The 72,089-nt window shown below is 38.0% G+C and overlaps 2 protein-coding genes across 2 annotated transcripts; one reads left to right on the forward strand and one right to left on the reverse strand.

The window, feature by feature from the left end:
* Positions 1–20,616: 20,616 nt before the first annotated feature.
* Positions 20,617–29,989, reverse strand: fbxo15 (F-box protein 15). Its single transcript, XM_040127541.1, has 10 exons — positions 29,943–29,989; positions 29,713–29,822; positions 27,202–27,306; positions 25,350–25,589; positions 23,600–23,803; positions 23,329–23,461; positions 23,094–23,176; positions 21,953–22,098; positions 21,125–21,249; positions 20,617–20,832 (listed from the first exon to the last, which is right to left on the reverse strand). Exons 2-10 carry the CDS (start codon positions 29,799–29,801, stop codon positions 20,617–20,619), a joined length of 1,341 nt encoding a protein of 446 aa, XP_039983475.1. The 5' UTR covers positions 29,802–29,822; positions 29,943–29,989.
* A 16,519-nt stretch (positions 29,990–46,508) lies between these two features.
* Positions 46,509–48,263, forward strand: cbln2b (cerebellin 2b precursor). Its single transcript, XM_040127250.1, has 3 exons — positions 46,509–46,796; positions 47,462–47,581; positions 47,696–48,263. The coding sequence occupies exons 1-3, from the start codon at positions 46,509–46,511 to the stop codon at positions 47,891–47,893; spliced, it is 606 nt and encodes a 201-aa protein (XP_039983184.1). The 3' UTR covers positions 47,894–48,263.
* Positions 48,264–72,089: the final 23,826 nt, after the last annotated feature.

Consider the following 72,089-nt stretch of genomic DNA (forward strand, 5'->3'; position numbering starts at 1 on the left):
AGGTTCAACTATAGGACACACACTAAAGCCGGAGATACACTTCAGCAGTTGAAAAATCCTCAACACTGCCAAAAAACACCTGCAAAGAAACCTCACCTTTTATCACGTACAGTTTGTCCAAAGGGATTTTTTCTTGCTTTAGTATAGTCCTGTGTGTGACAGTTACAGGAAACTATCAGGAGGATCCAGAGGATTATTAGGAAACAAAATATTGCTGTTTGTCTAATTCTGCACAGCTGTTTAACATGTGATTTGATGGAGTTGTTCTGTTTCACTCTACTGAAGTTATACATCCATCCATTGTCTTCTGCTACTTATTTAGACTGAAATGTCTCCAGGTTTTTGGTAATAATCATTAAATCTTTTGTCTCTCTGTCGACAAGATTCCTGATTTTTTTGCTCTTTCCAGTCTGAAGAAAGCATTGAATTGCAGTGATCCCATGTGAACATTCAGTACATGCAGTTAGTGGTATTTCACTTATTCTCAAGGTTTTTTTCCTTTGTTTGCTCTTTTCCTTTGTCCCTGTCAGAATTAGAGTTATTATGAAATACATTCATCATTAGAGGCAAAACAAATGCACTTGACTGATGTGACTGAAGGTTAAAGCACTTTATCATCTAATCCTGCTCTGCTGGCCCTCACAGGATGGAGGGAGAGCAATAGCTTCTCTTTCAGCACAGCTCACTCTTAATAGTCCCCAAACAGGAAAAAAAATATGATTTACACTAAATCTTTTTAATAATTTAGCCTGGGGGAAAGCTGAGGCACAATGTGTTCTACATTTCAAAGTGAAATACTTTTATGGTTTCAATTAACAACAGTGGGTTAAAGTAATGTACCTTTGTATTAACAGGAGATAACACAGAGAGCATTTGTGGGGTGTCATGTAAAATGAGAAGTGTGCTTTTGCAGTATCAGAGGCTGTTTCTCAAGTCTGTGTCATCAGTTACCTAATGCATTTGCTGAGAACTGAGAAGCCGATGGACAAGAACAAATGATGAAGCTTCAGCCAGGACAGTGGGATGCCAAGAGATGATTTAAGCCCCAATGTTTATCATTCAAACAAGGTATCAATGTTACAGGCTACATTTTTGGCTATAAATGTAATAATTTGCAAAAACCAAGAGGAGGTAAGAATTATAACCTTAACATCTATCATGTCATAATGGGATAACATTACAAATGCTTGGAACTCTCAGATCTTCAAGACAAATAGTACGACTTTTTATAAAAACAACTAAGACGAATGAAAAATAGATAATATCTCATAATGAAATCAAACATTTGAAAACGATCTCTTAATAGGAATGGGAATGAATTGGAATAAACAGATGAATTGGAATAAACAGATTGTTGCTCAGATGACCAACAATCTGTTTATTTTCTGAGACCAATCTAGTATTTTTTTTCACTGCGTTTCGGTGTTACTCTCCTTCTTTATATTCCTAACCTCATTCCCTTCATTTTTCGGTTTTCTCGGTTCAAGGTCAGTGTATTACACCAAGCCTATCAGCTTCCTAAATTCCAATTATGGTTCTGACCTCTGTTCTAAGCGTGTTATGAGGAGTCCTTGACAGGGCCAACACAATCAACCTGGAAATCTTTATCGTATATCAAAAACATTGCAACATTAGTGAGAGTTTCAGTTTCAGTTTTCAAGGCTTCATTTTATGAATGGTCACACTGAAAATGATCACATTATTGGGATTACAAATTTTGTCATATCTACCAAATGAAAAGGTGTTCGCAAATGGGTTGTAATGGAACAATGGGAATGCAATATAGGAGACATAACCATATTATGTCTTGTTAAAATTAAATTGTGCATGCAAATGACACACACATGCCATAGATGAGTTATCCAATTTCACAGCTACTGTTTGTTTTAACTAAAAACACTGCTATGAATTCCTTCATCTGTCAGTGGGCTATGGCAGCTTCATTTTTATATATTACCATCAGTACCCTTTAGCAAAAGGGTCTTGTAAAGACGCTGGGCTGTGCAGAGGGCTTGGCAAGCTCTGAATGGAAATCCTTGTTGTTTTCCTTCTTACTCACTTCTATTCTCTATGTTTCTATTCATTCATCTCAAAGCAGGCCTCACCTTTGGCTTCCTGCTGTGATCTGAATATTTTGTATTTGCGATTAGTTGTTAATGTTGAAAATTGGCAGTTTCAATCAAGCACTTTGAAGGGTTGTGACTCACAGAAACTAAAAAGCTGCGCAAGTGCAGCAGAAAAGTACTTTTACAGACATGGTTTTGTTCCAGTATATGATGGGTTTGTAGAGTAAAATATTGTTATCACCCATGCAACATGATATGCTTCATGTTGCATGATATGCAGCATGAAGCATATCAGCTTCATGTTTGAAGCTGATATTTTAATCTAAATGACACCATGTCAGAAAGGTTAAGTGTACTGTATACTTATATAGGATGGAGCACATGTTATCATAGGTTTGGATGCTTAGAGTCTCTGGTGGTATGTAATGTATGAGAACCTGGCCTGGCAGGGACAGAGTCTATAGCCAGACTCTGTTAATGCCAAGCCTGGGACACAAGCAGTTCATATCCTTTAAGTAGGGCTACTGATTATACCTGAACATGCAAAGAATTAAATGCGGATGAAAAACTGAAACATCCTGTAAGACCTGCCAAAGAAAATTAAAAAATCTTAATTTTTTTCATATTAGAATGAAAAATATAATTTTGTTATTTAATTCAGCAGATTAGAAAATTAATTAAACACATAAGATGATCACATGTTCACTTCCCTCCAACCTGCCCTCCCTTTTATTCTTATCAAGAGAATATAGGAAATAGTAGGTTAACGTACAGTATATTGTATAGGTTACATCCTTTCTGACAATATTAAATGTCATAAAGGGTTGATGGGTGCTCCATGATCAGAGCTGGGAAAAGATGCACATTAGAACACTTCCCAAATAACTGAGTAGATACAGTATGTGTGCATTTAAATAAGCAAGGAGTTTAAGTTTTTATTTTTTATGGCACAACTTACAATATAATTACAGGACCATTGTGTAGGATTTAGTGGCATCCGGAATTGCAACCAACTGACTACCCCTCCAGTCCTTCCCTTTCCGAGTGTGTAGGAGTACTTACAGTGGCCCTCAGGTAACCTAAAAACGCAAAAGCCCTGTATGGATCCAGTGTTTGGTTTTTCCATTCTGGGCAAATTTAGAAACCTGGTGGTGCAACATGGCAGGCTTCATGGAAGAGGACCTGCTCCCTATGTAGATATGAAGGGCTCAAGCTAACGAAAACACAATGATTCTTAGTTTCAGGTGATTATATGCAGATGAAAACATAATTATGAATATGATAATCCATTTTGCTAATAGATCCCCCTACATCCTACACACTGTGCCCCTTAATATTCATCAGAGTTTGCTATTTGTTGATGCTGAGATAGAAAAAATATCTTATGACCTTTTTGCATGTGAGTACTGTACTTGTGTACAGTAGCTGCAGTTAGATTCGTGGGCATTTTTGGAATTTGTTGCTGAGTTTTTTTTGTTGTTTTTTGTATTAGACATTAATAATGTATACCTAATTTTTTCCAAGGACAGAATAGGTTGACAGAGTAAAAACTGTACTATACCAGCTTACTGACTTTCACACAGTAAACCAGCTTACTGCTGGTATACTGTGTGAAAGTCATTCAGACTCTCACACACAGACACACCCACACCATGACATACAGTACATACACATGTAACACGTAACCTGTGCAAATTATATTATTGTTCTCTTACTTGTTTCTGTTTGTCAAAATGAGAATGAAACTGCTTCTGTTATTGACGCTATTTCTTGAAATCAATGTCTTGCATCAGTAAAGACTCCATTTAAAGTACCACACTTGAACAAATAGAATATCAGTGAATACATGACAAACTATGGAATAAACACATCACTAGCACATTTGCTGAACACTAAGTACATTTTGTGATCAGATAACCCTTCACCTTTCAGCCCTGTTTGGCACATACAAGTCATCAGCACAGGTTTGTAGGTCATTGTCATCTACAATATAGATGCAATGATTTTCACGCATTTGCACCTTCAAACACAGGGCATAGGGCGAACCTATATAGACAGACACATTTTAGCTTTCTCACACACTCACAGCCTACATTGTGCATCTTCTCTCAAAGTCACACTTTGCTCCTGGGTTTACTTGCATTTATAGTTAACAGCATGAAAAATTAAGAAACCATCAGGTATATTGGGTTAGCTGCTGTTAGACGTGCTCCTGAGAAATTACCAGGAAGTAACAGTTTTCAGGATGGATGATTTGGTCAGACTGTCTGCTCTCAGTCATTATCTCCTGTACCTCCTTATTATCTCCTTAATAAAAAATGCTGTTGGTTTCATGGAGGGATGCGTCCTTGTCTTCAGGGCTTCATAAAATGCAGCACACACTCCCAGTCTTCCACTTCCAATAACCATATGAGGCACAAGAAGTCCTTAGGGCAACAGGTTTTTAGGACTACAAATGTGTGTCGAGTCTTTGCAAAATCTTGTCCTAGGAAGCTGGACAGGTATGTTTTCTGTGATTATCGAAGACATTGGGAAAGTGCCCTCGGCAGTAACAGTACTCCACTGATTTCTGTAATCACTTTGAGGTAATTATGCAGAAATACGCTGAATGAGCTCCTCGGGGGATGATGCAGAATGCATTCTGTAGTGCAACTCTGATTGCAGCTCCCCAGTGATGCCCGAGGTGCTCTGCAGCAACCCTCTGACATAGAAACTCAACACATTAAATATGGGCATTGAGGGATGCATCTTTATGCAACAGAGCAGCATCAAATACAGAGGAGCCTGCATACATTACTATACTCTTTAAAGTTTACTTTGTGCTTGTCTCACTAATACTCTTCTTTTATGTCAGGGGAATGACTTCAGCACAGATAGTATGCATTCAGTCTGAGGTTTGTGTGGGTGCTATCAGGCCCCAATTACATTGACAAGTTTCATTTCAATGATCCCAGAACACAGATTTTAAATTAGGAGGGAGAGCAGTATGCAAAATGTTATTAAGCTCTGGTGTAGAAGGTGAAGTTAATGAATACACTTGGCATGCATCTAAGAAAAGGAAAAAATACAACAAGCCAGTTTCTGTAGGCTGATTCACTACTTTATTATAAGGGGTTGTATGACACAGGGCCAGCTCTAGCCATTTTGGTCCCCTAGGCGAAATTAGGATTTGGTGGTACTGGTTTCCTCCCGAAACAGTACACCACCGACCATGTATCACACTTTAATTAAGAAACATGTACACCAAACAAAAAATGGTAAGATGTTTGCATGTTTTATTGATTTCAAAAAAGCTTTTGACTCAATTTTGCAAGAGAGACTCTATTACAGACTTCTACAATGTGGTATAGAGGACAAAATATATGATCTGATTAAATCAGTGTATTTTGAAAATAGGTGTGGTGTTAAAGTTGGAGACAAACAAACTGAATTTTTCACCCAGGGAAGAAGTGTTTGTCAAGATTGCAATTTAAGTTCGACATTATTTAATGTGTATATAAATGAACTTGGTTTTTCCGGCCTCTCCCCCCTAGGCAGAGAGATGAAGTCTCTGTTTCACGCTGATGGCCTTGTTCTACTATCTCCTACTGAACAGGGACTACAGCCAATGCTGGACATAGAAGAAAAATAATGCCAGAACTAGGCCCTGGCAGTAAATATGAAGAACACTAATGTCCTGATTTTTTTTTCCTGACACCCCAGATGTCAGGAAAACAAGTACCAGTTCACGATAAATAATCAAATCATTGAACACAGTATGAGCTATACCTATGACCCACAGTACCCACAGTATGAGCTATAGCTATATTTGTATATATATATATATATACACACACATATATGTATGTCAACCTTGGCGTTATTTTAATTGTTCCTTTTTTTCTGTTGTTGTATACTTGGCAAAATTGTATTTTGATGCTTTGGCAACATTATTTTTGAAACATTCATGTAAATAAAGCATCTTTAATTTGAAATTAGAAACTATGTACATTTACTTAAGTACTGTACTTCAGTCCAAATTTGAGGTACTTGTACTTTACTTGAGTATATCCATTTTATGCTACTTTATACTTCCATTCCACTGCACTTCAGTGGGAAATATTGTACTTTCTACTGCACTTCATTTATTTGACAGCTTTAGTTACTAGTAACTTATTAATATACTTATTAATATAACAAGCTTTTAAAATGCAACACATTTTTAAAGATCAAACCACTGGTGTCCAACCTTTTTGGCGTCTGATATTTTACAAACAGCAGTGTCAGGGTCACATATCAGATGTCTGTGAGTTGTTAACAGCTCCACCAAATTGATGAATGATTTTTTTTACCTCTAAACTTCTCATATGGTTTAATTTCAATAAATGTTCAAATTATCAAATATCTCACCAAAAATCAAAGATTAGTAAAAAAGTACAAAATACACTGAAAACAGGTTAGTGTATCAGAACTTTGTTTTTTCTTCTTTCCCATTAATCATCTCAGGACCACTCAGATTTAATATCTGGTGTCACTGTGTGTGAAACTGTATAAATTAGTTCAAACTAGCTCTACCTTCAACAGCTACAACAGTGACATGCTGCTTACACCCAGTCAGATAATAATATATCAGTCCGAGAGACAAAACCAGTATTTTCACTTTGATACTAATGTACTTTTACTTTTTTATTAGGATTTTTCATGCAGGACTTTTACTTGTAATTGAGTATTTTTACATTGCTGTATTGGTAATTTTACTACTTACTACTTATAGTAGCATCATTATCTAGCATTAGTTTTATTACTACTTAGTTAACTAGCTACTATAAATTAAACATCTACACACAAAATGGCATTTTAATTTTACGTTTGCCGTGTTACGTTTGCCAAACACACTGCTTAGTCATCATCCGAAAAGCAATTTCTTTGATAAGTGAAATCATATACACTAGGACCTACTAGCTGTATCCTGCAATACAAGAACAATGCTGTTTCTCTGTTCTTCTACATGGATCATCAACTTGTGGGGATGCAGAGTTTTTGCTTGGGAAATGCAGCTTCAGCCTAAGTCTTTTAGCATATAATGTACAGCCATAGTTGACATATTTAATATATTTAACACCCCTTTTATTCTCGTTTTAAAAAAACTTCGTAGGAAACTTTGAAATGTCAGTGGAAGATGGCATTTTCAACCATCTTACCTTGCTAATGTTAGGTTAATTAGCTAACAAGCTACTGCTAAAATCTGCCAGCGTCAGTTTTTATTTCTGCTGACAAATTGACAGTTGCTAGCTAGAAATGAGAAACCTGCTTTTGTCTATCCCTCTCCCCCCAAAATTAAGGAGCCATTATTTCTCAGCCCCCATGTTTTCAGGTGGTTTGTTTTAAAATAAACCCCTTGTAAAAGGGGTCTTACATATATACATGAGGGCTACATGATTTTGTGATTTAAAAAAACTAAGACTAAGTCTGCATACATTAGGCTAAAAGTCAGCACCCTCTTGATGATCCATTTAGAAGAAATAAAAATAATATAAATAAAGAAACACCAATGAACAATACAGATATGACATTATAAAATATACTGTACAACAGCAACTAAGGGGGGCCAGGGCTTATGGAACGGTCAATTAAATCACAGAGGAGAATGTGCACGGTTTTGTATAATAATAGTGATAATGAAAATAATAATAATATAAAAAATACAATGGATGTGTGCTGACAGGACTTGACAGAGCATTTCAGGCATATTTGACGAATGGTTTCCGCTTAGTAAGCAGAGGTGATTTCGAGATGAGGATTGTGGCTGTTCCACTCAAGCTGTCACAGGAAGCTGGCAGCATCAGTTCCACTGACACATCTGAAATTGGCTTTGGTCTACTTGTGTGTATACACCAGGACCCAGGTCGACCTTTTGCTGCACTGATCAGCCAGAAGAAACGGGTAAAGTAGTAAAGGACAGAAAGCGTCATTTTATCAAAGTGTAACATTAATATCATTAAGAAGATGAACAGAGGTAAATATACTCCACACATGAAACCTATTTTAATAGCTGCTTCGTTCATTGTTGTGATTCTCAGTATGGATAGATACATCCTTGGTTTTACATAGAAATATGCTACAATTATATTTTATTATCTGTATTTTTCATATGTTTTCAAAAGAATCCCCATGTAACTCATTTATATTGGTTGAGAGGGTTTCTTGAATATCTTGGTCATACTTAAGCTCCCTCTGTTTATCGTGGCCCAAACACTTTCTTTCCCTTTTGTTCAAAACACCTTGATTCAAGATTTACACCTACAGTGTTCAACATGCCAAGGACAAAGCTCACTAGTTCAATTTCAAACAATTAATTAGATGCCGTGATTTGCACATGCATGCCATCCTCCTCGACAGGGCTTACGTGTTTGTGCTTCCTAAATCAAGAGGCTTTCTGGTAGCTAATGTGATTTTCTGTGCATTTGTGTGTTGGCTGTAGCACTTACGTGACTCTCTAAGATAGTGGAATTATTGTAAATTCCCAAGGGTGTTTTTGGATGACTGTTGTTCTCAAGAGGCCCTAAATAACATACAGCCCCCAGAGCTGTCCTTATGCCATTCCTGCCTATGTACTGATATAATAAGTGATGCAATGTTTGCAAACTAAGTGGGCTTTTAAACTAAGTGGACTTGCCACTCAAAGTTATGGTGATGTTGCAGTGCATCTGCTCATGAAAGTTTATTGTGTAACCTGTTTTTTACAGCATTTACATTGAAGGTGTGCTTGACGTAGTTATCCATGTGGAAGGAGGAGATAGTTGCATCCCAGTCTCTTCGTAAGCAAGACCTATGAAAATGAAAACATATTTGGGTGAGATTTGGGGATCAGGGTGTACTTAGGGACTAATTCATTCAATTAATTCATAGATTTAGGGATCTGGAACGAATCAAATGGATTTTTGCATTTTGTATATGGTTTTTAGATCATGTTCATAATTATTTTCCCTTATTTGCATGCTGATGGGAGGGTCTAGCAGCTCCATTGCATTCAGGTGTTTTTTGTCAGAAAACAGGCAACAAATGCTAAACAAATCTCATCTGTCTGCAGCTTAGCAGGTTAGGAAACCACTGGTGTTTTAGTGGAGGTTTGTGTTGTAGCCAACTTAGTGCCCTCCAGTTTCTCATTTCATTGTACTGGCCCATCAGCTCAATAAATGCTGACAACATACTGGTTGAGATGATTTAGTCTTCATTATTTCAGTATTGGATTTTTCTCACTTTGTAATTTAGACTGAAAGTTCAACTGTGAATCTAGGATACATGGTCAAAAGTGTCTTTTAGGACATGTATTGTTCTTTCATCATTACAGGACATTGAATGAATGGAGGAAATTCTTCCTTTAAGTAGAGTTGTTTACACAAACTTGCCTGAGACTAACTTGCACTAAGAAGCAGCACAGGCAAAAACAGCTAGAGAGATATTAACCTAGTAAAATTAATACCAGAACATGGAAGCATCTGAGATATGTTTAGTGTACATCAGCAGAAACTAAATGCTGAAGAACCTCGAAAGAGATACTATGTGTGTACTCCTGAAGTGGCACAGGTTGGACAAGGTACACTGCAGTACTCCTGGAACAACTGAAATGGACTTGGGGCAATCATAGAAACAAATGCAGTGTTGGCAAAACCCCTGTGACGTTGATGAATGTTGTCCTCCGAGTGTTAGGTAATATACTCTGGTGAGGAGTCACGAGAGCATAGATAGAAACAAATTATGCAATCAAACTGGGATATCAGACATGAAAAAACAGTCACCTAAAGTAGTTCTTTTCCATGGTCAGGACAATTTTGGGTGTTTCTCCCCTCCACCTCATGCTCCATCCATTTGAACGTTTTTTTGAATGAGTAGATAAACCAAGAGAAAATACAGTATACAGTATACTCGTACATTCTTATAGTGGCACATCTCTTAAAACTGATGTTATCTCACTATAGACTTGGACAACAAACATTTAGATAAGCTCCTTATGCTCAATAGTCTGGTTGCATTCTCGTATGAATTCTTGCAGCTGTGCCACTGTCATAATTAATTCCTTGTTCTGCCATCTTGGAGTTTGTGCAAACAAAATTTGACAAATCCATTCTATAAAGTGTTATGGACTGATTAAAGCAACCAATGACAATGGATTAACCAGTATTATTCCCCACATCTGTATTTTGACACACACAATGTCAGCACAACAGATTTATTCTTCACTTGATATTTGCTACATTAAATAGAAAGGGACATTTGGTGGTTGCTGAAATGACAACAGATTAAATTTATCTTAATTTGCAAATAAAATCTGAGTAGAATCATTGGGAAACATTACTGTCTTTTTTGCCAGGCCTTAAATTGCCTGGCAAGCAAAGCAATTTTTTCCTGAAGACTGAAGTGCTGTTTCAGCGCTCATCTCAAGCACTGGGTCAATATTATGACCACCAAATCACTCAAAACAGGCTTTGAGGGAAAACAACAAAACCAATAATGAAACAAAATTTGAGAGCAAAAAAATATGAAGAGATATTCTGAATTTATGCCAAAAAAGTTGGTATATGACATGTACAATCCTCAGAAAGTACTTTAATAAAAGTAAGTCCTTCAAATAAAAGTGTGTGGTACTTTATTAAGAAAATATGCAGTGGACACAGACAAGATCTTGTAACTAGAAATGTTTATGTTGTCAGATGACGTAACAAGCATGAAATAGTGACTGAAATGCGGCCCAGTAAGACAACATGTTTACCCGCACTCACTTCCAAGCCATTTCCATGCTGCTGTTCTGCACTGCTAAAATCCTGATTTTATAACCACTACGTCATCTGACAAAATGTCCATACACATAAATTAAAGGCAACAGCTGTGCTGAGATTTCGGCTATACTGTATGTACATGTAAGATGATCATTCAGAGAGAACGTTAGAGGCTCATTCTCATCTATGCAGCTGCTGTGCGGTAAATGGATTGAGATGCATAGAAAGATGTGCCTGCAGAGGGAAAGCCCGACCTTGCGGTCGGGGGGCAATACTGGTGACTATCTTCTACGGAAAGTAGCTAAGGTTTGTCCAAAAAGTTGCTAGATTTGTCATTATGTGCTTCTGTGAAGAAAAAAGAAAATGCTAAATGGGTCTGAACAATCGGTAAATCTAGTGACAAAGGCGCTAAGTTGGCAACACTGCCTATAAACACCCCCTGTTATGATATAATGTTTGCGCCAATTCATTCTGAAAGAGCAACAGCCAATGGGGACACTTCAACACCTGGCTGGCTGACCAATTGTGTATCCACTTCAGCCCAGCCAGAAAAGGTTGAGAGAGTCATGACGTGCTTCAGTGCCATCTTGTGTCAACTCTGTATTTCTTCCTCTTCCTTCACTATGCCGTCTTCAAATTGAACTCATGAACTCGTGGTTATGACATAAAACGTCGTGTACAGGGTATGCTTGGCTTTCAAGTGATTAAGTCGTGAGAACACTGCTGCTAGGAAACAGCAACATGGATGGCAAAAGATTCTTGCTGTTTTACAGTTTGCAGTCATTACTTATAGCTAAAAAATATTAACATTACTGTTGGCATCTAGAAGCCACAAAGGCTAACAATTTAGCCAGCTAGCAGGTGGGTGATGTAATACAGGAAATGTAAAGGCATAATGACAGTGGGAAAAGGTGGAGTAGTTGGGAATATCTACATTTTTCTCAGATGTGCTATAAACTTATGAAGAAAAACTCTCTACAATAAAAATACAATATATTAACTTACCATCTAATGAAAAAAAACTTCCATGGCCTCCACCGTTTCTGAAAACGTCAGCAAAAATGTCACAACTCATGAACTCTGAGCTTTTAGTAAGCTCCAAAATTTGTGAATACCAAAAGAGGAGGGCATTCATATGGACTCTTTCGTGAACACGGTAAACATGACCCCATTTGAAGGCAGCACTAGTGTATCACTGTCAGTAGCCTGAAGACATTCAAAATTAAAGACCCTGAGAAATACTATGTAACAGATAGTTAAAAGTTATTTTTAGGCAAATCCAGTGTTTTGTTTTTTCTGGTAATGCCCATGATTTTCTCTGCAATTACAGATAAAACCTCTTATCTCAATGCAAAGTCTGCACACAGCTTTGTGAGCTATAGGGGATGTTAACAGGATTACAAGTTGTGCAAACATGAAAAATGACCCCTACTATTTCCAGCAATCACTATTAAGCTTTGTTTCCTCTGTGTCATAAGTGCTTTCACATGATCCTAAGAGAAAATTACCTCTCCAGTCCTAGACAAGGGAAGACCATTCATCTTACTAATACCAGAGGTGAATGATCATGAAGTGTGGAGACTCCAGTGAAAAAGTTGGGACTTAATAGTATCAATCATCATCATGCCTGCAACTGGAGAACTCTCATCACACACCACACTAGGTAAGAGAAACAATCGAAAGCTCCCACCTCAGCTGCAACTAGCTGGAGTCATTAGTCAGATATGTTAGTCATTATTTAACACGTTACCTAAGAGTTTGCTGCTGCAGGGAAATAAGATTCATCAATCACATACAGATCTGACACATTCAATCATGGAGTGGATGAGTGTGTAAAGGGAACTGCATTTGATTAAGATGACAGCATAATGAAGTGAGGTGCACCATACTTGACCTTTCACATTCAGTTCACTTTGGTATAGTGTGAATTAGGATTGAATTAATCTGGGCACCATGTCAGATACTATTCAATGCAATACTGCTGACTATGGTCACTCATGTTGCTCTATTGGTTTTATCCTCCTTTTACATAACAAGACTTATAGTCTACAGCAATGCTAGCTGCTCTGTGAGACTGTACTTAAACACAGTGGTGCCATGAGCTCAATGCTAATATCAGCATGCTAACATGCACACAAGGGAGCATATCTATTTTCCCAGGGTCCTAATCCCTACCCCTACACATAACCCTTAACCCTAACCCTAACCCTAACCCTTAACCCAACCCCTGGGGAACATAGGAACCTTTTTCACATACCCATGTGCCATTTACACATACCCATGTGCCATTTAAATCTGGGGAACTCTGGGGACATAGGACCCTGCGAACATAGGTATGACTCCACTCACAAAGAGAATGCTTACAAGCTGATGTTTAGTAGACATAATACTTCACTGTGTTCAACCATCTTAGTCAGCCATCAAAGTTAGGTAATTACTACGGTTTATGCAATTAATTCTGAGAGGGACATGGATTTCCGAACAAAACTTCATAGCAATCTATCTAGTAGTTGTCAAGAAATTTCACCCAAAACCACAAATGTGAGCCTCATACTGGTGCTAGATGAGAAGTCAGGGGATCACAAAAGTCATTTGGCTTTGTCCTCTGGAAACCATGAATGTCTGCAAAATTTTGTGCCTATCTATCCATTAGATCTTGAGATATTTTACATAATAAGGAAAACCTTTGACCATCCACTTGTTGATGCGACATTTCAATCTGGACCAAAGTGGTAGACCAACTGACCATTCCTAGAGACATGGCGCAACCATGGTTAAAAACCAGCTCCCTTTCAACTGGTGAGCATAATGTACACTGACATTTATTTTTAAGAGAATAGCATATGTGCTTCATTTTGTCGTATCCAACAGTCAATATTCTTGTGCAATAGCCAGAGGCCAGTAAGGTCAGGAATACTCAGTCAAAGGTCACCCCCACGTAACAGCAGAGGTGAATCTCATCAGTGTAATATACTCCATAAAACCAGATCCTGGCAGCATCATAAAACATAGAAACATATGCAGAGAGAATCAGTAAAAGCTAATACATAACGTAACAAAAGCAAATAAACAATATTATGGTGCAACAAGAGGAAAACAGAAATTTCATACTGTACATAGACCACAGTAATGAAAGCTTACAGTCTGTTTGGACATTAGTTAAACTGATTCGCAATTTTATGACTCAGCAACATTTGGATGATTTGGCAGGTTTCAGAGGAAAGGCCCAGGTATCACTGTGGTAGACTGCCTGACATATCAGTCTTACTATGCTTTTGTGACAGGTGCAAGTATGTGGAAATGTTATCCCAGCCACACTGACTGCCATCATCTTTAATGGGTGAGACACACAGGTGGCTCCACAACAGAGATGTGATTAAAACATAATCAAAAGTGTTTGTAATTATAGAAGTAGTAACAGCGACTTTATTGTCCCCATGGGGAAATCTGGACTGTGGAATGTGACAAACGAAATGTTAAAACACAAAAGCAGAAAAATAAATAGGCATAAATAAAACAGAATATTAATCGGTGTACATTTTTAATGTAGTTTTATGTGTGTGATGCCTCACTTGACTACCTGATACTGCATTTCTGTTTCCCGGAGCCATACTGCCAGATCTACAGCAGTGACCTTGTATGGCCCCAAACCATCTCTGTTTAATTTTTAATTTCAATCAAAGCTGTAAGCCAGCAATGAAGAACTCAATGTAGCACTTCACAGTAACAAGTCAGACACAAGCGATGAGTAATGGTCCCTTGGGAGTCTCTCCAGTGTCAAAATTCTAAAGAACACACTACTATGACAGAGATACAACTAACCACTGGATTTTCAATAATTCATGGCCTTGTAGAGAGTTTAGTGAGGAAAAAACAGTGACTGGTTGGGTGTAATTGACCAAAAATATTACTGACACTTCAGATAAATACATAGATTCAGCACCACAATGCCAACAATACACGCAACTGCAGGTGTTTCCATCATGAAAACCTTGGTCTGCCAGTTCACACATAATGAGTGAGGCTTTCTTTGTGTGTCTCGAAATTCTGCTTCTGTGTTTCTCTCTCTATTTGGTTTTATCTCTTTCTCTCGCCCTCTCTGTCTTTCCCTCTTAATAGTGGTTCAGATCAATAGAGTTAGCCTCAGGCACAGACCTTTTCACTAAGACCAATTGTTCCAGGAACTCTGTCCTACCAGAGCTCAGTCCGTTTTCTGTGAAGCCTGCCTGACATTTGCATCCCACAAAATGTGCTGCATTTGCTTTAGGTAGGAAGAAAATATGTTTATTTTCCTCAGTGTCACAATCTTATTATCACAACTTTGTAATGTTTACAATATTTTTACAGTAACGGCAAGCTAGTTGTAGTTATAGCTCGTAGATATTTATAAATAGTTTGACTTTGGCGACACACTTAATACTTAGCTTTGCCTCACTTTCTTGCAGAGATTTAGATGAGAAGATCGATAACATTCTCATGAATATACAGTAAATAAGAGGCTACAGCCAGCAATTGGTTAGCTTAGTCCCTGCACCAAGAAGACTCACGCACAGCACTCCCAATAAAATAACTGCTCATCATTTTACACTTTAGTTTTTCATTCAATATTTAGGTTGTTAGCTTAGCTCAGCACAAACTCTGGAAATGGGGAAACAGCTAGCCTGGCTCTGTATGAACTAAGCTAACAAAAATCCACCTATCAGCAACTGTAAAACCAAAACTCTATGAACCTTGGTTTTTGTGCAGATCAAAAAAGTGAGATATAATGTGTTAATTAGTAAGCTCTTGAGTTGCTGGTAGGTGGATTTTTTAAACCTTTGGACAGAGCTAGGCTAGCTGTTTCCCCCTGTTTCCAGACTTTATGCTAGGCTAACTGCCTGCTTGGTCCAGCTTCATATTTACCGGTCAGACATTAGATCATCAGGTATCAGTTTTCTCATTGAACTCTCAGCAAGACAGTGAATAATCATATTTTTGAAAATATCAAAAATTTTCTTTAAAGTTAGGCCCTGAAAATAGAGCTTGGTGCTTAGATATCCAGGCAACCCTTTTTTTAACCCACATTAAGCTGCAGCAGGATCAGAAAGCAGGTGACTGTACCTGCCTACCAAAACATCTGCTCTGAGACTAGACAACCACAGGATATTACTGTGAGGGTAATACAAACTAGTGAACCATGTGAAATTGTGGAAAGTGCTTCTACAGTATACTGGATAATGCGCTGACTCATGCCACCTCTCTCACTCTCTGGCACACACAATGAAGAAGTGAGAGAGAAATAGTGGTGAGTAATTTATTTTTTGAGACAAAGAATATACACCATCCAGTTATCCAAAGTTATAAATAATTTAGAGAAGTAAAGGACAATCCAGGGGCCTCAAAATAACTGTACCGTAAGAGTTGATGTGGCAATTCAGAGGGTCAATTCTCTTTTAATTTTAGCAATTTAGATAGTGTATTTTCCTTAGCATACCAGATCTTTTTTTTTTTTTTAAACCACAGTGTGTTAAAACTGTACAAGTAACAACAACTGTAGAAGTAAAAGTCCCGCTCAAAAATTTTTTCCTTAAGTAAAAGTAGAGACATAATAGCCAAATATACCTAGAATATCAAAAATTAATCTATTAATAATCCAGAATTGCCCCTTTTCTTTTCCCATGAAATGTAGTGGAGTAGACGTATGATGTAGCATATAATGGAGTTACTCAAGTGAAGTACAAATGCTTCAGTATTGTATTGAAGTGCAGTTCTTGAATAAATGTATTTAGATGCTTTCTACCATTGAATAACACCACTACTAGAAGGAGAACTACATCATTCTCCTCCTGAACTTCAGGGATATACAGTAATATCACATTTATTATACTGTATACTGTCATTGCAGACTAATGCAACCCTGGACCATGCAGCAGGATTGGCGCTCTTCCTCTCATACTGCTCATTGAGCTCCTGAAACCACAGGAAAAGCAGCAGCTTCGATATAAATAGATTTCATCGCACCCGTCTGGTCTTAAGCACCATTTAAAGGAGAGAATAAACTGAGGATCTTACCGGGCATTATGAACCTATTATAATACTGTCAACCCTTGAAGATTTCTTCACTATCCAGTTCCCCTTCTCTAGAGAGATCAAAAGAGTACAAGATGTTAAGAAGGTGAATAAGAGAGAGGAGGGTGAATGTTGGTCATTGGTAGGAGAGTTCACTTCCAGCTATATCAATCCCTGACCATCTGTTATTTTATGGCATCAACATATTTCTTTTTGCTACATTATGCAGCTTCTAATAGGATATTTTTGGCATTGATGTTTAGGACTGTTGTGGTTGATGTTTTTGTGATCATTATAAGCATAATTAACTTTTTTGGCCTCACCGCCCCACCTAACCGGCTAATAAATGAGGAATGTTAGGGGACATGAAATGTGAATGCTTTGCACTCATCAGTGTGCAACAAGGCTATGATTATCTCCCAGTCTTTTGGGAAATATGAATTGAATTCTGACTTTCTTTTAAGAGAGGAGTATAATTTTAAAAGGTTTTTGCAAATGAAAAAAAGCCTGTATGTTGAATGTGTGCACCCAGACACGTATACACACACACACACAATCAAGCTCCCTCCTGGTGTATTTCATTAGTTGACTATTTTCTTACAAAGAGAGGACTATATAAGGACTTTGTCATCGGCTTCTGAGTTTGAATAGTTTGTGGACCCAGCTGGTCACTCACAAGGGAGAGAATTAAAGGCTAAAAATGGAAGCAATTTTGTTCCAAGATTAGCCTGTGATGAAACCAAGAAAGATGAGTTTAATGAAGCTTTATGTCATTAAATTTACCCATTCAGTGGTCTGGCTGTGGATTCTCTTGTAATCGTAAATTTGTGTCAACGTCTTTATTCTGAGTTCTGAGTTCTGATGAACATACAGGCCTGTAAATACTTTGCAAAAGAGCAGAAAAAGAGAGAGAAAACCAACATGAGAAAGAAGAGGCAAGCATGATACATTCACTGAACAGAGCAGAAATGATAACAGACAAGACATTCATACCGTGCTGATAAAAACTTTGCTATAAGACATGAACAAGTTTCTCTGCAATTCCCTTTAGACAGATTGAAAGAATGATTGAAAGAAAATCAAAAACACTGTGCTGTTTACTGATTCTTTCAGTGTTTACTAAAGAGAGCCATCTACTGGAGAACTATGTATATTCAACTATATTCAAATAACTATGAATTTGCCTGCTTGTATAACTTGATTTTGGTCATTCTAATTATAATTCTTCATAGAAAAATCACAGCAGGAGCATTAAGTTAATACTTTATAAACCACTAGAGGTAAATAATACAGTGCTTTCAGACAAGGCTCCGTGGTCCTTGCCCCCGAAAATCCATATCCCTTGTTTAGCCATTACTGTGACTCAAATGTCTGAATAACTGGCTTTATGATCCTTATATTTGGTCAATCTGACATTATGGACAAAGCCTAGTGCTGGATGCAGTTAAACAGCACAAGGCCTGCAAAACGTTAAAAATATGAAAACTCAAGGAGTCTTTATGATTCAGACAGTTTCTCTCTTCCCATCACAGTTTTTTTTCTCAATCAATTGTGAAGCTAATGACAAAATACAATTCATCACACATACTATTGCCCCTCTTTTTCCCTCTGGCTCATTTCCCCTAATCATTTAGGATCTGGTGCCAGTGTAGTTGGTGATGTGTTTAGGAAAATAAGCATCTTTTCAAGGAGACAATGACCTTCACTGAGAAAAGGGAGGGAAGCCTCTGAAATCCTATTATCTGGAGGCCTGCCTTTTTTTTATTGCCATCAGCAGTGCTGGCCCATCAGCAGCATGGCAACTGTTTCCAACAATTGCTCCCACACTAATTATATCACTGTAGCCAGACTTGCCCAGGGTGTGGACATTAAACTCAATTCTCATCTAAAAGTGATTGCAAAACGTCTGACAATGCAATTGAGGTAATGTCATTGTTAAGGTTTAAATGCTACGATAAGAGGAAACAAAACTTTATTTGCATGAATCATAAAAAAACAAAACTTTCTTCCACTTATACATTTAAAGCTGGCCTTACTTTTACTTCAGTTTTGTAAAAACACCTCTTACAGTGCATTTAAAAACTTAATTTTGAGTCACTTAAGGTTGTAGGGGGGAGTAGTAATACAGTACGAGGCTGCGGAAAATGAATTGGACTGCCTCTAAGCTTAGAAAATTGATTATATATAATAATTAATAAGAAAATAAGCACAATAAGTATTCTGCTAGATCCATGTAGTTGTGACCATGGTAAACATCCACATCTGCATGTGCATGCTCATGACTTAAATTCTGACGAAACGGTTCTATATTTGAAATTTATAAACTTTTGTCCATATAGCTTCATGTCAACAGATTCCATAAATGCAAAAACAAGTAGGATTCATTTGTAACAACAGATGTACAAAACCAAAGGATGATTGAATATCTGTTTTAGTAACTAAAAGTCAAAAAACCTTGAGAAAACAGTCTCAAGTTGTTTTCTTAAAGAAAGTGTTTTTTTGGTATTTGGCTAGATAGAGTATAAAAACCCATGGACTGTGTGCAACTGGAGTGTGTCACTAGAATAATTATAGAACAATTATAATATTATTATAATTAATTAGTTAACTGACCAAAATGATCAATGAAGTAGTCATTAAAATTACATTTAAATTAAGTAATTCAGAGAGCTTTTAGTAATAATATTATAAAATAATAATTAAACATTACATTTAAGTTTCTATTCCATCCTTCTCTCTTAATGATGTAAAATGCATTAATTAGTTAATAAAACAGATGCAAAATGATTTTGCAAAATAAAGGCAAATGACTGTGGGTAAAAATAAACTGCAAGAAACCGACAAAAAAAGGAAACATTTGTATAAAAATCAAAAGTAAAGTAAAATTTCAAAGCTAATCACAAATTATTTTGTGAATTCATTTAAAAATGATTTTGTTTATTCAGTGTTTAAAGACGAAGTAAAGAAAAAGTATTATTACTCTGACAAATACAGTATGTTTTTGAACTGCAAGATTTCTATAGATATAAAATAAATCAGTATTAAAGTTGCAGTATGAACTGCAAGATTTCTATAGATATAAAATAAATCAGTATTAAAGTTGCAGTATTAAAGGTATGATATAATATCAGCATATCATATACAGATCTATTTTTTCTTAGGATGACCTCTTCTTTGTGAATATAGAGACAGAGAGAAAAGAAGGAAAGAGAGAGAGGGGTATGACATGCAAAAAAGGTTCCCTGACAGGCGTTTGAAATGTGGATGTTGCAGCTATGTGTTATGCGCCTTAATGATTAAGCCACCAGATGCCTCAAGCTATATTTAAGATAATATTGTTTCATTAAAATATTGTAGCAATTTATCTGGGAGCTGGAATGCCAGCCAGAGTCAGCTCGGACAAAGTTTGTTTTAGTTTAGATTAAACGAAACACAACACACAGCAAATCAGTTTTCCCCTACAGTGTATTATACAAAGATGGACTCCAAGGGGTTGGTGAGCAGAGCAGTGGACACTCTGGGACGGTCTGGGCCTCTTCCTCTTTTGAGTGGATGCGCGCTATGCTAGCCGGGAGCCAGCATAGTTATTCCTGAGTTGCCACAGAAAAGTTGGGGTGTGTGTGGGCGTGTGTGTGCGGGTCACGCAGGCTTAAAGGTGCAGACTGCCAGAGTATTAAAAATCAAAGTCATAGTATCCAGATTAAATAATTGGAAACCTCAAAACTTGTTCCAGAAATACAGCAGATTCAGTATTCTCTACTGAAATGCTTGTTGACATTCTGTTCCTTTACAAGTTTCATCTTCACCTGACCGTCTGAGTCCAGATAGTGGATCAGGAAGTGCTCACCATCATAGTCATAGGAGACAGTTGTCTTTTCCATCTCCATGGAAACAGGAGAGCTGACACACCAAAAGGGTTTCCTGAATTCATCCAGCAGAGTCAGACTCATGATGCAACAATTCTGGCAAGAATTAGAAAAGTGAACATGCGTCAAGACCTCTTTTCTGCTCGGACTATCATTGCTATGATTCCATTGCTATGAAAATCTGTATCCAGGAACACATCTATTACTCTGAGTCAAAACTGTCAAAATTTATGACAAAATGAGAGATTTGTACTGTATTCTCCTTATCTCTGAGAACCAAAGGAGTGATTTGCGCCCCACTCTGGGTTGTAATTCTGAAATGAACTTTTTAATAAGTCCTCCAATAACACACAGTGGAACAAGTGAGTGAGTAGCCAACATGTAGTACCTCTACAGTGCCCTGCAGGGCCTCACACCTCCAGGGCAGGGTGATGTTGCCCGACAGAGGTGTGTGCTGAGATGAGTTTGTCCTGCTAATGGCAGTCAGCTGGATCAGTCCGTCACAGATCTGAGCTGGTCAACGACAACACCACAAGAAGTAAGTCTTCAGACTATAATAATTATCATTTTACAGGATATTTTATGAGATGGCACACTCTTGAGACTGTGCTAAAAACGCCAGAGTGCAGTAAAAAATAGAAAAATGTAGAACGAAGAATTAGAAATAAATATATAAATGATTAAGCTTTAAAGATAAAAAATATAAATATAAATATATACATATAATTATTAAAATACTAAAGTGTATATTGGGCCAGTGTATAAAACTGTAAAATGCACCTATGTCACAGTTGTAAGGTAAACTGTGCAATATGATTTTGAACATACTTGAGTGCAAATAGGCAAATGTGCAGGGCAGTCCAAAAATTTCACAAAGGACAATGTGGTAGACTAGGCCAAGGATATACAGAGATCAGTGACAGAGTTTACTATCCTGATGAAAAGAAGCTTTTTTGTGAGGCTGTCTGTGTCAGACTTGTAGCTACGTAGAAATTCTAAATATGTATTATGAGAAAAAATTTTTTTAAAAGAAAATATTAGGAAACTGAGTCTTATTTTTCTTCTTAGTACCCATGCTATGTATTTACCTAAAAGTTATGTGAATCGCAGCCACAGTACTGTACAGCAAAGTACTGCAGATACCTCATATTTTGTCAACATCATTTCACAATTTGAATTAGTATATATAGATATAGAGATGTAGAAAAAAGATTACTTCTGTGGCAGAAGAGCTGGGAAAAGCTTCCGGACATGAGTATGCATACAGTGTCGTGGAGGACTATGTGTAGATGGTAACCATGGAGATCGTATTCAGGGTCTATGTCATCAAAAGGGGCTTTGACCATTGACTCCACATAGGGGCTGGAGGAAGAAAAAAGTAAAAAGGTAAAGTACACTCAGTATGTGGTGTGTGAAGAGAAAATCAATACAAGGCATTGCTTTAGGAGGGCATTTCAGGTGTTTTATTACTTTGTGGACTGTAATCATAATGTGCTGTAACTGCATTGTGCTCTCACAAGAAACCAGAAGAGGGTGCTATGTCCACACTTTGCTGAAGTGTAAGACTCACCATAGGTTTAGCAGTATTAGGAATGCTATGCAGTCCTGGTGCTTTGTTTCTTCTCTCACATATTGTGTGAGGCACTTTCAAGAAAAAAACACGAATCCAGTACTAAATATCACATAACTTGAGTTACTTTTTATTTTCAGATGCATGAAATTAAAAGTGTAGAGATGAGTTGTGAGTAGTTAAATCAGAGAGTGATTTTTCCTTTGAGTTGACAGTATTTAATGTTTTGCAAGAGAAACAGCAAAACCAGAAAAAATATATATTGTTTTGTTTAACTAAAGTATCTGTTGACCCTTCAATTTTTTCTTGCGCCCTCTGAGGGGTCCTGACCTCCAGGTTGGGAAACTCTGATTTGTCCACTGGCAAATACTTCTAACAATCAGTTTAATTCAAACTAAAAAATAAAGAAGCAAATTTCTCCAATCAATTAACCCTCTCTATTTTAAGGACTGCTAAAGAGTAAATTCAACTGCTATGTTGTGTCCTAAGAGCAAGATATTAAAGAATCACCCATGTGACTAGTCCTGACACATGACAAGAATATCGTTCTATATATAAAAATGTTGTACAGTTACATTATCTTCTGTGCTGGTGAAATACAGGTGCCACAAATGCTGACGCATCAAATCTCGCCCTGCAATGAATCATAGATGGGTCACACCAGGAGTGTCAAATACATCCTGTCGGTTAATACATCCTTTGAATTTGAGCCCTAACCATCCGATAGTGATGCACTGCATGCTGTGTAAGCGTGTGTATAAGAGGTGCCTGTTCAATTATAGCCTACCAAACAGAAGATCCCTTGATGCTTTTTTCCACTAGCTGGTGGAAGTGGAGGGTGAACATGACGAAGGCAATGGAGCACTGGTCCTGCAAAGAGAGTCATCACTTAAATTCCTCTTCAATTCTCCTGCTAAATCAGTCATTTTGAGATTAAAAAAGTGATCTGTCTCATTTTCCCAGCTACTATAAACCAATGTATAATAATTAAAAGATGCCATGGATCCCTGTAAAGTAATTACCCTCCAGGTACCGACGATGATTCCAGGCTGTAGCAGCTTTAGTTCAACCAGTCTGTCCTGACCAATCACCTGCGTGCTCTGCTTAGTTACAGTCTGCATGTCTAACTTGGCCATGAGGGACCTCCAGCCAGGTCTGACAGAAAAAGCAAAGAAAACCGTAGGTTTTTTAATTCTTGCCAGAATTGTTGCACCATCTCATAAAATATCATGTAAAGTGCTAACAGACAGATAGAGAGAGAGAGAGAGTGGAGTTGGTCACCTCCTCTCTTACTTCTTTAGGCTGGGGCATCTGAGAGCTATCCTCCTGATGCCGTGAAGTTGAAGGGTGGAAATGTGCTGGTAGTTGGGCAAGCAGAGTCCTCTGATCCAGCACAAAGACAAAGAAGTCTCGCAGAACTGGGACCAGCTCATCTCCAGTGTGCCCTCATGCCAAGACTTATCAGAGACTGTCAACTCCCTGGTGATGTGCAAATTTCTAGAATAATAGTATAACAGATATTTGGGGTTTTGCATGTACTATTGTTAATATACAGTACATTTACAGTGTAATGTGACAGAAGGGAGTTGAAATTAAAAGGCTCTCTACTTTGTAAAGTGGGAAATAACTCACTGATAGCCCTGGGAAGAAACCCGTGAATTGCAAGTATTTAACAAAAACCAAATCTTCAATACACTTATTTGAAGTTTAAAACAATGTAAATAATTGGGCAGTAAAGGGTAAAGCTGACTCTTACTTTTTAAATCATGCAAACAATGAGTTCAATAGCTATTACATTTCTTTTGACAGTAGTAGGGAGTAGTATGACTGCAGTTAAACTGTTCTTGCAAATGAAATTATATGCAATCAATGAAAAGAAAAAGCAGCTATTGTGATAAATCGCTTGATCCAATTCTGTCTAAACTCTGATTCAGGGCTGCCCATACTGTTAGGCATCCGGTGTCTTGCTGAGGCACCATTCAATATCAATTAAGTGATGGAACAAAGCTAAAAACTGGAGCATCCCAGGAGGCCCGAGATGACCCAGAGGATTTCACTCTGCATTGTCTGTAGGTGTGATGTCTTGTGAAATGATTACCATTAAGGTACATTGCATGCTCGTCAGTGTTTCTAACAGACAAACCCCCAAAGGGAATTTTTGAGTAAGTGGGAGGTGGGAGGAAGGAGAAAGTGTGCTTGCACGCATGTGTGTGTTGTGGATGAGGGGTTGGCGGGCTAAGTAATTTATTTCAACAATTCAGACAGCCTCTGCTAGGAACACAATTATTTGTACTTCCCCTTTGTACCACAGCGACTGCCACAGAACTCAAAATTGAGTGCTGCACAGCATCTAATCAGAGGTTATAAAAACACAGCAGAAACTGCGGTGGATGTGGTGAGGGAGCTTTCCCCTGTGTGCTGGCATCCCCCTGAAGAGACATTACATTCAGAAAGAGAACTCCTTTCTCACCTTTAATAAGAAAGTGTCATTAAGTGCGATATGAAAAACAAACCATGGTTTCTTTTGGATTGCCAGTGGCTTGAACTCTCCTCTAGTCTCTACCCTTGAACTGTCTTGACAGTAAGGGAGAATCTCTAAAGTTTACTGTTTGCTAACCACGAACAGTGCAAGGGTTCCCATGAGACCTTACAAAGCTGCTTCCAATTGTAAAACAGCTAGACATACCAAACAGAAGGCAAAAGCAGATTACTGTATGTTATACACACAATGATAAACCAACTTCCACTTCACTTAAATAAGGTAAAGAAGCAAACTGTAAATATATAACTAACTGAAGCAAGGATTCCCAAAGAAATCAAACCTTTTTCTCACCTCAGTAGCTGAGATGTTTAAATGCTTAGAAAAATATACGGTAAGCACTTGATAAGTTTAACTCACAAGCAGGACTTGCTAAGCCACTCAAGGTTAATCAAATATCTGGTGAATTAAATCAAGTATCTGGTACATTACACAGATCATACACCCCAAGTACTTTATCTAAGTGGTTCTTAAAAGTGTTTTTTGCATCGCTCTGTCTCTTACCTGAGAACCTGCTCTGTTTGACTTGGCAGCCCAGTGTGACGGCTGATGAGTCCAAGATGTCTTTTCCACTTGTTCATGTCACATGTGGCTACAGTTCCGAAGAATAGCCACTTCCAGTAGCCAGCAGCGCAATCCTGCAGCTCCACTGTGGCCATCTTCAGCAGCAGCTCATCCATGCACTTGGATTTCTGCTTTTTATTCTTGCCAAACTCTGCTATGTAGAGCTTATTCCAAAGTGCACTGCATTTGTGGTATTGGTAGGTACAGAAAAGTGAGAGATTGCAGTGAGTGAAAATAACGGAGAAAGTTAAGAAACAAATGACTGAATGACATTAAAAATGTCTGGTGTGTTATTTTGTTAATGTACTGACATTTTGAGACAACCGCAAAAAATGTTTCTCTGTCATTTGTATTTTAGTGGGAAAAAAATGCATTTTTATTAGGTTTCATGGAAATGATGCTTACTGTATGATATTGATACTGATTTTTTTCCATAATTTTATCAATTATTGTGTTTGTCTATTCTTAATTACTTCTTATTCCTAATTGTGTATTCTAAATTATAGCCTGTCAGGATATCGAGCTGAACCTCGCAAATTAGTTTCTCTTATAACTATTCTTACTCTTGCCAGTTTTAGATGATCACTACTAGTTTCAGTACTGCCTCACATGTGACAGCAAATTTTAAAAAATTGTGAGGTGATATTAGTGAATGTTGGTCACCCAATAAGACACCTGCCCACTGGTTTCCCTCACAGCACAACCCCATTTCTTGCCACTGGCCATTATTACTCCTCATTCTAGCCCTTTTAAGACTGTAGTCATTCATATTCATTGTCTCGTCCAGTTTCTCCAATTTGAGGTGGACAGGAAAACTGCTTTACAAAACAGAATCCAGATGCCACTGTATAGGATGTAAAGATTGTTTTATTTTCGAAAATTTGTTCCTACACCATTTCCCAGACGATGAATTACTTGGACCACCAAACTAAGAGTTTCTCTTTAAGTGAGCCGTTTGCAAAACAAAAACTTTGCTCTTCTCTGTCTACAATAGTGCTGTCACACTGCCAAAAATCCCCATTTCATCAAGTTATTTCTGCTTAAACTCAGTCCTACAAATAATTTTTAGTGTTTCCAGCAGAGTAGCCTTTTTTCAAGAATTGTTCAAAAATTAGTCTATTCTCTTAAAATAAAAAAGAATAATGCAGATCACTGCATTACAATGAACACAAATCAAACATAAAGCTGATTCAAACTGAAAACAGACTGAAACAGATCCAACTTCAGAGCTGAAACAGTTTTGTTTATTAACTGATTTTCTGATCACAGAAAATAAATCAACAATTTTGATAATCAATGAATCATTCAAATCCATTTTTTGAACAAAAATACCAAAAGATCACTAGTTCCAGCCAATCAAATGTGTTTATTTTCTTAGTCTTCCACAATTGTAAACTGCATATCTTTAGGGTTTGGATTGTTTGTCAAATAAAACATGTAATTTAAAAGTGTCAACCTGTGCTCTGGGAAATTGCAATTGGCATTTCTCCACTATTTTCTGATAACAAACAATTAATATATCAATCAAGAAAAATGATGAGGAGATTAATCTATAATTTAAAAAAAAATGTTAGTTGCAGCATTATACTGCAGTGGCAGATTTATTTCACTTTGAGGATTCAAGTACAGACAAAAATAGCTTCACAAGTGAGATTTTTTTATTTGTGCAGTGCACCATTCAGATATTCCCTGATTTGTAGGAATACTGTCTTTATTGACTGCTGGATTAGATAAACATACTCATTTGTATAATCTGTGTATGCTGCATTAACAAGACTTGGCTGATACTTACTTATCGTTGGCAAGCTGGTAGAAGAGCTTATTGATATGACTGATGCTGAAAAGAGCAGAGGCATCCAGGTATGACAGAATCTTAATCAGGATTTCAGATGGCAGTCTATGAAAAAGGTAATTAGACATCAGAACAAGGAAGTGACACCAGTGTTTTCATGCCACCTGTTGCTCAGCATGCGGTTCTTTAGAGGGGCCAGTGTATGAAACGAAAGTGCGCTCAACAGGCTACCTGGCAATTTTATCATATACATCTGGCAGGAAAATAATATGACCCATGTCGATGTTCTCATTTAGTAGATATGGTATGAAAAAAAAAAACTATGAACAATATGAATGACCTACTGTTTTGTAAAGCACTCTCACAAGAAATTTTATATAAAAATACACCTAAATCTCAAATCAGAAGACACGAGAGAGAAGAAGAAGAGAGTGTTACATCCTCCTTAACTGACCCCCAGTAGATGCACCACATTTACTCAGATAAAACTGTGGTGTTAGAAAAAGACCCTTCTTACTGCACAGGAAGTGATGTATGATGGTGGGCCAAACTATGAACACGCAAGCAGAGCGAGAAAAACTCATCCATGTGAAAGCTAAAGTCACCAAAGTTAGGTCTTTTATCTTTCTTTGGTAAATATGAGTATGTTTGGATTTAAGCCAAAAATCTGTTATCTGTAATTAACATTATTACACCTATGTGCATGGTTTAGTGTGCTGAAACACTTAAAAGGGCACATTTTTCTTGGTTGAAGAAAATTGAAAATTGAATCAGGTTTGTCAGGTTGCACCTCTCCTGGTTAATGATGCCAGTACTTTCCAATTAAATGACTTGAGTGAGTAATATATTCATATTCACATTTCCTGACTGGTCAACAACAGTCATTTCACTGCACATTAAAAACCACATGAAAAAACTTTTAAGTGCAACACTGAATTAATAAATCATATGTGGTGTAATGTTTACATATTTCAGCTTTAAAATTCACTGACTGTATAAGTTAACCTCTCACTGACATTTGCTGCTGTCAACATGCAGAGGTGCTGTTCTAAGTCATTTTTGACAGTTCTAAGAGTTTGGAAAAAAGAGAAGATGCCTAGGAATGAGTCAGTTAAGTTGATCTTCCAATATATCCATAACATTGCCAGTAAGCTGGCACATAAAGAAGGTTGTGTTGTTCTTAAACCATTTTTGATTTCAGTATTTACAAAATGATTATAAATAGCCTCTATAGTAGCTGTAACTAGAGCTAAAACGATTTATTAAAAAATCATCGGTAGATTACTGGATCGACTGAAAAAATAGTTGAATGATTGGGCAACAGGACCATACGTCTACTGTCATGCCAGCAGCTTTGTGAGACAGTACAGTACTTAGGCACAGTGGTCTTCAAGCTAAATGTGAACATAAGCACACTAAGTTGCTCCATGCTGATGGTAAGCAGCTATAATGTTTACCGTATTCACCATCTTAGTTTAGTATGTTAGCATGCAAACATTTGCTAACTAACACTAAATACAAAGTACAGCTGAGGCTGATGGGAACGTCATTAGTTTTGTAGATCTTTAGTCATCGACTAAAGTGAACAAATTGAAATTCTGAGCTGACGAAAAGTTAAGGGATAACCAGAGTTGTTAAAATTCATCCTAAGGGAAACATTCATGTCTTCATGACAATAGTTGTAGAGACATTTCAATCTACACCAGAAATGTCAACCTCATGGTGGCACTAGAGGAAAGTAAGGGGCTCACTCAAGTCTGTAGGATTCAGCCTTCTCAAAATGTGAGGATTTGCTGCCTTCACTCTTTATGTCTTAAAAAAATAAATTGAAATTCTCTTGTTTTCAGAGTGCTGGATAGGCAAAACAAGCTCTTTGAACACTTCACATTGTCTCTTATAATGGTTAATTGGTTAATCAAAAAAATAATAATGCAAATATTTGTTAGGAACAGCCCTAATCTAAACTACAATAATAGTTTTAAGGCAAGTGAGTCAGGTGTTTTAATTGTTTTAGACCCATTTTTCAAGTGGCCAATTTTTTTTTTTAAAAGAGAGAGAGAAAGGAAGTCAATTGTGTTTATTGAGCTCTTGAGACACAGTTTCTAAAAACTGAAATTGAAAAATTAACTTTCAGTTGGTGAAACAACTTTGTTAATTATTTTTTATCGGTTAAATAGCAAACCCATGTTTGTCAGTTCACACTTGTCCGTTCACACTTATAAATTCATAGCGGGTTATGTATGTAGTGAGGAAAGCCTGGTTTTCATTGCTACATTTAGTGCCTACATTCATTGGGGAAAAAGTCAGATCCTTAATTTGAAGATGAAGTGAGATGTCTTTCAACCTTATTGATTTTACTATGCTTCTATTGTGTATTCCTGCACACATTGTCTATATATCCTTTTACTTAGAGGGCAATAAAGCATTGATTTGCCACAGTTTCTGACCACAGCCTGGCTCAAATGTTGAATGCCACGCAGGTGAAAATTTGAGCATGTTCTGACAGATTACCTTTCCATAAAGTTCTGAGATGGTTTGACAGGTCTTTTCGACGTCCTCACTGCCCGCACTCTGGAAGTAACTTCTTTTGACTCTGCCATTTTTTTTCACAGTCTTGAACTCTGAGACGGATACAAGAGAATTTATATTTGCAGGGGGATTTTAAAGCCACGTAACGTTAAAAGCCACGTTTGTTTGACAGTGTTTTTGCTCACAGGCCACGGAGTATAGAGTTGACTTACGAAATTTGCAAACGTGACTAAATGAACGGAGTTTGTTCTCCTTTTTGTAGGCATCGCTATGTCAAAGAATAACTCTGATAGCGCTCCGCGTCCAGTCGTCATGGTGACGTCCGGTCAAGTTCCTTCAACGAGCAGAAACGGGTTTTCCGGTGGAGACGGGCCCATTTGCCCTCAAAATAAAAGCGGAAAAACTGTTAATTTGAACCGCCGAATGTATAGTAATTATACAGTCTGTGAATTGAATCAAATTAAAAAGTCAGATGTAATTCAAATACTGTTGGGCATAGTTTGCTAGATTGTCTTTCAATAACCAGGCCAGCTTTCTGCAGGGCTGCTGTGATTTGAAAGGCGCTGAATAAAAGGGGTACACCAGTGATTTAGCACTGCAGTTCCAATATGTTGGCGGGGGGGCTCAAAAGAAGCAAGTTAGAAACAAAATGGTCAAAATCGAATCAGCCATGGATGAGATATGCTGGTATGTGTCAAATGTCTGAGGAAAGGCGAGTTTATTTCTTTAGAACTTTTCACAGCAAAAAGTGCTTTTTTTTCAACTTATAAAGGCTGTTTCTGTTGTCAGAAAACAGAACAAGTATGAAATAGTGACTGAAACACGGCCCATTAAGACTATACGTTAACCAGCAGTCACTTCCAAGCCATTTCCAAGCTGCTGCTCTGTGCTGCTAAAATCTTGATTTTATAACCACCATTAACACAAGTTAAAGACAACGGTAGTGCTGTGATTTTGGCTATATTTACTCGTAAAATGAAAGTTATAAGCTCATTCATGTCTGTATCAGCTGCTGTGTGGTCAATGGAATGAGATCCATAGAGAGGTGTGCCTGCAGAGGGAAAGCTTGACCTTGCTGTCACGGGGCAGTACTGCTGACTCACTTCTAAAGAAAGTGGCTAAGATTTATCCAAAAAGTTGCTAATTTTTTTGCTAGGTGCTTTTGTGAAGAAAAGTCGCTAAAAGGTTGTGAAAAGTCGGTAAATCTAGTGACAAAGGCTCTAAGTCTGCAACACTGCCTGTAAACACTCCCCTGATGACACAATAGAAACTGTTTGCGTCTATTCATTTTCGAAAAAGCAAAGCCCAATGGGGAAACTCCAGCATTTGGCACTGGGTAGACGCCTGACCAATGGTGTAACTTTATCACTCAGTTATTCACTCAGTCAGTCACTCAGTCAGTCACTCAGTCAGTCAGTCATGGACATTCGCATTTATAGGGCTGGCGCCGCTGTTGCGGTCCAGCAAAAATTTAAAGAAATGCAAGGCAATGTATAAAAACACACACATAAATATAATCACATATAAACACTGGATCCTACATTTCTCATCATATAGCTTGACTTGTCTTTCATTTGAACACCCATGCCTTTAAAACTACACACTTTAGTTTGTAACATATGCTTTAGGTTAAAAATTTGCTTCAAAATATAGCCACCTAAGCCAATGAGGAAATTTCCAGCTCTGTCATATGGAAAACGATTACCCTTTAAAGTGGATGTTTTTGCACAGAGAAAGAGGAGTAAAACTCATCTGCCCTAAGGCCAAGTCTGACTGTTCATATTTTTGGCTGGTTTGTTGTAACTTTTTGCAGGCTGGATCAATGATCAATAATTATGAGGTCCTGTGTAAGGTTAGGGTGGTCTCAGTGTAGCACTTGGGAGCTGTCAATCATAATATGACAAAGTTTGATACCTGGCACAGCAGCAATTTTGTGCTGATGGATAATTGGTGTGAACACGTTGTTTAGTCTTGTTTGGTGTTTCCTTACGGATGAAAAATTGGCCAATTTTACTTTCAGTCCTGCCCTGATACAACTTTGTACATTGCAGTCAAATATGTGCAAGTTATTTTTGTTTCATAAGTGCCGGAATTTCATGAAACTGCAGGTATTGAGGGTTGGGAGTGTTGGTTTGTTGTGTGCAGTGTGTTTCTTTGCTTCATAGTATGAATAATTAACTTTATAGTTGTCAGTAGTTTTTGTTCTGTGAATATGGACAGTAGAAATTGGTTTAGCTAGCAAATTTAGAATTTAGACACTGTTTGATCGTAAGTAAACATCTAATCTCTGGACTTCAGACAGATAAAACAGAAGATACTAATTTCTGTGCCATGCCAAAGAGAGCAAAGGCAGCGGCCGTGCCACCCCTATGAAAACTGTCTGGCTTCGCCACTGATTTTAGAGAGGAATATTTAAAATGATTTTGTTAATATAGAATAATTTAAAAATTTGTTTTACATGCATGGTTATTGTCCAACTCATGGGCTCATGGTTTTAACTGTCCACCTTTAAATTAAAAAAGTTACATTGATTTATACACTGATACAGCTTTTAAGGATTTTAAGGCCATTAATCAAAAAGTCAGTCATAAGTAAAATGATTTTGACAATGTATAATACATTTAAAAGTTGTCTTACCTGAATGGTTGTCCAACTCATGGTCGACTCCCCTCAGCAAGTCTTCCTCAAGGATCAGTGGTCCAATGAGGGCCATATTCAAGCTCCTCGGTTTTCCACTATAGTTCAATGATGTGATCCAATAGTTTTGTTTTTCAACAGGATCCTTTTTCCAGTAGTTTCTTTCCAGGAATTAAATTCTTCAAGAGTTAGCTTTCCACAGCTTTGCTTTGCAACAGGTCAACTCGTGTCCAAGTTCACGTGCAAAGTGAGAAATCCAAATGATGTGCAACCCTTATATACCCTCAGTATAAAAGAGTGTTTCTTTTAGTGACGCATGCACATGCATGTTTGTGAACAAGACACAGGGAGACATAATGTATTATATTGATATTTTTCTCATTTTTAAATTTATTTTTAATTTCATTTATACTTGTATTTTTTTTTCAATGATTTGCTTGCAGCTATGTTTTTCATTATAATAAAGCTGCTGTGTAGTAATGTTCAAAACATTAGTTTTCTTTCTTACATACATTCTGAATTATTACTTACATTTCAAACTGTGTACAACCTATTTCAACAAAACTCATGCCAGTACACTAAATCTGAATTTGAGATTGAAAACAAAACTGAGATAGACAGAGAGGAGAAGGTACGCAGACCAACAGATAATATCTATTGTCCGACTTTTAAGCTGCTGATGTGTGGCTGTTATCTTCAGCTTTTCTGTCAGATGTTACAAAGTATCCTTCAGCACCTGATCCGTTCATAATAATAAACATTTGCAGCATGTCAGTAGAAGTTCAAATTTAAACTGAACACAGATTTATTATATCAAGATGTCACCTATATGTGCAGAATTCTTTTGTAATTATATATAAATGGTACAGTATAGAACTGCCAACAAAGTTAGTCAATACATGTGCAGTTTGATCCAGTCAGACAGGTATTGGGTATGTCTTTGAGACTAATTAGACAGTCTAATGTAAAAACATGCAGCAAGGGAAATATATGACAACAAGGAAACTAACTTTGCCATTCAGCAGCAATAATGGCAGTTTAGCATGCAGTTTTTACATGGATACATACAGCATTTTGACTTGTCAGTGTTTTTATGATAGAAAAGGCTTATTGAACACATCGAACTGTATGGAAGATTAAATAGACTTTGTAATCATGCAGGGCCGTGGAATGTAGGGGTGCTGTGGGTGCTGCAGCACCCCTGTTGGAAAAGGCAGACATCAAAGTTGTCTCTACCAGATGCAAAAAAATAAACTTATTAAAACAAATATTTGCTTCTTGTTATTTACCTAAGAATTTAATGCTTGAAGAAATTTTGAGAAATAATTAACAATACTGAATAATTAATAATTATTAAAATAACGCCAAGCATCATGGTCAACGGATGTCACAAAGCCTAGTCATCTAGCAGCTAATAATGTTTCATTATTCAAGGTAGCTAACTATCACAATGGCACAGAAACAAATTTCAAATTTTTTTGGTAAACCACCAGCTTCTAAAAAGAGCACAGTGGAAAACCAGCCTATCCAGGAAAGCATCCCGATCCCAACCAGCACTTCATTGCCTGCTTTGCTGACGCTTAGTACTAGTTTTGCCTCAGAGATCAGTGACAAGTACTGCAGTAACAGCCCTCAGGAACCCACTGCTCCTCCATGCGATACTGCTGCCAATGGTGGGGGATTTAACACTCTAGCTGCATTCGCAAAACATTTCCAGTCTCCTAACTTTGTTTTTCCTGGTTGGCCTTTTGGAACAGAAACTTTCAATCGTGCATTCACACCAGCTTGGTTTAATAAATGGAAGTGGCTGCATTACGTTGCTGAGACCGATAAAAAGCTTATCAATGCAGACAATTTCAGGGCAGACAATCCATTCGTAGCAGATGACTTTGGAAACTGACGTAAAGCCACTGCAAAATTCAAGGAACACAGAAAATCCAAGTTGATAGATAGATTCAATTCAAAGACACGCTGCTTTGGCTAATGTGCCTATCAATGCCCTCCAGTCTGATGCTCTTGCCAAATACCAGGAATCTTCACAACGTGTTGTGGAGCTACTTTTTAGCTCCATTAAAGTCATGGGCAGCAAGGGGATTCCATTCAGGGGTGAGACCACACGTGCTGGAATACTTTATGAACTGATGCTGGAATGCAGCTATAATCTCTCTAAAGAACAAGAGTGGATGACAGGAAGAGACAATTGGAGGTCTAGCACTATACAAAGGGAAATTATCAGTTTTCCCATGCTATTAAGAGGGATACTGTCGCACCTCCATCGAAATCCAGATTTTTTTTGGATTAACAGCTGGTGCCACTACTGACATGAGCACCACAGAGCAGGTCTTGTGTAATTTGCAACTTGTTGACAGCAGCCTGGAGTCTCACTGCTTATTTTCAGAATTTTATAATGCCAAGGACAGCACTGGACAAACTCTTTTTTCCTGCAATGAGAATGTGTTTTTGAATTTGAGCATTCCTATCAAACGTCTTGTAGCATATTTCATTGATGGAACCAGTAATATCTATGGGTGCTTTTCAGGAGTCCAGGCTTGCTTTAAAGATATATGCTTTCAGTCTGTGTGTGTGTGCACTGTAACAACCATGCACTGGACTTCTTCTCCAAGAGGTTGCTTGCAAAGTGGGCCATGTGGTCGATACTTTGAACTTTGTACGGGGTGTTGCTGCTGTAATTGGGAAACCACAAAGTACAAATAGCTATTTACTATTCAGTCAGTCGCTATTCAGTTACAAGGTGATTTCGGTTACCATCCAGCGCCTGTGCCTAACGAGGTGGTGTGTACATGCCACAGCCATCAAACGCATCTGTTTGTCTTACAACACTCTTCTGGCCACACTGAATTTGCTGAAAAATGACAAGAAGATTCTCAGGGGACATCCGTTCAAAGATTGGGGGACTGCGGAACCAAGCCCGAAAAGGGAGAACATTTTTCGGTCTTTTCTGTTGCTAAGCACTGCTTGAACCCTGCGAGACAGTTGCCTAGAGCCTGCAGAGCTCCAAAGCAAGTGTCTTGGGTGCACTTGAACTTGCAAATGTGCTCAAAGATTTCATAGCGGCACTTTGAGAGAATTAAATTGTGGAGGAGATGGTCCACAAGGATGAAACACTGTGCCCCAGAAATGGATCTGAAAATGCCAGCAGCCACCGCAAGAGTGAGCAGAACCCTGTGTCACTTTCACCAAATCATGGAACTAGAGGCAGTGGTGCACAATGCAGCAACAGTGATTTGGTGAAGTGAGTTTTACCCGGCTGTTGACTTGGTATTAGCAGAACAGAAGAGACAGTGCCATCAAGGGAGTATGACACGAACGGTTAACCAAGTGAGGGCAATTATAGTGGCATCAGAAGGAGGAACAGCTGATTTGGAGCCCTTTAGGCTTCCCAAGGTGCTGGATACAAGCCACCTTGATATCCAGCTCAAAATGCATGGAGAATCTTGATGTAGCACAGTGAAAGATGTAGCATCCTATATATCTAAGGTCCATCCTCGAACAAGAGCTCTGTTTGCAGAGGTTAAAAAACTCATACAATTTTGTCTGTGTTTACCTATATCAGTGGCCTCATCCGGGCAATCATTCTCCAAATTGCGGCAATTAAAAATAGGGTTACGGTTCACCTGATGTAGAGGAGACTAACACACCTGTTCTTGATGAATGTCCACACAGACATTTTGAATGCTTTGGACATCAGTGCCCTCATAAGGGACTTTATGTTCTCAACCCCTGAGTGCCAAGTCACGTTTGGAGTAATACAGCTAGAGCACCAAGCTCAAGGTATAGCGTTTGGTTTATGATCAGCTGCCACCAAGCAGTTCAATGTTATCATTAAGCAGTAATTTCACACTGATACTTTTGCTACAAAAATGTGTTTGGCTATGTTTTTGTGTTCTGTGAAAATTGGCCTTGGGACTGGTTAAAATATTGTCCGTATTTAAATATATTCTCGTCCACTATGGACGAGCTTGTGGATCTGTCTAGCTAAGCGGTGGCCTCAAGGAGGATACAGTAATCATTTTAACTGAGACTCATCCAGGGATCCTGTAAAACATTTGCATGTTCATGAAACACATTTATTATTTTTTTATATGTTTATGAAACAGAGAACCTAGTGGTCTATCTAAAGCTGAAACATTTTCATAAAAAGTATATATTATTATACATAAAAATGTATAATAACTTTCTATCATGTCATCAAATGTTTGCCAATTGGCTAATAGGGAAAAAGCATGACACCAGTAGAATGTGTGTCCAGTGTTTTGTGCTTTGAGTTACAAACCATCAGTAGAAGCAATAAATGAAAAACATCCCTGGCCCGATTATTGAAACAGTCAACTACAAATATTATGACACCTGATATTGATTAAGTATTTAATAAACTTTATAAGCCCAACTTCAATGATGGTAGGTGATCTCATAGAACACAGTTTAATTTCAGACTTGATTATTTTTATTAAATTCATCATTAAACCAGTCAAACCAAGGAAGTGTAGATTTAAAAAAAAGTGCATAAAAAAGTGCCTATTAACAACTTAACAATATGTATGGATGACATGAACAAAGTTATTATCATCATTATATTTACAGAATATTTTCATATCAACATGTAATATCCTGTGTATTTTGAATAATACTTATTGTATATTGCTTACACTTGTAACAGTAATGTCCTCTCATCAAATCAAAATCAAAACAAATACAATTATAACTATTATGATATTTATTTCACAAGTATCTAAGATGTAATATTGTGTCAGATTTATTAATTATACATGGAAGATTATAATATTGTTTATAATATTAAGAATTATTAGAAGACTTTGTCTTATATATAATACTTAATGTACATAAAACAATAAGTATTGTTCTATTCAGTATACAAACAGTATACATACATCTACAGTAACATACTGTATTGAATCTAACAAAGCTAAATACTTTTAAACCTTTAACATTCATTGTTTTTTTTTATCAGTCTTAACTGTGTGGCTCTTTCTTTCTTGATTTCTGAGCAAAGAGGTGGTGAAAGCTCCCTGTCTGTGTGTGTGTTTGGGAGGAGCTTCCAGAACCCACCAGCGCAAAAGAAGCACATGGTGACAACATCTCCTGTGCAGGTTGAGTCGGGACGCTCCTCATCCTCTTGACTGTTAACTGAAGAGGGTGGTGTTGGGGGTAGAAGGGCAGGGAGGTTGTAATGATACTCACTGAGTATTGCGACTGTGTTTGGTGCATGGAAGGATATAGGCTGCTTAGAGTGGCTCAGTGCTCTGCTGTAGTTCTGGGTCTTCCTGGAATGATTGGTTGGTCGTCCACTCTTAGCTGTTCCAGGAGTGCCGTAGACACAGAAAAAGTCCTTCCCTATCAAATAGTCAAACAAGAAAATAATTGTTTTGGACACTGTAATTTAGCCTTTGCTTTGTAGGTAGCTATTTTGTTGAATGTAGCTTCTAATAATGGAATTATGTAAGAAACAATCCAATAATATACAAGAAGCTTCCCATAATAAATGTAATCCGCATACATATATATGGTTTATTTAAGCTTATCATCACTTTATATAACTAGTGGTTCTTTTGTAGTCTTAGTGAAGGGGTTACTTATTTAGCTGAGTGAAAAACAGGTGTCCACTGCTCTCAAATTTGTCTTGTGGTCATCTATCCTTCTCATCTGCTCTAAGGCAAACATGTCTTCTCTGTCATCAAGGAAATCCTGGATGTTTGGTCTCAGTCTTCGACATTGTTGCTTCTTGTGTGGACGCTGATGCAGTGCATAGACTCCTGAAGCCTGGAGAGAACAGTTGCCTCTGCTGGATGGCAGATGAGGAGGGTGAGAGCCAGGGAAGGTAGATGAGAAGGTAGAGCCAGGGTTGGTTTGCTGCCCAGCTTCTCCTGTCCAAATGTCGAAGTGTGCTTGCTAGCTTGCTGCTATTGGTGAATGTTTGTGCGAATGGGTGAATGAGAGGTATATTTTAAAGTGCTTTGGATGAAAGTGCTATATAAATGCATTTAGACAGCCTCACCTGACACAAAGACTAACTGGGGCTTTATTCAGCTAGATGCAAAGGCCAGCCCTCAAGGTTTCAAAGAGATGATCCAGCCACCAGATACAAGTGGGTCCTGCTGCAAGATGCTACCTAGGGTACTACCAACCTTGCCAGACGCGAAGGCTACCTGGGGCTGCTCTGCCAGATGGAAAGCCGGCAGCAAACAGGGTTTTCAGACTCTAATCAGAGTTGCCATCATCAGCCCATCTTGGGGTTTCTAAAGGACCAGGCCATTATTTCCTGCCTATGAAGAATTCAAGGCCTGAAGTTGAAGGAGCTGAGTCCCCGTAGTTCTCTTCCCTTCTCCCGTTTGAAACAGGAGCTGAGGCCTGATATTGAAGGACGTGACTCCTCAGGATTTTCATCATAATTACCCCACTGCCTCCCAGTACTTACCTGCTCTGTGTAGTTCTGTTCCCTGCTGCTCTTTGCGGAGGAACTGAGGCCTAGAAACTGAGAGTAGATATCCTACAGGTTGTTCTACTTGCTACTCAGGAGGCCTATGGTCCTGAACAGGCACCTGTGGGTGCTCGACCATTAGCTGCTGAGGAGCAGCAGCAGGACCCCAAAAGGAAGCAGCATCAGGAATACAAGCGTCAACGCCAACAGGAGCAGCGAGGGTACTGCCAGCAGGAACCGGAGGATGCATTCGTTGCCAGTCCTGCCAAAAGTTATCTAGTAGGAGCTGCTGGACCAGAGGGGAGCGAAGTCCACAATCCTGAAAAACATATTTTTGGCATTATATGAAATATGGCCCAGTCGCCATCTTTTTCCAATAATTTTGATGCAACATTTGGACAATTTGATGCCCTCAAACCAAAATTATAGTTTTTTTTCAAATCACTAGACTAAATCACTACACTTTCCCAGGATGTTTAAGAAAGTCTGTTGATCATTCTGTCCTGTTTCACCAAATCTGTGTTTTTCCAACAGGCCTAATGAAATGGTGCGAACTGTCCACCTTTAAAATCAAAATGTTACATTTATTTATACAGTGCTACCGGTTTTAAGGATTTTAAAGTGACAAATCAAAAAATCAAAGTAAAATGATTTTCATAATATAGAATAAATTTAAAAATTGTCTTAACTAAATGGTTGTCAGACTCATGGTTGACTCCCCTCAGCAGTTTTTCCTCAATAATTAGTAGTCTACTGAGGGCCATATTCAAGCTCCTCAGTTTTCCACTATAGTTCAGTGATGTGATCCAATAGTTTTGTTTTGCAACAGGTCAGCTCGTGTTGAGTCCAGGTGAAAAGTGAAAATCCCATGTGCAGCTCTTATATATCATTGGTTAGGTCACCATTACGTTACGTTATGTGATGCACACGCGTGCATGGAGAGAGAGGGAGAGAGAAATCATGTATTATATTTTTAATAATTAATTTTTTAAAACATATTTTAAAATTAATTTTATACTTGTGTTTTTTAGAATGATTCTTCAGTTTTTGTATGCAACTATTTTTTTTCATTAATTAATTGTCTGGTTTTTTTCTTATTTTCTTGGTCATTACTGACATCATAAACTTTAAACAAGTTGTTTCAGCAATACTTATGCCAATACAAAAAATCTAAATTTGAGATTGAAACCAAATTCCAGAGAAAAGGTGCAAGGAGAGTTTAAGTAGACCAACAGATCATATAAATTGTCCAATTTTTGTCCAATGTTGATATGTAGTTCTGATTTTCCATTTCTTCAATAGACTGTCTTTCTGACGAAGAAATTCTGGACTCTGTCTCCTTCACCGAATATGTCCATAATGATAATACACACACAGCATAGTCACTATAGTCAAATCTGAAAGTATTTTTAGTGTTTTGGTGTGGTTTGGTTTTGTGCACATGCATCTACTTCTTGTATATTTTTGTTCTCTTGCAAGTTGTGTTTTTATAGTTTCCAAGTAGTGCAGAGTTGTACAAACCATCCTCTCCAGTGTTATCAGATTTGTTGTTGAGATCACTGGATCCATATTAACTCCTGCATCATCAAAATAATGTTTTTATAAATTATTTATTGTTGTACTTTTCCAAAACATTAACACAATGAGACACATTACCTGCAGCAGCTAACATGTCATTGATGAATGCGTCCTAGGCGGACTACCGCTAGCTTCTCACAGACCTAAGCGCTAGGTTAATCTTTGCGAATTACAAATACCAAACTGCTGAAGACCAAACACTTAGAAATCTCAAAGCAAGGATTGACACACCACTTTATTTTAGGAGTTTCCCCTGACTCAGTCAGTTAGGTGTTACTGTTAGTCTTAGGATACAAACTGCACCTAAGCTGGTATATACAAAGCTCCCAGGAAATTGTCTAAAGAAAAGTCACACATTTTGACTTAAGAGTCCAAAAATTCTTTGTAAAAGTGTTGTTAACTAAGAACTACAATCAAGTCTACTCTCAGTGTCCTCCCACAAGCACTGAATCCACCAACATCAGGTCTCCAGAGCAGATGTGTCATAGCTGCATCACATCAATCATCACAGGTTCATGCACTCTTTTTTTCATGACACTACCTATAGCTCATTGTATCAAAGATTTGGCCATTTACAGCTTTTTTTTTTTTTTGGTTGTTTAAAAAAACAACCAAAAAAGACAATTAAGAGAATTGTCTCATTAAAATAGGGACTCCTAAATTAGGAGTCCCTATTACATAACAAACAAATAAATATCGAAGTAAATGTGAAGATATTTAAAGATAGATCGAGAAATTCTGATAAAGATATCCAAAATATTAACAATAAAAACAATTCAGATATCATCTCTCTCATTCTGTTGCAACATAACAGAACTGTGTAACACTTTGTAACACTTGATACTTTTGATTATTTTGAATCAATGTAAGAAAAAAACTTACATTTCACGTTAGGCTTGAATAAATTGTTGAGACATATAGATTTACAGTATATGGACACATATATTGCAGTTACTGTATTTACAAGGCTGCAAAGTTAAGAAGTCTCTTGATAAGGGAAGGAGTGCCGCAAGGCAAGACCGTCTTTGTTGCTGGAGGAGAGCCCATCCCACAGCTGGCAGAAAAACCAGCCATGGAATGGGCATGGGATGGGCTGTGGCAGGCTGTACACCGCAGACTTGTTCGACAGACAAATGGGGAAGCTAGCCAAGCAACAACTTGTGGAGGGCGTGGCAAGGATCAATCAAAGCCATCTGCCTTGGAAGCACAAAGTGTGGTGCTACCAACACACACTATACCAATGAGAGATGTTGCCACTAAAGGTCTGTGAAATTCACACATCAGAGGTCAGCAGGATGGACAGCCTAGCAAAAAACTACATCCAAAAGTGGTTGGGCTTGCCCTGCTGCTTTTCAGATGCAGGCCTCTTCAGCTGGCACATGCTTGAGCTCCCTATGAAATCTATCAGGCTAAGTTACAAGCAAGAGAAGGCACCCCTTGTCCTGGAGCTGAAGGAGTCTGCTGACTGGCTCATAGGGAGTGCGAATGTCCCCAACAGCACAGACAGCAAGTGGAAGGCGCAAGCTGAGGTAGACCATGCCATCACCAGTATGAAACACAGAGAGGTGATGGGGTTAGTCCAGACCAGTCGCACTGGCCTAAGCTGGGGAGCACCTCAACAGTTCTGGTCAAAAGCCTCCAAGAAACAGCAAAAGTCCATGGTGGTGGATGAAGTCACCAGGCTAGAGCAGGAGCGCTTCCACATAATGGCAAGGAGCCTGGACCCTATGGGACACTACTGAACATGCTCATCACCTGGGCAGACATTTGGAGGACACCACAATCCAGACTCGGCTTCCAATTAAGGGCGGTCTATGACAACCTCCCATGCCCCTGGAATCTCACCAAGTGGTTTGGAAGTTAAGTAGGCTGCCCGCTGTGTAACAACATCAAGGGAAGCCTCTACCACATGTTATCAGGATGCTTCAGGAGGCGCCATGATCAAGTCCTGACTAAACTGGCTGAGGTCCTGGAGAGATGCAGGGTAGCAGCAAACAGCACCCCAGAAACAGCAAAGCCTACCTTAACAGCGTTCGTCATGGCAGGCAGCACGTTCCAAACACCTGCACAGGAGAGGAACACCATATTCAGACCTAGCAATGAGTGGCAGATGTTGGCAGACCTCAGAAGGCAGCTGCGCCTCCCAAGAGAGAATACTACAACCACTCTCCGGCCAGAAATCGTCATGTGGTCGGTAGTGGAGAAAAGGGTCCTCGTGATTGAGCTTATCCCATGGGAAAAGGTCATGACAGCAGCCTATGAAAGGAAGCAACTGAAGTAGTAAGAGCTGGCAGTGGAGTGCCAAGAGGCCTGCTGGAAAGCTAGGCTTTACCCCGTGGAGGTCGGATGCCGGGGCTTAGTCAGCAAAGCAGTAGTCCAACTGCTCCTTGGTGCTGGCATGACAGGGGCAAACCTGTGAAAAGCTGTGAAAGAATTGGGAGAGGAGGCAGAGAAAGCCAGACACTGGCTTTGGCTCTGGAGGAAGAGCAATGGTTGGGGGAAAACACCCCTATAAAGGCCGTTGCAGGGGGTGGTGGGGAGACGTGCCCATTACGGCTTAGCCCCCTTGCAGGGAGATGTACTGGTATAGGGCGCAAAACATCAGTGAATGGTGGCCTCCAGCTGACGACCCTGTAGTTGCCCTAATGGCACCAGCGGAGGTGTGACAGTCTGAAATGTCAAAGTAGGAAACAACACCTCACCTATATAACTTATATATATTGCTTGGAGACTTAATCATTAAAACACATGCCTTACTCTAACCCAAATTCAAATCTTATCACTAAAATTGACATTTTACCTTAAGAGAATCTTTTTTTTGTCCCCAAATGGAACTGAATAAACAGATTTTGATCTCCACAATGTGATTATGCACACATTACATCACACACACAGACACATATACACACACACACATACACACGCACACACACACACACACACACACGTTTGTACTTCTATCTTTGTGAGGAAACTCATTGACATAATGCATTCCCTAGACCCTTATCCTAACCTTAACCATCACAACTAAATTCCTAACCCCAACCTTTACCCTAACCCTAACCTAAACCTGATTCTAGCATGCACTCTAAAACCAAGTCTTAATGATCAAACAGCTGCTTGAAGGTGTGTCAGAAAGTGAGGACCAGCCAAAATGGCCTTACTTTCCGAAGATGTCCTCACTCCATAGCCATCCAACTACAGACACACACACACACACACACACACACACACACACACACACACACACACACACACACACACACACACACACACACACACAGAGTAACACAAGTTACTCTAAGCTCTAACAGGCACAGTACAGTCTGCTGTAACCTTTCTTAGGGTTAGCAAAATCATTCTTCATCAGGGTGTCAGCCCAGTACAAGTAGGGGAGAAAGAGGCAAGATTGATGTTATTTGTCTCTTCACACATGTTAAAATTGAGTTAACATCTTACTGATGTAAGACAAGAGAGACATAACACAACCTCCTTCCCTCGCTCTCAGAAGTTTCTTTTAGGGCTTCACTCGGAGAGAGCCCACAGATTAACTTGTTTGAGAGTCTGACCTCATTTCAAATATGAAGATACAGACTCATTTATGGCTGTACACAGACAGATGGACAGGCAGACGGATGGACAGAGAGATATTTATTTTAAATTGGGTATTTTAGACCTCATGAAGCATATGGTGGTGCTGATTTTTGGTGCATAATATTTGAAACAGAAGTATTACGTATAGGACAATTTGTATGGGATACACAATAAAAAGATCACTAAAAAAAGGACTCCTGCATTAAACAGAATATAAGTCAGGAGAATCATGCAGTACTTGTGTGATTTATACAGAAAAAAACACAAAAACAACCACACTGAAGCCAAGTCCTTTTCCTTGCAAAAGCAGATGGCTCGCTTTAAGACCCATCACATATTCGACCTCCCCGTTCTTAGAAGCCAGTAGGCTCTGCTATCTGTCAGGGAAAATAACCATAACACTGTTGTCAGTCTAGCCGATCAGCTTCCCTGATGGAAATGAAGTCTCTTTTAGGGCAATGGCAGCCCCTGGTATGGTAATGCCACGTAGGCCACATCCCTTTCCCTTGCATGTTCCCACTTACTTGACATTTGATGTTTTTGTAGCTATGTGTCCTTCTGAAGGCCTGGGGTTAACTGTAGCTCTTGGATACCTGATGTCACTCTTCCGCATGGTTTGCCAGTCAGCTCTGACAGTGCAATGTGGGGCTGAGAAAGAGGGGAAAGATCACCATGATTAAATCTATAATTTTGTCTTTTCTTTGTACTGTAAGTCATGTGGATCACTTTACAAAGATGTTGCACTTATGAAAGCACCTGGTGGAAATGTAACCACATATTTTATATTTGTGTCAAGGCTTTCAGTGTTATTCATAGTGTCATTCAGTACCTTTGAGTAAAATATTTATTTTTGTCTGCTCCTCCTATATATTTGCTTGCATTTAAATTTCAATTCCAGTCTTAATATTTACTTTAGCTGTATGAAGTTGAAGACAGTCTTTACAGTACCTTCATCTCCAAATGTGAGTGCCATGCATAATTTGGCCAATTAGCATATCTTTAAGTAGGAAGATGACAGCTTGTTAAAGGTCTAACCAAGCCCACTCTCAGAACCTTCAGAGGTGTGGAGAACTGAAAGGGACCCTTTACACACAGTTTTTTAAAGGATGATGACATGTCCAGAATTGAAAAGAAAGGCTAAGGGTGGTACAGAGAGGTGCAGGTCATACCCTCTTTATGAAGAGAGCATTTTCTGAAGTCTCACCTGCTTTCAACTTGCTCATGGGTTGTTTGATTATTGTGATGTGCATGTGAAATGATTTGCTGATAGGTGAGTATACACCTCTATCTATAAAACATTCAAGCCAGATACCACACAACTTTATTATTTTATTTTTTTTTATGCTCTGATATTTCTATGTACCTCTGAAAAGCTCACGTACGACATTTTGCACAAATAAAATGCACCACTGGATGGCGCACAAGTATCTTTATTGGACTGATAAAACTACTCATTTAAGTCTGAAATTGGTAACATATACATGCATGCAAAATGTACCATGCAAAAGCACGGTTCTTGGCTACATCCCTTTATATTTCAGATTAAAAAGGATGAGACATGAGAAACCTACAGCATATACATGACAGACATTTAAAACAGGTGATCTATGTCGTCCAGTGGGGCCCCTGAGCTCACAACATTGAATTTATTAATATGTAAACAAACCCATTAATCCACGCATGTGCTCTTAATTGCAGGATACTTCTGAGAAGTCTTGTTGCAGTGGCTACACACAGAGAATGGGCGTGAGTTGTCCCTCGAAAGGGCGCCCAGAGACTCTTGCTTTTTTTTTTTCACCAGATCATCTGAGCGCTCAGTTCACAGTCTGCGAGAGACAGAGAGCGTACCAGCGGGATGGATAGCACAGGTAGGTCGTGATTCACCTTTTCTCAACAGAAATACCGGCAAAGTACTTGTATCACCATAATTATCAGTTAGAACGAGCGTAGAGTATGACTGTATCATCACTTCCATTGACATTATAAATTGTTACAAAGTGCTGCTGCGCACAGTTCTATTAGGAAACATTCCGCAGTAGAACAGATAGTTGGTTTGGTCAACAACGGACAAATGGAAAATGAGTTTGCATATTTAAAACATGATTGTTCAGATTTTAGTATTTACTGGGAGCGATTGCCTTTATTTTTACGCACGGTAGCCATTTTACGCACACAAATATACTCAAGTTTAATATCTAAACTATATAAAATCTATTGCTGTCTGACATGAATTTTCTAAATTTTTCTTCTTATCATCAGGATTTGCAACAACAGTTCTCTGAATAATCTCCCAACATCAACTAAGACGCACAGGAGGGAGGGGAGTCGCAGCCGGAGAGAGTTTGAGTGCGACTGTGTGTCAGTGGGTGTTTGAGTGAGGGAGCATCAACGATAGAGGAAAAGAGAGAGGGGAAGACAGAAGGGAGTAAGTCTGGACCAGGTGATCGAATACTAACAAACCTCCAAGGGGCTGCCGGGTTGCATCAGTGTGCAAGGGATCAGCGATCTGACCATGGTGCCAGCCCGCTGCCCGGGTCCCTGTGCCATGCTGGCATTGGCCCTCCTCTTTGGATACGGCGTGGCTCTTTGCCTCGGCCAGAACGACACGGAGCCCATCGTGCTCGAAGGGAAGTGTCTTGTGGTTTGCGACTCGAACCCTTCTTCGGACGGAGCGGTTACCTCCTCACTTGGCATATCAGTCCGCTCCGCTGGCGCAAAGGTGGCTTTTTCCGCCGTGCGTGGAACCAACCATGAGCCGTCAGAGATGAGCAACACTTCTATGACCATCTATTTTGACCAGGTCAGATTTCCATTGAATTTAGCACTAACATATCCCATCAACAGTGTAATATTAACCAGATTTGGCTCAATATCTTTGCTCAATTACTGCCCACCCCCCACCCCCCCCCCCCACACACACACCTCTATCTGCCTTCTATGTATTTGTTGTGTAACTTTTTTTTTTTTTTTTTTTCATTTTCATTGATCGCGCTCACTGTTCGTGTGATGTGTGTGATCTGAGCCCTAACTCTCTAAAACCCACACAACACAATTTCACACAATTCCATTTCCTGCATTTAATGCTGAACTGGTGTGAATTGGAGATTCGCTGCCAAAGCCAATTATCATCCATGTGGGATCATTTATTAGATATGGACATTAAGCCTTTGCCGAATCTACATGTGCATTGTGTAACTTTTGGTAGGGAGGTTCCAATAAGTATTCACGGCTGAGGGCTTTGGACAGCGGCCTGTTATACGCATCAGATTGGGAACCATCCCAAGCTTCGACTGATGCGCAGCCTAAAACATTTGGCTTACCAGAAACATGCTATGTATGATACACCTTTCTGTAGTCACAATGCGTAGCAGAGACAAACAATAAACAGTAGCAGCTTTTATGTTCAGTGAGTGCACATGGAAAAAAATTAAGCGCTGTCTCATTATGCGCCCTTTTTGATCACAGGTTTTAGTGAACATCGGCAACCATTTCGATCTCAAAGCAAGTGTTTTCCAGGCTCCAAGGAGGGGGATATATAGTTTCAGCTTTCACGTGGTGAAGGTCTACAACAGACAAACCATACAGGTGAGCAAAAAAGTGAGATAGTTGGTCCGCATTCAGCATTTTGTAACATTTTAGTGCACGGAAAAAACTGAACATGAGATTTAACAACAACCCCGTGTCTCCCCTTCTTTGCAGGTGAACCTGATGCAGAATGATTATCCGGTTATATCAGCATTCGCCGGTGACCAGGACGTTACGAGAGAGGCGGCAAGTAACGGAGTACTGCTGATGGTTGAACGGGAGGACCGGGTCTATCTGAAGCTGGAACGGGGCACCCTAATGGGTGGATGGAAATACTCCACCTTCTCAGGCTTTCTAGTCTTTCCTCTATAATCTAATCTGCGATGATCCACATCGCACGGGACTCTGCGTAGGTTGAGGAACAGAAAAAAACAAAACAAAAAAAACATGCCATTTATTTTTAACTTAAATAACTGTCAGCCAAGGAAGCCGACGAATATCTGTATACCTACACTCGTCCACTGTCTAGTCAAACATGAACGTTTCCTTGGAGTGTCATATATTCAAATCCATCAGTCAACTTTAAACGCAATCTGGATGATTAAACGTGTTGATCGGCCAGTGGCTTGTGTTTGTCGGGTATGTGGATTTTTTTCTTGCTTGGAAAACAAACTTTACCAACAGACAAACGGGTGTATCTGGGCAAAATGGACAAGGGAGAAGATGAGGAGTGGGAGAACTGATGTCCTGGACAGGCCGAGTGTGTTATGCTCTATTTTATGTTTGTATAGCCTTAAAGAATATATGGTTTCCGTCCAAGTGAAGTATATGGAATTATGGACATCCAGAGAAGTGTTTTCACAACTAAGGCATTTTTTTTTTTTTTTTTGCACGAATGGAGGGTTTTTTTATGTTTTGTGCTACCAATGGTGTTGCGTTTGGATGCTGAACATATTGAAAATAAGCCAAATGTAGGCCGCCACGAGTTTATTAAAAGAGAAAAAAGGCGACATATTTCAGCCACCAGAGACGACTTAGAGCCCTTTTATTAAAAAAAATAATTATATACTTTATAAAATACATATTCACATTATTGTGTGTTCTACATTTCGGAATCTGCGTAGCTTTGACTGATTTAATGTTCAGTAACGTTGCTCACAAATGTACATTGTGGAAATAATAGAATAATTCCTATATGTCCCGCTTAATAAAATATATTGTATTGTATAGGCTAAGCTCATTTATCACTTTTTATTCACATGCCTTTCAATTTGAAGGGATTAGACTGAAGAAAATCTCAAAGGCCTCAAGAAGAAACACACGCAGCTGATTTAGTCGCTTTCCGAGGTGCTGAAATATACCGTTGGATTCAAAAAGTCGAGCAGCAGCACTTGTTACACGCCTAAAAATAAACAGAACTAACAGGGAGCACTACTTTTCCTCTAAGAAAAATGAGAGAGTCAGCATAGAAATGGGAGATATTTGTATAGAAACCAACTGTAGAATTATGATTAAAATGTCCCTCTAGTTGCTGCTGATTGTGAATTGAAATATAATTGTGGAAATACTGAGCATCAAGGAACAACACAACGCGGCTATACACTGGAGCGGCTTTATGCAGCCCACAAAGAGTAGAAACGACAGAGAACCCCGTTTTCTTAATCCAAGATGAATCTCTTTTAAAACATTCACCCATTTTGTGGAGAATCACACATATTTAAGGCTGATATGATAAAAGAAGGCAAAAATCGTCTATTCTGTAAATTAACAAGTTCCCCCGCCGTATGGTGTAACTTTTGGTTTTGTCACATAATTGGATGCCAGCTTCTTTGAAAATCGACTTTTTCGATATTTCCGGCCACACAACACTCCATCCTCTCTCACTCTCTTTCTCTCTCTCTCACACACACACACACACACACACACACACACACACACAGACCTACACACACACACACTTACAGTCAATATACACACTCTCACCTTTGTTCTTCACTTATGCAAGAATAACGTTCATTTTTTAAAATTACCCCTAAAATCAGACAATACAGCATGCAGTTGAAGATAAACAATATTGCTTTCCCCCGAGAAGGCTTAGAGCAATTTACCAATTATAATATATTCAACAACCCTGTTTTAATATTTTAATATACAGGTATTTTATGTGTAAAATACATTTCTGTGGGAAACAATCACGAATGTCAAAAAATATCAAGGACACTAACTGTTTTTATGAAGTACACTGATCAGGTGAATTCAGGTGAAAGCCTTTATCCTTTATGGAGTTCCCTTGTAAAATCTGTGCAAGTTGCAGACAAGTTGAGACTTCAGAGCATTTGAGATGTGAACTGAACAAAAGCAAAAGCGCTACTATTCAATATCAGAAAAAGGTGCCCCTCCTCTTTCGAACAATTATAGAAGTTGTAAGCTGCAGTGAGTCTTGAATTTTGCAGGTCAAGCTGAATGATCTGGCTGATTTGGGACTACCGGGTCAAAGGGCAGGCTATATTCTTTTATGCTTCATCTTATTTTGGAAGATTCTTAAAAGTATTTGACCTTTTTTTTGCACTACTGTATTATAAACTTCCTTGTGGTAACTCTCCGGACACAGTAGAAACACATCTTTTAACTTCCTTTATGGGAGATGGGCTTTGCTTTGCTTACAAATATCCTAACCAAAACAGGTACACGTGGAGGGGAAGATTTGGAAAGAAAAAAATAGACAACAATGAATAGTAAAAACAAAACCTAGTTTCTTAATTACTTTGTGGAAAATGGCAATGTATGACAATATGGATATCAAGTCTCATGCATTTTATATTGTTTGTTTATATTTTGTCTAACTTGTACTTAGAATATGAATCATCTGCCAGTAAAGGAATTCTACAAAGGAAATCAGGCTCCATGTTCCCTAAAATTAAACAGGTTAAAGTGCATTACTCCATCAAATGTTTAAAAAAACGACACAAAAAAGACAGTATGCCTTGCTGAAATTGTAAATTTTGTTTTTGTGGAAGTCAATGGACACACATTGATTCTCTCCCTTAAGCTTAAAACAATTAAAGACTTTAGGATGTAAAGGTTCATAAACCTGTTATAAGTAATTTTCAGACTACTTTTTAAATGAACAAGGTTCTTAAGTGACTAGATGAAGACCCTCTGATTGGTTGAACATCTTAAATCTGATCCTCATCCTGACAAAAAGTCATTTTCCAGTGGAATGGTCCATTTAATACAAAGCCAGCATGGCACTGGCAGAAAAAAAATACTGTCAGCAGAGTTAAGAGCCACACTGCAACACTTTATGATAATCCTTAGCTTGTTGAAACACGCAATACTATTCTACTATGTCAAGAAAAAACATAGGAAAACATAAAAATTACTTTGTTCAACTGCGTTAATAATTTGCTGCTGGGCCTTGAACACATTTGCATTTATAACTGATGATATCATACATGTGAGCATCTGGAAACTTAGTTGCCTTTTCTTATGTGGATATCTGCTTCCGTCTTTTGTTTTTTTTTTAAATATACCTTCATCTTATGAATAACAGAACATAACAACTGAGAACAAAGAAAAAGACCTGCTGATAGCCTTCTGATGCCAGCAATAGGACTGCAGAAAGCAGCAGTAACTGCCAGCAAACCAGAGTGTTTCGGAGAGTGTATTAAATTGGCCTATAAAGTGCTAATTGTGCCCATACTGGAATGAAAAGTCTGTTCCCAAATGATTTCCTTAGATAATTAAGATAGTTGCCATATACTCAGTGCACAGACCAAATGAGAAATGAAAAAAAAAAATTTTGCTTATTGGATACTATCAAATAATTCTGATAAAAACCTTGCTTTCATGTAAAGAATATAATTTTCAAGCATATAATTATTACAGTGCAGAGAATTTTGTTGAAATTTTTATGTAGGAAGACTGTTTGCAACTTAATAGGCATTTTATACCCAAAACAATCTATGAGTGTTCCCATAATGATACAATTTTTACTCAAACTAACTGGAACTTTTTTTTTATAGCAGTAAATATAGAGTCACCGACATTATCAGAGAGTAGCGTTCAATTTGTCCACCACCAATGTACAATAAGTCCTCAAATATAGGGGCATTTTACTGAGGAACATAAAGAATTTTACTTTGCTTTGTAAGCCACATTAAGATACTTAAAAAACTTTTAGATGCTATTAAAAAGCCCTGAACTCATATGGCCTTATAGCTTTTTAGAGCAGTATTTGGTCTTCCATGGTCTCTTGAAAGATTACTGTTTGTCCTCATGATACACATTTTTTAAGGATTGGTTCTTTAATTTGTATGACTTTAGGACATAGCCCATGCGCTAAAATCATAGGCTGGCTGCAACATGGGCCCCTTGCATTGGGGAAATGCAGCAGTGATCTATGCGCTGGAATCTAAATTATATAATAGACTCATCAGATGAATGTCATGTTTGGTTCCAGACTCTCATAGAGAATGTCAGATTTTCATTAATGAGGTTGTTTAAAGTGTGTAAACACCCACGCAGGCTCAGGCACGCAGTGCACATTTACACTTATAACCTGTATGTACATGCATGCACATGTGCACACACATCACAGAGTTAATTCCTGCTTATTCAGCCTTGAACAAAGTGGCTCCTATTTGGAAACGTCAAAACATATCTTGAATGTTGTAGAAAAACAACATTAAAACCATTTTAGCAAGGAGAATTGAAGTTGTATGATGTTGATTTGAAAGCTGCCCACTGAAGATCAATACAGGTTTGACATTCATCTCAGCTCCTCTTGTAGTCTCTAAACATTTAATTACATTGCCTTTGCACATCTTCAGTGGGCGATTTGTTCAGTTTTAACAAGGATGACAGTTAGCAGGTAAAGTGTCATCTTTTCTGTTTTTTTTTTTTTTTTTACACAAAGGAATTTATCATTTGTGCAAACAAGAAGAACGCCACCCTCCTCCATCTCATTCTCCATTGAAAGAAAAACAGTAAAAATTAAACCTTGCTCTTGCTTGATGCTGAAATATAGTTAGGTCCATAAGTATTTGGAAAGTGACACAATTTTCGTAAATTTGCCCCTGTACACCACCACAATGGATTTGAAACAAAGCCATCAAGATGTGGTTGAATTGTAGACTTTCAGCTTTGATTCAAGGGGTTCAGCAAAAATTTTGCATTAACCGTTTAGGAATTACAGAAAATTTTTATACATAGTCCCTCATTTTCAGATGCTCGAAAGTAATTGAACAATTGACTGACAGTCAGTTTCATGGCTAGATGGGGCCTGTTCCCTCATTATTTCATGAGAAATTAAGCAGATAAAAGGTCTGAAGTTGATTCCAAGTGTTAAAGTTGCATTTAGCAACTGTTCATGGGAACTCTCAATATGCATTCCAAAAAGGTTTTGATGCAAATGAAGGAGGCATCATTAAGCTGAATAAACAAAACAAAACTATCAGACAGATGGAAGAAACTTTAGGAGAGGCCAAAACAACAATTTGGTACATTCTTAAAAAGAAGGAATGTACTGGTGAGCTCAACCACACAAAAGCCTGAAAGACCACGGACGACAACTAAAGTGGATGATCACAGAATTCTTTCCTCGGTGAAGAAAAACCCTTCCACAACATCTATCCAGATCAAGAACGCTCTTGAGGAGGTACACATATCATTGTCAAAGTCTACGATCAAGAGATGCCTTCATGAATGTAAATACAGAGGGTTAACACAAGGTGCAAACCCCTGGTAACTCTCAAGAATAGAAAGGCCAGATTAAACTTTACCAGGGCATCTAAAAAAGCCTGCCCAGTACTGGAACAAGATTCTTTGGAAAGATGAACTTGCACCAGAATGATGGGAAGAAGAGCATGGAGAAGGAAAGGAACTGTTCATGATCCAAAGCATACCACATCATCTGTCAAACATGGTAGATGCAGTGTTATGGCATGGGCATTTATGGCTGCCAATGGAACTGGGTCACTGGTGTTTATTGATGATGTGACTGCTGATAGAAGTAGCAGGATGAATTCTAAAGTGTATAGGACTGTACTATCATTTCAGATTCAGCCAAATGCTGCAAAACTGATAGGACGGTGTTTCACAGTACAGATGGATAATTACCCAAAATATACTGCAAAAGCAACCCAAGAGCTTCTCAATGCAAATAAATGGAATATTCTGCAATGGCCAAGTCAGTCACCTGACCTCAACCCAACTGATTATGCTTTTCACTCACTAAAAGCAAAACTGAGGGCAGAAAGACCCACAAACAAGCAGCAACTGAAGGCAGCTGCAGTACAGGCCTGGCAAAGCATCTCAGGCGAGGAAGCATTTGGTGATGTCCATGGGTTCCAGACTTCAGGCAGACATTGACCGTAAAGAATTTTCCTCCGCCTATTAAAAGTAATATTTATATTTATAATTATGTTAGTTTGTCCAATTACTTTAGAGCCTCTGAAAATGAGGAACTATCTATAAAAATCGCTGTAATTCCTAAATGGTTAATGTGATGTTTTTGTTAATTTCCCTTGAATTAAAGCTGAAAGTCTACACTTCAATCACATCTTGATGTCTTCATTTTAGATCCATTTTGGTGGTGTACAGAGGCAAAATTATGAAAATTGTGTCACTGCCCATGGACGTTTTTTTTTTATGATGTAGGTAACATAACTAATCTGGTGCTTTCAATTTGAAACTCATCCTTCTAGAGCTCAGTCTCCTCAGATTCTAGTACTAGCACATACTGAGGATAAATTTGACATCTAGTTTCTTTTCTGTTACAGTGAGAAGCTGTCTTCCTCAGACCTAACATTTACCTTTCTATTCAGAGACCCAAGGTCAAGAAACTGTTGGTACACTGTGACACTTAAGAAATTTTGTCCTGGCCCATTTTTAGTCCCAACCCATGGGTTAAGAGCAGAGGAGCTGAGCACTTTGGTTCACTTGCTTCCTCTGAGAGCCAAAGAAAGCGATAACAAGTAGTCCGTTTGACTAATGAAGCCAAATATGATGCAAAATTTGTGTCTAAATATTTTCTGAATTTCTCTACCTCTTTCTTCTATTCTCCGCCATTGGAAATCAGTGTGTGGATATGCATTGTACCTTTCTAAAGACACACACTGCCAAAGGAGAGAGATCCTAACAAGATTTTCAACCTTTTGATTGCAGATGAGCTAAATACATTGGTATGCATGAGAGGAAATAAAAAAAAACCCTCAGAAAAGGTATCTTTTGCCATAGATTCATTTTCTCCCAATCCTAGTCCCTGTTATGGCTGAAATTGCCTTAAGTGTGATTGTGAGTGCGAATAAGCCTTTCACAGCATTATTTTTATTCAAGCTGTTCCCAGGCAAACCTACAGGCAGTACCTTTTGGGTCTGAAATAACGCTTAGGGGCCCACTCAATCTAATATCTAATGTGGCTGCAACTTAAAAGGAAATGCATGCTGAATGTCAGGATTTATCGCTAGCTTTAATGGTCCAGACCTCTTTATCATTTTTAACACCACTTTCCATAGGTTTCCTTCTAAATGAGCCCTGCTAATTTCATGGGCCGTGTTAATGACAGCATCTTGTTGGAAAAGCATGGAGACATAAACTGAGTAATACATACAACCTCCAGTGCCCTGTTCTATGGGGGAGTAAGACTTAAGCACTTTCCCACATTGGAATAGTTTTTCCTCTAATATTTTTTGTTTAATTATAAGAGTATATGAGATTATATACATAGTTCAAATATCCTTTGAGTCAAATTTCACCCTAGGCATTGGTATTACAGTTAAGGTTTTGCAGTGACCCAGCTAATTTGCACTTTAATGGAAAGACACTGATGCAAACAGAGAATACACTGAGAGGATAACATGTGGCAGTGGCTTGTTAATAATGCATTTGTTTGCCAAAAAAGTAAATAGACGCATAACACAGACAAACATCAGTCATAGAACCGCCTCTGTGAACAGGCCCTTCCCTGAAGGAAAGGGGGGAGAGGAGAAAGACAGAGAAAGTCTGTTTGTTCCTTCTGCCACAGCCTGCAATATCCATACTGCTGAAACACGCAATTCCCCAAAGAAAATACAACCTCGTCCAAGCCTCCCTCTCAGCACCCCCCACCACACAGAGACAGTAGGCAATGCAGAACCAGGCAACCCAGGCTCATATGAACAACTCCTTGATCTGATGGTTCCAATACATCATCTTTCTACAGATTAGATACAGGCACATCAAGCCTCAGAGAAAGCATCCTGGACCCAGAATCTAACCAGTTTAAATACATTCATTAGGAGAGGAAAAACTGTGCCTCAGCACAACTAGCTGGGGTGAATGACAAAACACACACTGCAGGTTGTTGATTCTCTGGATCAGGGAAACACATTCAGAAATACTCAAACTTGTGTGGCCTATACAAAGTGACAAACATGCACACATTCACTGCAGAAGCAGTAAGACTATTTTCACAGGTGTAGGTGCACATTCTAGTTATGGTAATTTTATATATCATTTGGAAGGGATATAGCACAGGGTTTAATAAGGTTACATTTCTTGCCCCTGTAACTGGAAGTAGATAATCACCTACCCCTGCCAAGAAGCCAGTATACCTATGTTATTTTGCGAATGGAAACCCACGCATAACTCAATATTTGTGGAATTTTGTCCATAGTTTGTTTACTGGGCAGATGAGACAAGAGAAACCAAAAATCAGACGTCACATGTAAGTCTCTTTTGTGTTCTTTTTATCTTATGCAGGCAGGTTTTAAAAAATAGTGAGATGAGCGTGCATTTTAAAAAAGATACCAACCAAAAACCATGATAAATAAGAAGACAATTATCAAAAGATCTGAAAAGTTAAACCATCTAAAGCATGTCAAACATTTTTATAAAGCCCCCTGTCACCCTATAAATGTTAATTGCACTGAATCGAAGACTTTCCTTTACCTATGATGGCATGCAGGGCCCACAACTACATAAAACCTTTTGTTCTGCTCTGTTTTTCTACACTGACAGAGATGTGAGCTGTTTACTAATAAGTCGCTGTAGTGCTTTATAGATAGACCAGTGTCCTTCTCTTCAGATTGCATGTTATGACCACCACAAAATTCATCCCTTTTAATATGACAAAAGGTGCATTGATAATATGTATCTAGAGGATTAGGTGTACAAGCATATGTGGTCGGTGTTGATTAGATTCTGTGGACGGAATTGGATTTGTTTTCATATTTCATATGAGAATCAGAATTAGTTGAACTGCGAACTTCTCACAACATAGTTAAACAATGAAAAGATCATAAATGTATACAAAGAGGCCAGTTATTATTACCAAGACATGGGAGCTAAATTTAGATCAATCTGTCAAAATGAGCTTCCTCACCTTATAGTGAGTGATGCTCAGAATGCTACAGAATGTACCCAGTGTAATATAGGTGTAACATAAATATATGGGTGTTGAATACACAGTCATTTAAAAAAACATATCCCTGTGAGAATTTTTGTCCAACATGAAAAACACACGAGAGGTATGTCCCAAATCTATGCTACATACTAACTGTACACAGTATGTACTACATACTGATCATCATAGTTATATACTGTTATACTCTATAGCAGTTTGTTAACAAAAAAAATCAACATACCTTCCCGCCATATACTAAAAGGAAATGACATAATATGTGTGACATTAGTTGTCAGTTGAACTGCAACTTTTGAGTATAACTGCCAATTAACACTTCAGAAATAGACATTGAAATGTTTCTCCTAAAATATAATACTTTTTTCTTTTCTTTATTACTTATTTTAAGCTGTTTCATCACTACCCAAAAATGATTTAACTTTTTCCAGTGGTTAGGAGGTCCTCAATTTCCTTCATGCAATGCACTGTGGGAGAATAGTGTGTATCCACAGCACACTCAAACATCGACCATATTTAGTATGCATACTCTGCTTTGAGCATACTTTATTTTGTCACTTTCCCAGTTTGAACACACTACATACTAAAAACCTGCTTATAATCATTCTGGTATGGATTTAGGACATGGAGGATGTTGTACTGAGTGATTCTAATTTGCATGTTTTTTATTACAATTGTTAACATAAGCTAGTGTTTACAGACAAATGTTTTTGTTAAATCTACATAACCTAGAAGATATGGAACTTTTTAATTATGTATATTTAAATAAATATATTTATGAAACATCTTGACTAACTGACTGCCATGATACTGAAAGTTATCTAGCCAACTGGAGCATAAAAAATACAGCGCATGAAATAATGTTGTTATCCTTTTTATTTCAGAGCCATAGTGAGTTTACAGCAGTGGCTGATCCAGCAACACGTAGCTAGGCTCTGTTTTGGTTAAGACTCTACTTTTAAAACTTGACAGTGTGCTGTACACATTTTGAACCAAGCTCACCTATTAAACAAGTCATCACAAGTATAGCTATCATCCCCATGCCCAATATACTACATTATCAAATTAATTAATATATTATAGATTAAAGGTAAATTCTCAATTGTACTAAACAAATTCAAATATTTGTTGTAAATAATGGTTTTTATTATTGTTTTATTCATGATTATAAGAAAGCAGTGGAATTTTATTTCCTCCCAGAAAAACTATTTTTTATGATGATTTAGATAGAACCATTGGTTTGCATATAAAGTCTGCATGGATATTTGTATATGTGACAATAAATTTGAAAGTGTTTAAAGAAGAGGCATTAAAAACTGCATTCTCATCTTTAAAAATAATAACCCCCCTCCCATCAATAGCACATATATACAAGGTAAATAAAACAGTGTCATGTATATGAAATTCTCACAGGGAAAGATCTCAACTGATTGTTTTAGGTTATTCAGTTATGTGTGATATGGTGACATAACTTTTAGGTTTGAACACTGTTTTGTTGTTCGAACGCTGTTATCATGATACAACTAAGCAATCTGCACAATCTTCCAGATTTACTGTTTGACACTTAACAATATATTTACGTAACAATGAATAACGTGTTGCTCAAAGTCCCGCCACAAGTTAACCCTTGCTCTCATTATTCATGGCAACACACCTATACTGAACGTATAGTATATTGTGACCAGGAATGGTATTGAAACAAGGTGTCCTCATGCACAGACCATCTTAGCATGTGGACAACCTCAGGAACCATAACTTCTTACCTTAATAAGCTGTTGTCCTGGATTCCTGGATCCTTCTGCCTTTTAACAATGATTCCAGCTCACTATATTCACCATACACTGCCTCTCCCTTCTCCTATAGAATTGGTTTACGACACATTGACAGTCACACCTTCATATGGTATTTTAAACAACAAGACGAGCTATAAAATCTAAGGGATTTTCTAAAAATCTTTACAGACCTCTCACCTGAAACTAGACATTTATTTGGGTCCTGGAACTCATCAAATATACATGTGTTTTTGTCATGCAGAGACCCATTTATTGGCAGATTTTAGATCTTGACCCATAGTTTCAGCCTCTCAGTACCCTTCAGTACCCTCAGAGGTATTGTAAGTGGCATCAGAAATAGAAAGTATTTAAAGACCCCCTATATTTCTCAATAAAAGTTTTTTTTGATAGGGAAAATATACATGCAAGAGGGTAGGTGTCATATCTTTTCATGGGACTTGGAATTCTTGTTATTATTTTTTTGCCTATACATGCTTTAAAAATTCCAGTATTGACAAATTGCATGTGGCTGTAGGTTAGATCAATGTCTCCATGGAAAAGGAAATAAAAGCCTAAGCATATTAAGCTCATCCTGTCATAAACATAGGGGTTTATGGAAACATAGGGATTGAATTCAGCCTGTGTTCATTGGAGTTTCTCCACAGCCTCAGGCAACATGGGAGACCTTGAGGAATGCTACAGGCATGTTTAAGGGCAAAAAGAGAGTGTAGGCTAGAGATTGGAGGTTGGTCTGCGATCAGTCCACCATCGTGAGAATGGGAATTCATCTCACTGTCAATAATCAGCTTCATTTTCACCCCCCTGACATGAGAAGCTCTGGGAGGGAATATGCTAGGAGGGGAAGGTCATTTAGATAATAACACCTGTTTAAAATCATATCATTCATGGGAAAATTCAAACTCAGTAGCATGATGTTTCTATCATTTAGTTTACTGTCTTTAAATCCACATTTAGTTACTTTAAATCAGCCATTTGAAGGAATAGTTTGACATTTTGGGAAACACGCTTATTTGCTTTCTTGCTGAGTTAGATGAGAGATTGATACCATTCACATGCCTGCACAGTAAGTACAGTACTGTTTGAAGAAATTGGCACCCCTTAATTTTAAGTATAGAATTTAGAATATCTTCAGAAATAAATGCAAATTAACCAATATTGTATAAACAAAATATTTTAGTAAAATGTCATGGTTACTGGTTAATGAAAAAAAGAAAATAAAAAAAGAATACTTGCATAATAGTGAAATAATACAAACACAAAATGTACCCCAAACACAATTATTTGCTCCCTTAACTACTATTTGGTTCCAGAATCTTTGCAAACAATGACAGCCTCTAAACGTTTCTTGTAGCCATCTAGAAACCTCTTGCACCTGTCTGCTGGTAATTTCTGCCACCCTTCCATTGCTATGTGTTCATGTTCTTTTAAGTTATCAGCAGTCCTTTTTGCAATGGCAGATTTTAGCTTTGTCCCAAGGTTTTCGTTGGCATTTAGGTCGGGTCTCTGCTGGCCATTTTTAAAAAGTCCATCTTTTTCTTTTCAACCATTCTTTTGTGCTACTGGATGTTTGCTTTGCGTCATTGTCCTGATGAAAAACCAAAGACCTTCACCTCAAACCTAATTTTCTGACACTGGGTAACACATTTCACTCTAAAATGCCTTGGTAATCTTCTGATTTCATCATTCCTTTGATACATTCAATGCTTCTAGTATCATAGTACCAGAGGCAGCAAAGTAGCCCCACAGCATGATAGAACCTTCACCATGTTTCACTGTAGGTAGGTTGTTCTTTTCCTTATAGGCTTCATTTCATTAACTAAAAAAAAAATGAAGCACTGCATTCCCAAAGAGCTCTACTTTGGTTTCATCTGTCCATAGAACATTATCCCAGAAAGACAGTGGCTTATCTGTTTTGAAACAGGGATTTCAAGATCTTTGGCAATTGCCTTGTAGCCTTTGGAATTGTTATTTTTTTTGATAATAGAATTTCTGATGCTCTGAAATACCTCTTTTGTCTTCACCATCTTGAAAAAGAATCTGGAAACAATCAGCCCCTTCTTATGCAGTAAAACCATTGTAGCAGACACGGGCTGGCCTCAGTCCCTAAGCCATTAGAGTGTTCATGGTATTGACAGTTAGGAACCAAAAAGGTCTCCCCTCCTGCCTTCCCACTATTAAACCATCAAATGGACAGGAAACAGAGACAAAGGTTCTTAATTCAGTAACAGACAAGCTTTTTAGCAGGTCAGAGAGATCTATGACCAGCTCACTGGTGAAAAGGATGGAAGGCAAATAGCATTAAACAAGCAAAACCTCCATGGAGTTGAACCATAATAGAACTCATCATTGATTAATATTTGACTATTACTTCCCTCGAGGAAGACAACATGAAGAAAGAAATTACAATTACCATTAAGATATCTACTATGTGACCATACTTTCAGCATCCTTAATACAAGGTAACAGACATTAAACATTCACAATGGTGTCTTTATTATCATTGTTCAAAGGACATATGTAATCGCCATTCTTTAATATTAGTGTTAGGAACCATTTTGATGCTGTGCAAGGTTACCAACTTCAACTACCGACTGCTTAAGTTCCAACTGAAAATCTCCAGACCACCAACTAAAGTAGGCAATGCCATCTTTTCTTTTACTCATGACTGGGTGATGTCAAAATACAGCTGACATCTTCTAGTCCGTAAATTTTATTTATAGACATCCAAGGATCCATATAGCAATATAGCCATACCATCCATAGCCTAAACATACATGTTCTTTTGTCCCACTTTGAATCTTTATTATCAGCCATTGCATTTATCCTGTGTTAGTAGACAGTAGTTAACACATTTTCATTATTTTAAGCCCAGTCCTTGCTTTGTGTTCCTTTGAAGTAGAGATTGGAGATCCGCTGAATGGGAAGTCACGGCTTCTGATATTAGACTGATTAATTTGATCAGTAATTAATTAATTTGATTAATTAATTTCCTGCAAAAGCAGGTGGTGCCCTACAAATGCTTATTTGATAACCCTGACCAAAATGCTACACCATCATTCATTGGTTAATTCAGCTCATGTGAACACTGAAAATTAAGCACAGGTGAGTCTTCTTTATTTTTTATTTTGTTTGAGGAACTAATTTAAACTTATTAAAAGGATGCCAATAATTTTGTCAAATGTACATTTTCTGTCCTTTTTTTTCACTATAAGAAAGCATTTTCATTGTTGTTGCTGTTCAGTAACTTTGGAAATTTTATTAAATATTCTGATTATACAAAATTGGTTCATTTGCATTTATTTATATTTATTATTATGTATTTAAAATTCAGGGTTGCCAATAACTTCAACTAGGAGTGTATGAAGCTGGAGATGCTGATTAGCTTAACTTAACACAAAGACTCGGAACAGGGAGAAACAGCTAGCCTGGCTCTGTCCAAAGCTAACAAGATCCACCCACCATCTCTGAATCTTAGTAAATAACTCATTATGTCTTGTCTTGTCTTTCTCTGCTGGTTGCCCTGCAACCGCTCCTGGCCAAGAAATAGTCCAAAATATAATATCACTTTTACACTTAGGTATTTGTATGGACTAAATAAACAAAGGTAACACTTTATAGTATGGTACACAAAACTGTGCATAGTTGTGAGGAACAATTCAGGAATAACCTGATAGTTGATGAGTCATTAATTAGTAGTTCCCTAATGACTCCACTGCCCGGACTAGGAAGTAAATCATGAGAAAAGACTGGGAGATACTATAGCAATCAATCACAAGGTAATAAGTAGTTCATAAATATCTGTGACTTGACATACTGACCAATTTCTTCAGGAGAAAGATCCATGGTTAAATCTTTAAGCTAAGTGAAACTGATATTCTCTTTAATAGTTTTATCTTTAAGTCACCAGCATCACTTAAGCATCAGAAAATAACATGTATGTGAATATTAATGTATAAATGGTCTGAATATCATGATTAAAATGCTTGTTTGTAAACCTGCTGTCTCTAATTTGGTATTGAGGAACTTACTGTGATAAGTTGATGAAGTAATGAGGGACTATTTATTAACAACTCTGTATGATGTCTGACTTTACTTTGGACTGCACAAGAACACTAGGTAATGATGAGGTAATCATGAAGTAGTTAGGGACTACTTGGTAACTACTCAGTAGGATGTATCAATTTGCCTTAGTGCACAAAAAGAGTGTTTAAGGGATTAGCAATGCATGAGTACTTCCTGTTTTGTACCGCTTCACGGGAAGTTCAAAGTTAATGAGGAACAATTCATGAAGAATTTGGTCAGTATGTTGATTCACAGATATTTATGAAGTACTTATTACCTCATGATTCATTAATATAGTTTCTCCCAGTCTCTGGTAATTCATCATTATCTACTTCAGTCATTAGGGAACTACTTATTAATAGCTCCTCAACAATCATATTTAGTCCATACAAATACTTACGTGTAAAAGTGACAATTTTCCATTTTATAGGGAGTTATGTTTCGGACTATTTCTTGGCCAGGAGCGGTTGCCAGGCAACCAGCAGAGAAATAGTCAGGTATGTCCCCCCATAAAACAGTGAATGGATTCAACAGATATAACAAAGATATAATGAGTTAATTAGTGTGCTTTAGTGGTGCTGCATGGCGTACTTTCAAACAACTGGACACAGCCAGGCTAGCTGTTTCCCCGTTTCCAGTCTTTGTGCTAAAGTAAGTTTACCAACTCCAAGTTCAAGCTAGAGTTTTCACTGTATAGATGTGAGAGTGGTATCAGTCTCCTCATCTAACTCTTTTTCTGATAAATAAGCGCATTTCCAAAAATGTTAAAGTATTCCTTTCGTAGTGTTTAAACTTGAATGTGATTTTCTGTGCAGAATTAGCATGTTCACCTCATGTTTGCTTATTCACAGTGCTACCTTTCTGAATGCAACCAATTAAAAATCAAATTTTAATTATTTGAACACTGTTATCCCACAACATGTAATGTATCCCTCCCTTGGCCTGGGAATGAATTTCTGTGTTTACCCTGTGCGCTCTATGGCTGACAGAAAGAGCTTCTTGTTGTGGGCTGGAGCATGCGTTGGCTCAGACCACATGTTTAAAGGATGCGTTAGAGAGAATCCACATTCAGGGGAACCTTGTGCAGAATCAATGCTGGCATGCTAATGAGCTTCGCTCAGGTGTTGCCAGAGGCACCGTGATAATGGTAAGAGCATTCAGAATCATTCTAGGAGCACTGATGGTTCAGGAGGAATTAATGAAACACACACCAAATACAAGAGACCATCTTGCAATGGGATCACACCAGCTGCAACGCCCATCAACATGTTGAAGTTCTGGCTCATTAGTACTCTGTAGTCATTACTACATTATTTTCACAATGGATGTGAAATGAAGCCATCCAGATGTGATTGAAGTGTAGACTTTAGCTTTAATTCAAAGGGTTTAACAAATAAATTGCATTAACCGTTTTGGAATTACAAACATTTTTTATACATGGTCCCCTCATTTTCAGAGGCTCAAAATTAAATGGACAAACCGACATAATTATAAGGGTATTTTTAATATTTTAAATATATATATATTTTAATAATAGTTAATAATATTTTTTAATATGTGGATGAAAATCCTTTGCAGTAAGTGACTGACTGAAGTCTGGAGTTTCCCTTTAATTACTTTGCCAGGCCTTTACTGCAGCCGCCTTCAGTTGCTGCTTGTTTGCTGGTTTTTCTGTCTTCAGTTTTGTCTTCATTAAGGAAAAAGCATGCTCAGTTGGGTTGAGGTCAGGTGACTGAATTGGCCATTGAAGAACATTCCAGATCTTTGCCTTGAGAAGCTTTGAGTTTCATTTGCAGTATGTTTTGGGTCATTATTCATCTGTACTGTGAAACATCGACCTATCAGTGTTGGATAATTTGGCTGAATCTGAGCAAATTGTACAGCCCTATACAATTCAGAATTCTTCCTGCTACTTCTATCAGCAGTCACGTCAATAAACAACATTGACCCAATTCCATTGGCAGCCATAAATGCTCGTGCAATAACACTGCATCCACCATATTTGACAGATGATGCGGTTTGCTTTGGATCATGAGCAGTTCCTTTCCTTCTCCATGCTCTTCTCTTCTCATCGTCTGGCTACAAGTTATTCTTGGTTTCATCTATCCAAAGAATCTTGTTCCTGAACAAGAGGGTTTTAGGTGTTTTCTGGAAAAGTCTAATCTGGACTTTTTGTTCTTGAGTGTTATCAGTGGTTTGCACCTTGTGGTAACCCCTCTATTTTAACATTCATGAAGGCGTCTCTTGATCGTAGACTTTGACATTTATATGTCTACCTGGCTAGATGTTATGAAGGGTGTTTTCTTCACCAAGGAAAGTATTCTGTGATCATCCACTTGTAGTTGTTTTCTGTGGTCTTCCAGGCCTTCTGGTGTTGCTGATCTTGCAAGTGCATTCCTTCTTTTAAAGAATGTACTAAATTGTTGCTTTGGCCTCTCCTAAAGTTTCTGCTTTCTCTCTGATAGTTTTGTTTTGTTTTTCAGCCTAATGATGGCCTCCTTCATTTGCATCGACACCTCTTTGGACTCGCGCATTGAAAGTAATTTTTCAAGAAATAAGAAGGGAACAGGACACACCTGGCCAGGAAACTGAAAATTATAAAAATGTTGTCTCTGTCCAAATACTTACATTCTTTAATATATATATATATATATATAAATATATAGTTTATAAACCATTCAACCACAACATTAAAACCGGTAGCTAGTTTTAATGTTGTTGCTGATCGCTGCAAATAGAAAGTACACAGACTCATTATGGGTAACACATTGACATCATACTCAAAGGTGAGAGGTCAGAGCCACTTTCTCTGTCCAGGAAATTAAAAAGCAGTCAGTGCGACTGACCCTGAGATTGCACCGGAGAGCTGAGTCCTAAACACAAACACAAGGATGCTCTCTACAAAGTGCACAATCCCATGCTGAATTTCATCATTGTGAATGCTTTAATATTCCGTATATTGAATAGAAACTTAATTCAGAATTATTTAAAACCATTTAGACATGAGAGTGCTTGGAAAACCTTTTTTTTTTTTTTTTCAGATTCTCATGTCTGGTTTGTGTTGAGATTTGCCCAATCAGAGTCCCTCCCCATCCATTCTGCCCCAGTTCTCGAATAGTACCCATCTGGTTTGACAATCTGTTTTGATGGAAATCAGTTATTTTTTCTCCTCTATCATCTCCACTCTCTGCTGTTGCAGTTTTTACTTGAAGTTTCCGTGCCATCATAGCTCAGATGCTTCAGATGAAGCTTAGGCCTGATCAAAGCCTTTCCATTGTCACCACCAGTGCCTCACAGTGCTATCCTACCTTGGGAGAGTAGGACCTTCCACAATAGGATCCCTTAAATTTCACCTAAAATAGGACTTGGAGATTATTGAATGGAAATTGAAGTGTTATGTCTCCATGCTACTGTTAAAAGAGGATTTTAAACCATCTGTTAATTTTTAAAATCTTGTTTTTTTATGGGCTGTCACATCTTATTCATCTTACAAGACCATTAGTCTGGCTAATAGTCTTGTAGATCTTTATAGGAGCTGGATGATGTGTTTTATTTCCTTTTATCTATTTTTCTCTGAAATACAGATGTACTGCATTGTTCTCTTAATTAAGAGATTGACAAGTTAGCTGCTTAAAAGTAGGTCAAATTAAAATCTTCCTTTATTTGATTAATTGGAAAATTAGTTCAAAACACTAGAGGAAATTATGATGCCATTTGCAGTGCTTTATTAAGTGCTGTCCAAATGTAGCGAAATGTATGCTAAATGTATCTCATTCCTACACTGAAATATCCAGTTCTGGTAACGTTTGTCTTTAATGCTAAATGAATAGTAAAGGAATTTAAGGTTATGAAACATAAGTTAATGAACCAAAAAAAAACAGTTTTAAATTTCAGCTTGCAGGAAAGTTTTATCAGCTCTGCATACCTTTGAATGACAGTGTTGAAACAGTAAACACAGTTAAGAGAGTCAGCAAGAAAACAAGAGAGGGGAGTCAACTCCCCCTCATCACCCCTCCTCCGTCTATCTCTATGGAATAACTGTGACTACTATCAAAAACTCTGTCTCTGTCAACAACTGCCAATGCATCTTCAGACAGTAAATCGTGATCAATGTGGAGAGACACTACCCAGGCAGAGAGGCAAGGAAGCATAGAAACAGCGTCTTCTTTTTTTTTGCAGAGGCATTGTGAATATTCTTTTGTGTCCTTCCTTCCTACTCCTGCCTTTTATATTGCAAAGTTTTGGAGTGTTTTTAAATGCAAAGGTGGTGTGCTTTTTCTACTCCCCAAGTACATTCCCATCTCAGAGCATTTTCTGTATCTGTGTCTTCCTCCCCCCCGTCTCTCTCTCTCTCCTCTCCTCTTTCACCCTATACTTCTTGATTTTCTATCTCCCACAGGTTCACCAGATGATACCACTGCTTTCGTTCTTTTCTTCCCTCCTTCCCATCTCTGCTCATACAATGTTTTGGTTCTGACTTTATTTCAAAGAGGTTTTAAGACAAGTGGTTCTGCCTTTCTGGTCTTTAATCAAAATGTGCATGGGGAGGATGCATCCAGCTGCCGAGTCTGAGCTTCTGTACACTGCAACAGTCAAAAACAAAAAAAAACAAAAAAAAACTGTGCAATGTACAGCTGTCAAACATCACTCACACCCACAGATATACAGGACATATACACATGCATGCAGTAATAATCAAAAACCTCTCCAGTTGCATACACTGGCACTCTTTGCTACAGCTTTTACATATCTAAAGAAAAGGAAAGGCCGCCTTCCTTTAGTCACTTCTAGTTTCCTTTAAACTTCATATGCTGAGGAACAGAGGGATGATGGGTGATAACACACCACACATGAACCTTAAAACATGTCCTACATCAAAAGATCCGCTTGTTCTGCGTTGAACCCCTCAGATTCTCAGAACAAAGTAAAAACTATTCAGTTAGTGGTGGGCAGAAAAGAATAAAAAGAGCGCTTGATCCATGCTCAACAGTGTGGGCTGTATTTAATCCTTGCCACAGACTATACAAGAATCCTGTTATATGCACGTATTCTTCAAAATAGCTGCGTTTTTAGGGCAGTGCTTCAACCATCTCCCTTCTTCTTGACTCTGCATCCTCCTTCATGGGATGTCCCAGGTATTCCTGCATTTATTTTATCAATCATTTAAAAAAGCATAGGGGAAGAAAGGGAGTCCTTGTGGCCACTCCCTGCACCCTCAGGCTGCTCTTCTTTTATTGCGGATTGTACTTCCTTTGCGCCACAATGTGTGTGATGCTATTCTTTACTTCTCTGCTGTGTGGGCTGTTTGTGTTCATCTAAGAACAGTCTCCTGGTGAATAAAATCAGGAGATTATAAGAACATTCAAACAGACCAAATTGGCTTCAGGAGAGCTTAAATCAATCTAAAGTTAAATTGCAGATAAAGAAGCCTTGGGTTATTTGGAGTAAGAAGGAAGATCTACACAAGGAGTGAGGTGGTGGAGGGCTGTGTGAGAGTAAACCAAGGCTGTTTTGGTCAATATGAGTGTGAAATACCACAGCATCAATTACTGAATGATTGAGGGCAATCCGACTGTGTGTGCTGCCATTCAGCAGGAGAGATGAGGATATAATGGATAAACAGTGATTATGCTGAGTCCTCCACATTGAGAATGTTCATATTTACAGTGTGACACTGGGACAACAACAGCTGTATTACTGCCTGTTATTTATGCAATATGTATTTCATTGCAGCATGTCTCGATTACCTAATTCTTATAAGGAGCACAAAAGAGTGAATTCGGACTGCTGAAGCTGATACATTGTGGGCTTTTTCAGGAGCACTGTAGTCATGTATCGTATTCTAAGTTTAGTGAGTAAGATGTTGACTTGTTTTCTCTGAAGGGCAAACTAACTGACCTATATGTCACACTGCTACAGCAAACCATGGTTTAATACTTGATCTGTCATTAAAATCCTGCTTTAAACTTGCCTAATTTCTGCTGGAAATTCTGAAAGGGGCAGCTTTCATCTGCCAGAAGCCAAACCTACACCATCCCACCTCTGTCTCCCTCTGTTTCTGTCTTTGTCTTTCTCACTGTCTAGCCCACCACCTCTGCTTAGTTCAGCTTGCTAAGTGATAGGCCATGGCATTGGCTTCTTCGTTCAAAAGACAGGTGCATCATTAGGGAGCTGAAGAGTGCAGTTCCTGCCCCCAGGGGAGGGATGATTGGGCTGATTAGACTATGGAAATCAAAGATGGTGTTGTGAAAAGAATTAAAATTGAATTTGAATTTGAAAAGAATAGGATGAAATACTCAAATAGCTTTTTTCCTCATCCAGTATCAATTTTGGTCTTGGAGGAGAGGTAAAAAAGTTTAGACCATTTTGAAGTGATAAGGATTAATCATTGAGTCAAAGCCAGACCACTTCACGTTGAAAAGTGTTTTTGAGGTTATGAGGTAAATGAGGAATTAGCGTTGTCAGATTAATGCTTGTGCCACAGTCAGCCAAATATGAGTACTGAGGAGTAAGCATATTGATAATTCACAAGACCTTTAACTCCATTGACAAACACTCCTGAAATACTGATATATTCCATGTCACAGAAGAAGACTTCTTCTTTGGAAATGAACAAACCTTTTGAGTTTGCCTTTTGAGGATTACCTTGAGTTTACAGTTCAGCATCTTTCTGCATCTGTGTGGAAACCTTGTTCTGTCAGTACCATCGTTTTAAGGTACAGTACTGATCTGCTGCTATTCATGCCAAACAAAGACTCTCATTTTGACTGAACTATAGCACCACAGAGAGCACAAGTGTGGATCATAGACTTTGAATCACTTTGCTATTGTATGGCTCCGTTCACTGAAATTACTCAAAGCACTTACTAGAGAGACTCATACGTATGCAGATATATGGAATATGAGGATGTAAGTGCATGTATTGGTAACACTTTACAATAAATTAAACAAATTCCTGGGTAGTTACCGAGCAACATAGCAAATAATAGAATGTTTCAGTGTTAATATCAATTTAAGCGTAATGTGAATGATAATTTTTTTGCTGTCTCTGGTCTGTGTCATATATTAGATAATGGTGCACTCACAGCTAAAACTCAGAGGTTACTTGACAGCTTAATAAGATGATGCACTATTTGACGGGAGCAGACTCATAAATGGTAAGTAATTGTGAGCTAATCTTGAGGTAATAATGAATTCCTTGTATGTCAAGCACAAAAATAGTAACTATAATATATATGTAATAAGGATGTAAAGCTTGTTTATGAGCCATTTAAAACATAGTTACTCTTGTGATGTTGCTACTCTTAACAAACTTTGTTTGTATAGCTAGGTGGCAAACTAACTGGTGCACTAGTGCTTGGTGCTACAGAGAGGCAGGGAAGTTAATGCATTCTTGATTCTGGTCTTTTAATAGACTTTGTTAAAAGAAAAGTATAGAATAAAGCTAATTTTAGCTTTTAGGCAATTTCTTTACTCTTCCACACAACACGCATATACATTTGAGGGGTGCATACAGGACATTTAGTGAGCTCTTGAAATATTATTTGATAAGGCTATGTTGGTAGCAGGACATGACTATAGCATCCATTTTATATATGCACACATGGCAAGGGAGTTTACTACAAGGTAAGGATAATATATCTGAATATCTATGCACAGACTTTATCGTTAACTAGTCCAAAAGGTCATCTTGGATCCCTTTTTCTTCTGTGCGAACCAATATTGACCATCATTTTTTGAATAGTATCAGTCTGTTTCCCTTTTAGCTTCTTTGCTTGTGTCACATAAATGCTTCCTCTCTTTTAAATCTGGTGCAAAATACTTTATCAAGCCCACCATTTAACTGAATCGGCCACAGAAAAAGATTACCCATTACTTGCATTTGTCTGTTGATATCAGCGCATGCATCACAAAAATAAAAGTAGAAGAACGTGTCACTTCCTGGGCAGCAGCTGGGCTTTGCTGAGAAGTTCGTCAACCACAAATGTAGCAAACTGCATGCAATGGAGTGTGCCAGTATTCATGTATAACAACACTAGATCATGCAATGATTGCAAGTTTTTTTTAATTTTCATTATTTTAACTAAAAGAAGTTATACTGTATGTTTCAGTTTTAAGAAAGTGTTCTGTAGATTCACAGAACTAAACTGATGATTAGACATCGGTTCATTAACATGACACCAAGCAGACTATTGTCGCCTATTGTAATTTATCATTAGTGCTGTATAATCCCTATTTAGGGTTATTCAGAAAGTATTTTTTAGTTATTCATTAATTAGTAATTTATTCCTGATTTGTTCTTTATTTAACTTGGTAAAAGGAATTTGTATGCCTATGCATTCTTTCAGAATATCTCTTCTATGCACTCTATACAGACTCACAAGCATACCTACACTTTAACCCTCCTACCGTGTTTGTGATCTGTTTTCAAATTCAGATTTGTGAAACATTCCCTTATTTTTTCTGATCAAAACAAGGCTTCAATACATTCTCAACAATGGCCTAATGAGTACAAAAAAATACATTTTGGTCATTTTTCTTTTTTTTTTTTTAAATGGCTATAAAAAAAAAGACACACCTGTTGTATTATGTTGCTAGTAATTATGGGTTGTTTATCCAGAGAAATACATAGTAATGCCGCCAAAACATCATGAATAACACAAATTACAACAAAACAAAAATAATAGTAATAAAAGTCTATAACAGTGGTATAATAATATTGTGTTATAAAAGCAAAATTATATTTCATGCCAGAAAGGATATTTACTTGAATTCAATTGCAAAGTGGCACGTAGCAATATGATCCCACGCACACATCCCCACTGTCTCTTTCCTGACATAGAGCACGTACACATACACACACACAAATTCACACCCACATACACACACACACACCTTGCCAGAGATGACACTTTAATTACAGTAATTACTAATTATTAATTACTAATTTTAAAATAAATTCAAATAACGTAATTTTTTTTTTAGTTATAATTAGCTTCTCATTGTCTTATAATATATTTGCCTTTTCTGTTCATCATAAGCAAAAAAAAAAAAAAAATGGTGGTGCGTATTTTGAACTAAAAAAAAATGTGTACATTTCAAGTTAAATTTGGTCTATAGGTACATAAAATATCAAAGTAGGTATATATATATATTATGGTTATGGATGAATAATAAGTTACTTAGCAGATAAGACATTGTACGTGATTTGTGTTTTTTTCTGTGCTTGTTATTGAATTCAAACACGGGTCTAATTTGACCTACAAACACTAAAGGTCTAAACCCTTTTCAAAATAGGAGGGGTAATGCATGC

This window comes from Xiphias gladius, chromosome 5, assembly GCF_016859285.1.
Source record: "Xiphias gladius isolate SHS-SW01 ecotype Sanya breed wild chromosome 5, ASM1685928v1, whole genome shotgun sequence".
Lineage (NCBI taxonomy): Eukaryota > Metazoa > Chordata > Actinopteri > Istiophoriformes > Xiphiidae > Xiphias > Xiphias gladius.

Coding starts and splice junctions, on each gene's coding strand:
- fbxo15 (XM_040127541.1), bottom strand. CDS start 29,801: ATGGCAGAGTCAAAAGAAGTTACTTCCAGAGTGCGGGCAGTGAGGACG. Junction 23,804..25,349: donor CAAACAGAGCAGGTTCTCAG/GTAAGAGACAGA, acceptor CTATTATTCTAG/AAATTTGCACATCACCAGGG. Junction 23,177..23,328: donor TCATCGTCGGTACCTGGAGG/GTAATTACTTTA, acceptor CTCTCTTTGCAG/GACCAGTGCTCCATTGCCTT.
- cbln2b (XM_040127250.1), top strand. CDS start 46,509: ATGGTGCCAGCCCGCTGCCCGGGTCCCTGTGCCATGCTGGCATTGGCC. Junction 46,797..47,461: donor TGACCATCTATTTTGACCAG/GTCAGATTTCCA, acceptor TTTTGATCACAG/GTTTTAGTGAACATCGGCAA. Junction 47,582..47,695: donor ACAACAGACAAACCATACAG/GTGAGCAAAAAA, acceptor CCTTCTTTGCAG/GTGAACCTGATGCAGAATGA.